We start from the raw sequence: 72,089 nt of genomic DNA on the forward strand, positions 1-72,089 counted from the left end.
CTTTAGTCATTAAATGTTTTCATTACCAAAATGTTTTTTTTTATCATTCTTTGCCACAAAGTAAAAAAGTATGCTTTTAGAAGCATAATTTTTGAAAGATCTGTTCAGTCTGTCATGTGGTTCATAATAAAATAATGGGACTGTGTATGGACAACGAGAAACTGCTATTTTAGTCTATTTCTAGAGCAACTGTAGTAACCATCAGTGAGGAAACTGGTCTAATTATAGATCATGTGAAAAAACAAAAACAAAAACAAAAGCCTCCAATGGGCTATCAGTATTCCATGACTGCAAAAAGGAAGGAAATAGTTCTCTCTAGATTCTGTACTCTCCTCAGGACATATCTGGAATGACTTTTTGTTCTGGGTATCACATTGTAAGAAACAGTGAATGATATGTTCCAAAGATAAGCACCTAGAAAACAATCCTTATAAAGAATAATTGCATAAAAAAGCATTTTATTGCTTAGAAAAATAAAAGCCAGTGAAGTAAATACCAAAAAACTTTTCCAGTGACAGAAGAATTGGGTTTAGGATATCTAACTAGGAACTAGTGAGCAAATTATTTTGGAATAACTACATGACAAAGAATAATCGCGCATAATGGACTACTCTGACGCTGGGTTTTAGAATTTAGGTGACGTGCCAAATTTGAAAAGGGATGAATACAAGTCCTCAGCAGTCACTGGTTCCTCACAGTTCTGAAGTTTCACTGGGCAAATGTTGCCAGATCCCCCGGCTGCAGGTCCTATGTATTCCTTCATTAGGTCAGGTCTGCTCTCTGAAAGAGTTCCCCAAGGCGGTTTGCTCCTCAGTTCTGCTAATATTTGTCTCTGCTAGTCTCAGTTCAGCTTCCTCCTTCTAATGGGTTTGAATGGTTTATGATGGCCTGGTTAGAATGTCAGGGCTTAGCTTCCAATCAACTCCCATCCTGTCTGTCAGGCTTGTTTACACGGCAATGGCCATGCCTTCTGAGGCATGGATTACACATTAAGGTACTGTCACTTCCACTGCTCTCTGTGGGCTAAAGCCAGTGACAAGGTCAGCCCAGATTCAGACAAAGTGACACTGTAAACCACATAATAACAGGGCCGAGTGGAGAATTGGTGTAATTTATATAATCTATATGCAACAAGAAGTATAATAAAAGTATTATAACTAAGAGAAACATACTTTGTTTACCATAAATATAAACAATTATTCTGGGCTCTAATGTTCAAATGTTAGCTTCAGTATTTTTTATTAACTTAGATACAAGTAAGTTAAAAAAAAATTTAATCTCTTAATATTGGCGTTTCTTATGTGAAGCTTTGTTTTCAGAAATTTGTGGTTTCCAGGGACATAAACTTTAATAAAAGGGAAAAAAAGATTTTAGAGATATGTAATAAAGGGGACTGAAAGAAGATTTTCATGGAAAAATATATTACTGGTAATGATTTGGACAAAATCTATGATATATTTAATGTGGGTAAAACTTATAAGACTTTCTCTCTTTGATCCATTTAAAATCCAATTTAAAGATAAATCTTAAATACTTAAAAGGAAAATCAGTTGTACCAGGCAGTAAATTGTAAATGTCAAATTAGTTGTACATAACATGAATTCTGTAAAAATTCAAAGGAGAGTGATTTAACTAGTCTGTCTGAGTGATCAAGAGACTTCTCTTGTCTGATGAACAGCATAAGCTAAGGCTCAGAGAATAATGCACACGTCATGGTTAGAAGCCTCTGAGAAATGTATTGCAATGTGGGGAAACTACAGAGAAGCCATGAAGATTAACTGAAATTGAGATTAATCACAATTGAGAGACTTAAATAAAAGAACTGTTAGGCATTTAAATTATTAAACCCTGAAACACTAAAAAAATATATCCAGGGTAGTTAAGTAATTTTAAAACAGTTATATTTTAAGAACACAAGGTGGGGCTAATTTTGTATTTATTTAAAAAATTTTTAATGTTTATTTATTTTTGACGGAGAGAGAGACAGAGCATGAGCGGGGGAGGGGCAGAAAGAGAGGAAGACACAGAATCCAAAGCAGGCTCCAGGCTCTGAGCTGTCAGCACAGAGCCCGATGCAGGGCTTGAACTCACAGACCGCGAGATCATGACCTCAGCTGAAGTCTGATGCTCAAGGGACTGAACTACCCAGGTGCCCTGACTAATTTTGTATTTAAATTAGAAACTGATGAGACTGAGAGATCCACTGGAAACTGTTGCCATAAATTTTATAGACATTGGTGTTGAATGTTGGGATTACAGTTTTGATGATGAAATAGAGGAATTTATAATAGGACTTTCATTAAAAGGGAAGCAAAAAGTAAATACCAGTAAGTGCTCTATCATCAGTGCAGTTGCGTCTGTTTCTCTAAGTTGTCTGATGGGAATATACCTGCTGAGAATGCAGGACAAGGGAGGTGCAGGCCTGACCTAACGAGGTTGGAGACACAAAGAGGAAGGCTCTAGCCTAGTTGCCCTCACAGAGAGCTGGAAACTGCCATTTTTTTTTTTCCAATTTGAAACCATACATTATCTTAGGAAAACCACAAATAATTAGAGCCACTTTCCCTGATACATCTGTTGGTCAGCTGAAGAGCAAATTGCTTCTCTTGACACCTTCCTGCCAAAAGTTCACCCAGACTCCCTTTTCCACAGACTCAATTTTGCCTTTATAAATGTTACACTTGCCTGTGTTTACAAACTATGTGATTGATGTCTTCAGTATGTGAGAATATTCAGCTGTGTTCTAACATCTCTGAGTTACTCTTTGACACTGCTGACAAAAATATGGCCAATGTTGGCTTCCACAAGCGATACTACCCAGTATTGCTATGATTTCCAAATCCCAGTGAATTTTTTTATACCAATGTAATTCACAGTTTCATATAGAAATCAAGATTCTGAGTAGCCGGGTCATGGAAAAAGGTTTTCAAAACAAATTTCACTACATAAGGACAGGTACCAATCATAATCAAAGTATTGTTAAAATTTATCCCCAGTAATAAATATCCCAGGATAGCAAAATATTTACCTATCAATAATATTTTTCTCACATTATTGTTACTCAAGCTATATATAACAACATATTAAACTGTTATAACACCTGCATTTTCTTCTTGTTTGTTGTAACTAGAACAATAAAATACTGATTTTGAGGATGTTTATTTAAATGCTTAATAATTTCATAACATAATTATTTGGTCATAATTTTATTAAGGATTTAGAGAAAGTAAGGGAATATTCTAGTGCTGTGGACACAGAGATGACAAAGCTCCCGCTGTCAGTTTCCCACATTCCTGGTGGTAAAGCCTGTACCAGAAGGCTGCTGGGACTTACCAGAGTGGAAATTAGGAGGGGGGCGCTGACTGTGCGTAGAGAAGTGAAGAGAAGTTTCCCAGGAAAGGAGACTTTTGAGGTGAGTATTAAAGAATAAGTAACTTCTGGAGGCACATGGGTGGCTCTGTCAGTTAAGTGTGGGATTCTTTTTTATTTTTTAAATGTTTATTTATTTTTGAGAGAGAGAGAGAGAGAAAGAGAGAGAGTGCCAGTGTGTGGGGGGGAGGGGGGGCAGAGAGAGAGAGGGAAACACAGAATCCGAAGCAGGCTCCAGCCTCTGAGCTGTCAGCGCAGACCTGGAGGGCTCTAACACATGAACCGAATAGTGAGATCATGACCTGAGCTGAAGCTGGACGCTTAACCGACTGAGCCACCCAGGTGCTTCTAAGTGTGGGACTCTTGATTTTGGCACAGGTTGTGATCTCACAGTTCGTAGGATCAAGCCCTGTGTCAGACTCTTAGCTGACAGCGTGGAGCCTGCTTGGGATTCTCTCTCTCTCTCCCTCTCTTTCTCTCCTCTCCTCATGCAAGTGATCGCACAGTCGTGCCTCTCTTTTGTGCTCTTTCTCTCTCTTACTCTCTCTCAAAATAAGTAAATAAACATTAAAGAAGAAAGAATAAGTAATTTCTCTACACAACAATAGGGAAATAATTCTTGATGGAGGGGCTATTGTACTAAACATTCTTTACATCAACATTTTTCTTAGGGATAACAAATGTGTGCACTCCATATAAGCAATGAGAATGGACCTGGTTTCCATTACTATAGCTATTCTGTATTATCTAAAATATTTAGCCAAATCTGGTATTTGGAATTTACTGAATGGACTGGTAGGAGAATATGTGCTTTGGGAGAGGGAACATAGGTCTTAGGTATATGTAAGGAGAAAAAGGAAACAACAGATCAGTATGCTAAGTTTATAGAAACAAATAGGATGCAAATGTTTTCCAGATTAAGCCCTCAGAACATATTCTCTTAATGGCCTATAAGAGAACATAGAAAGTTTCTTGTATGACTTAATGTATATTTTTTTGGCTTAAAATAAATACAGATAAATTGAGTTTAAATGAATTGATTGGTCAATTGCAAAATATTCATTTATAATCATATCTCTTTTTATTTTGACTCTTCTAATATAAAATGCCATGCATTTGAAAGCTTCTATGGAATTCCTTTTTTTCTTTTTGGAAATTTAGAAAATGTACAAAAGAGTCTAAGCGCACATGTTAAACCCCCACACCAGTCTCTATTTTTAATTTTAAATGTAGGAATTCCTGACTCAACAAATGGCAGCTATGAGGAATATCTACTATGAACCTAAAAGTAATTGGAAATAAGCAATTTAAAAGTTTAAATTTATTTTTTAGAAAATTTATAAAAATGCTTTACTTTATAAAATTAAGCCATGGACTTTATTATTTAATTTTTCTGTGTGATTTAAAAAATAAATTTGACTGAATGATTCCTGACTAAACAAACTTATTTGACAAAATGTTATATATTGCTGTCAGATTTTAGAAAGAATACATATTTAATTGGTGGAGTTTTCTAGATTAAAATATATTCAATCTCTAAATACTAAGAGATCTGCTAAGTGCTACAAACATAATATGCTACCTCTAACTTTCTGATATTTAAGAAGAAAATTAAACACAGAAAAGTTAAGTAGTATTTTACTCTTTTATAAAATTTACCAAGATTTCCCTATTTCCTTTACCTATTTTATTTTTCTTCCCCTATTGTTTTTGTATAATAATACCATATTAAGATCATTACTTTACAACTAAGATAAATTAAAATCAGCTTAGAAAGCTCCATAGCAAATTTTTATTTTATAGAAAACTCTTTATTTCCCAATTTTATTATTCTCAATCTAACAACAAAATTCTAGTTCTTATTTTGTAAATTTGCACTGATAATTATAAACACCTCAACTATCCAATGTAATACATGCCAAAGTAATAGGTATAATCAAATTGTGTCACATAAATAAAACGTATTTTGTATATCATTGCCCTACTAGTAATATTCCTTTTTATTTTTAGTGGTCCTTCTAAGATGAAAATGTTGCCTAATTATACCCTAATGTTTCTTCACCTTAATATTTCCATTTTATTAAGGCATGGCTAAAATGACAGGGGAGTCATTGTAGATGGCATTAGTTTTTATATCACTAAAATTCAATTAATAAGAGAACACCTGTGTTTTAGGATGCATCCTTAATTTTATTTCTTTAGCTTATTTTAAATATATAATCACTTATTTGGGGAAAATAAATGTTTACAGTTTGAATCTAGCATTTCTTTCCCTTTTGATATATTTTCTTAATTTGCAGAGATTAGAGTGGGGTGATGGTCATGTGGAGTTTTTAGATTAATTAGAATAGTTAATTAAAAAAACAATTGTACTTCAGAGCATCTGGGTGACTCAGTTGGTTGAGCATCCAACTTCAACTCAAGTCATGATTTCCCGGTTCCTGAGTTCAAGCCCCACGTCAAGCTCTGTACTGACAGCTCAGAGACTGGAGCCGGCTTCTGATTCTGTGTCTCCCTCTCTCTCTGCCCCTCTCCCACTCGTACACACTTTCTGTCTCTCTCTCTCTCAAAAATAAATAAACATTAAAAAAAAAAACAACACAATTTACTTCAACATCAAAACAAAGATTGTGAAATCATATAGTTACATGAATTTTAAGATTTGTTTTCATTGGTGAATTATTTGGTGCCTGTTACATGCCAGGAACTGTTGTTTGAATCTAGTAAAAAAAAAAAATAATAATCATATTACCCAATTGCTAATTTTACTTTTGTAGTCACAATTATGGGAAGGGTAAGCATATTTTGTAAAATATAGCTCTCATAAATTTGGAAACATTTGTGGGTTGTCTATTATGGGCCAGGCAATGTAAAAGTGCTGGGGTGTCCTAAAAGGTGAATTCACCAGAGTTTATTAACTCTGAGAAACTTACTGAATTATAAAATCTTGATGATTTTTTTCCCGTGGGCATTTTTCTATACAGTGAAAGTTTCTGGTTCATTTTTTTTACAACAGATTTGTTATCACTTTTGGAGTAAGTTTGGAGAATTTGTGTATGTGTCCATTCTTTAAAATAATGGCATGTTAAATTTATGAAAACTCATGAACTGTAGAATAAAACACTGGACTCACTAGAATATAAATCTATAATTAGCTACAAGGTAAGCAAAAAGTAAAGATATACTACTTTTGTGGCTCTGGAAAAAATTCCTTCCTTAAAGCTAAAATAAAAATACATTCAAATACAAAAGGCCAGGTTCATGAAATGCCTCAGGTCAAATACAAAGGTATTGCACTGAAGATCCATACATAGGAAAGACAGTGATCAAAACAGAACAGTGAAAATCATGAAGAAGCTTGATGTACTGAGACAAGTTTCAATCCTTAACTTTTATTTTTCACTTATTTGTTTTGATGCCAGTAAGATATTATATGGCAATATTTTGTCCAGGAGAACTCTAATCTTGAAACATTTTATTTTTAAGAGAATAAAAGGAACAAAACCAGCTATCAAAATCATGTATTGTTCTTTCAGAGAAAATATCCAGTAAGGCATTAATAACACAGTCCTAATCTTTAAAAACAAATTTTAATGTCTATTTATTTTTGGAAGGAGAGAGGGAGCACAGTGCATGCCAGCAGGGGAGGGGCAGAGAGAGACAGGGAGACCCAGAATCCCAAGCAGGCTCCAGGCACTGAGCTGTCAGCACAGAACCTGATGCAGGGCTTGAACTCCCAAGCTGTGAGAGCATGACCTGAGCTGAAGTCAGATGCTTAACTAAGTGAGCCCCCCAGATGCCCCCCCTTGGTTACTCTTTATCCACCCACACCCCTGTCAGTCTGCTGTCACTCTGTAGCTTCACAATGATGATACTTAGTAATTATCTAATTTTGTCTGGTCATTAAAACTGGTCTCCAAGGCCCATCTATATTTGGTTTTTAGATTCATAATGTTTTTTTTCTATTTCAGCTCCCATTGACAACTTTGTCTTTTTGAGTTTCTATTTTGTTTTTGGAAATTGTAAATTTCCTTATCTTATTTTAAAGCTGAAGCCACACACACACACACACACACACACACACACAGATAGATATAGATATAAATACAAATATAGATATATATACAGAGATACAAAGTCAGATAAGAAGAGACAGAGAGGTGTGTGCGTCTGTGTGTGTGTTCACGCACACGCGCAGGGATCTTTTCATACTGATTTTATTTATCATGGAGAAAAGCTTTTTAAAACTGAAATTGGATAAAAATGAACTCATATTTTATAGAGGAACTGGACTGATTTCTAAAGATTCCTTTACTTAGCCAAATATAATTTTGGTTCTATGTAAGCATTAAAAAATTATGTAAAATTAGAGAATAGTTTAGGAATATTTGAAGAGTCTTTTTTGTAACCCAATTTGCAGTAGTTGCAGAAGATGTTAAGAATTGTGGATATGTTGGCTATCTTCATGGATTGAAAAAAAATATATTGTTTAAATGCTCATACTACCCAAAGAAATTTACAGATTCAATACATCCCCATCAAAATCCTAATGGCATTTTTTTCATAAGTAGGAAAAAAAATGTCCTAATAACAATAGGAATGGGAATAATAATAATAGGAAAAAATCCATATAGAATTTCAAGGGACTGCAAATAGCCAAAAGAATCTTGAAACAGAAGAATAAATTTGGAGGCTTCACACTTCCTGATTTCCATACATATTATAAAAAATTATAATACATACATATAGTACTAGAATAAAGACAGACACATAGACCAGTGGAACAGAATAGAGAACCTAGAAATAAATTCTTGCATATACAGTCAAGTGGTCTTTGACAAAGATGCCAAGACAAAACAAAGGGGAAGGGACAGTCTCCTCAACAAATGATGCTGGGATAGCCATGAAAAATTATGCAATTGGATACTTACATTATACCATGCACAAAAATTAACTTAAAATAGATTATAAAACTAAACATAAGATCTAAAACTATAATAATCCTAGAAGAAAACATAGGGCGGAGGCTTCATGACTTTGGATTGGGCAATGATTTCTTGTATATATCAAAACATAGGCAGGAAAAGCAAAAAGAGACAAATCAGACAGGAAACTCAAAATCCTCTGTGCATAAAAACAAACAGGCAATCAAGCGAAAAGTCACCTTATAGAATGGGAGAAAATATTTGCAAACCATGTTCTGGTTAGGAATTAATACCTGGAATATATAAATAACTCCTACAACTAAACAACAAGAAAAAGTAATCCAATTAAAAAATAGGCAAGACTTGAATATATTTCTCCAAAGCAGACATACAAATGGCCAACAAGCATATGTAAAGATGTTCAATAGCAGTAATCTTTAGAGGAGTACAAATAAAAACCACAATGTGTTATCATCTCACAACCATTATAAAGCCACCATTAAAACAAAACAAAACAAAACAAAACAAAAAAAGAAAACAGCCAACCAACCAAATAAGAAAACAAACAAAACCCCAGAAAATAGCAGGTATTGGTGAGGATGTGGAGAAATTGGAACACTTGTGTACTTCAGGTGGGAATATAACATGGTGCATCTGCCAAGGAAAATAATAATATGGAGGTTCCTCAAAAATTAAAAATAGAATTGCTCTATGATCTATCAATCCTACTGCTGTGTATATATCAGAAGTAATTGAAAACAGTACCTTGAACAGATATTTTCACATTCATGCTCATTGCGACTTTACTCACAATAGCCAAAAGGTAGAAGTAACCCGATGGTCCGTGGAAGAATGAATAAAGAAAATGTTTTATGTACATACAATGGAATATGACACATCCTTATGAAAAAGGAAAGCCTGTCACATGTTACAATATGGATGAAACTTAAGAACGTTTCATTAAATGAAATAAGCCATTATTAAAAAGAAAGATATTGTAGGGTTCCAGTATATCAATGAAACTCATAGAAGTAGAGAGTCGAATCGTGGCTGCCAGAGCTGAGCTGGGGGGAGGAGGAGAAATGAGGAATTGTTCAATAGATATTGAGTTTCAGTTTTGCAAGATGAAACTTTCTAGAGACCTGTTGCATAACAATATGAATAGAGTTAGCACTAACTACTAAATTGTACATTTAAAAATAGTTAAGAAGCAATTTTTTAAATTAAAAAATTAAAAATAAATTGGTAAATAACTCTAGGGCTTTATCAGCCCTCTAATACAAACAAAGTGAAGAAGAAGAAGAAGAGGAGGAGGAGAAGGGAGGGGAAAGGGAAGAAAAGGGGAAGGGAAAGAGGAAGGGCAAGGGGAAGGAGAAAGAGAAGAAGAAGAAGAAGAAGAAGAAGAAGAAGAAGAAGAAGAAGAAGAAGAAGAAATAATAATTCTGGATACGTAGACAATACATTAATTATGTAATTTAAACTAAATTATTTGTAATGTTCTAAAGAAAGCAGATAAGAGCACACATTGAAACAATGTGAACAGGTTCATCTGAAAATCTTACATTTCTTGTATCAGTACCTGATACCTCACTAGTAGAAGCAGAAACCACTTACTCTGCAGCCAGCCCATGAACTCAGCGTCTGATGTAATGTTTTATATTAAACATGGCTATCCACTGCTGCATCCAGCCTTCCTCCCGCAATGTGTATCAACATTACTACCCCAAGCCAGCTCTTTGGAGCTGTGCTCATCTGACATGTCTCTAAGTCATAGCACTTTGCTGCACAACTAAGCTTATCATTTATGCACAGTGAAGAATGTACCGGGCAGCCTGCCTAACATATGCCGTGTTATTGCCTTTTTAAAAAACATGTAACACAGAAACATCGCACATCCTTTTCTTTATAAATATCACTCATAATATTTTATTTATCTCTTCTCTCCCAACATTGTAATACTTACCTGCTGTGATAACAGGAGCCTCTGATTATGATTATGATTATGATTATGATTGATTATGATTATGCCAACCTATGATAACAGGCTGTGGGAGCACTAACATACTGGTTAGAATTTGAATCCTATAAAAATTTGGAACAGAATGGGCTCAAGAAGGCATTTCACCTGTCAGAATCTTCAGGCTCAGAGTCTGAACCTACGAACAGGACTGCTGTCACCCTCGGAATGAACAGACATCTGGAATGTGCATTTCTTATATTTTGATGAGAATATTCTTATATTCTAGTAGCAAACTGTCCTGCTAATAAGCGATGCACACCATTTATGTGAGAAACTGCTTAAGTTTCTCTAATTGCTAGTGCTTAGGCACTTTTTAAGGATTTTTATATTGGATGTATTTATTTCAGAAACATTTTAAAAGTGGAAGACTTTATTATTAATGACACATAAAAGGTAATCCTGTAGCATATCATTTAGGACATCTCAAATATCATTTTGATAAGCAGTATAAATAGCAACATTGTCTCTATCAAAGATATCTAATTTGGGCATATATTTATGTTGCTACTGAGAATTATAAAGGCCAGATTTCCATAATTTTATTGTCACTGAGAAATTATTTTATATTTGCTTGGGTTCCTTTCATATCCCAGAACACAGAACACTTTTTCCCCATAGCTCTCTATATTGCCTGCTTCAAGCTAGATTGAACATTCCAGAACGTATGAATCCTGGGAATAAGGACAACGGACATCACACTCTTAAATAAGTCTCAAGGGAGATATTTTAAACAATGTTGGTTTCCAAAGTTAAGGGCACCTAATTTGTGGGGCTCTGTGAGAAATCAAAACATGGGGCCACTTCTCCAAAATGCAGGGGAAAAGATGCCATTAAAGGTACTAACACAAAGAGGCTTTTCCATATTTTCAGCACTTTCTGACTTCTTATGGTATTTTTATGTGCTATTTAATGTCAATCTGAGTAAAAAAAATATACTTTAGCTTTCTCTTTAACATAGGGGTAAGCAACAGAAGAGGCAGCTTTGTGTCTGCTCTGACAGTGACCCCCCCCCCCTTTTCTCCCAGGATTCTCTTTACCAACAGAGTGGAGGAAGGAGAGAAGATGGCAGTGTAGGAGGACGCTGGGCTCACTGCGTCCTGCTGATCACTTAGATTCCACCTACACCTGCCTAAATAACCCGGAAAACCACCAGAAGACTAACAGAACGGAGTCTCTGGAGCCAAGCACAGACGAGAGGACCAGGGAAGAGGGTAGGAAGGGCGGAGAGGCGGTGTGCGCTCCACGGACTGGCGGGAGGGAGCTGGGGCGGAGGGGCGACCCGCCGGCCAAGCAGAGCCCCCGAGTCTGGCTTGCAAAAGTGGAGGGGCCAGACGGAGTGTGTTCTGAAAGCAAGCAGGACTTAACATCCGGAAGGTTATAAGTTAACAGCTCTTCTCAAAGAACGGGAGGGCTGGAGGACAACGGAGGGAGAGTTGTTGAGCCCCGGACGACAGAGCTCAGATTGGTGGGGAACAAAGACGCTGGCCAGCGCCATCTCTCTCACCCATCCCCCAGCCAAATTCCCAAAGGGAACCAGTTCCTGCCAGGGAACTTGCGCACAAACACCCAACACTGTACTTCTGCGGATTCAGCCCTCCAGCGGGTCTGACCCCCTCCTGGTGCTGCAGGGCCCCTCCCAAAGTGGATCTCCAAGGAAAAGCGAGCTGAGCCTGCCCCTCCCGCCCCTGTACACCATGCCAAACCACCCCAGCTAATATGCCAGATCCCCAGCACCACAAGCCTGGCAGTGTGCAAGTAGCCCAGACGGGCCATGCCACCCCACAGTGAATCCTGCCCCTAGGAGGGGGAAGAGAAGGCACACACCAGTCTGACTGTGGCCCCAGCGGTGGGCTGGGGGCAGACATCAGGTCTGACTGAAGCCCCACCCACTGACTCAAGTTACTCAAGACAGCACAGGGGAAGTGCCCTGCAGTTCTGCACCACTCCAGAGAATATCCAAAATGATGAAACGGAAGAATTCCCCTCAGAAGAATCTCCAGAAAATAACAACAGTTAACAAACTGATCAAAAAGGATTTAAACAATATAACAGAAAGTGAATTTAGAACAATAGTCATAAAATTAGTCACTGGGCTTGAAAGCAGTATAGAGGACAGCAGAGAATCTCTTGCTACAGAGATCAAGGGACTAAGAAACAGTCAGGAGGAGCTAAAAAATGCTATAACCGAGATGCAAAATAAAATGAAAATGACCACGGCTCAGATTGAAGAGGCAGAGGAGAGAATAGGTGAATTAGAAGATAAAATTATGGAAAAAGAGGAAGCTGAGAAAAAGAGAGATAAAAAAAATCCAGGAGTATGAGGGGAAAATTAGAGAACTAAGTGACGCACTAAAGAGAAATAATCTATGCATAATTGGTATTCCAGAGGAGGAAGAGAGAGGGAAAGGTGCTGAAGGGGTACTTGAAGAAATCATAGCTGAGAACTTCCCTGATCTGGGGAAGGAAAAAGGCATTGAAATCCAAGTGGCACAGAGAACTCCCTTCAGACGTAACTTGAATCGATCTTCTGCACGACATATCATAGTCAAACTGGCAAAATAGAAGGATAAAGAGAATATTCTGAAAGCAGCTAGGGATAAATGTGCCATAACACATAAAGGGAGACCTATAAGACTCTGACCGATCTTTCTACTGAAACTTGGCAGGCCATAAAGGAATGGCAGGAAATCTTCAATGTAATGAACAGAAAAATACGCAGCCGGGAAGCCTTTATCCAGCAAATCTGTCATTCAGAATAGAAGGAGAGATAAAGGTCTTCCCACACAAACAAAAACTGAAGGAATTCGTCACCACTAAAGCAGCCCTACAAGAGATCCTAAGGGGGATCCTTTGAGACAAAGTACCAGAGACATCGCTACAAGCATGAAACCTACAGACATCACAATGACTCTAAACCCATATCTTTCTATAATAACACTGAATGTAAATGGACTAAATGTGCCAACCAAAAGACATAGGGTATCAGAATGGAAAAAAAAAAAAAACAAGACCCATCTATTTGCTGTCTACAAGAGACTCATTTTAGACTTGAGGACACCTTCATATTGAAAGTGAGGGGATGGAGAACTATTTATCATGCTACTGGATGTCAAAAGGAAGCTGGAGTAGCCATACTTATATCAGACAAACTAGACTTTAAATTAAAGGCTGTAACAAGAAATGAAGAAGGGCATTATAAAATCATTACAGGGTCTATCCATCAAGAAGAGCTAACAGTTATAAATGTCTATGCACCGAATACAGGAGCCCCCAAATATATAAAACAATTACTCATAAACATAAGCAACCTTATTGATAAGAATGTGGTAATTGCAGGGGACTTTAATACCCCACTTACAGAATTGGATAGATCATCTAAACACACGATCAATAAAGAAACAAGGGCCCTGAATGGTACATTGGATCAGATGGACTTGACAGATATATTTAGAACTCTGCATCCCAAAGCAACAGAATATACTTTCTTCTTGAGTGCACATGGAACATTCTCCAAGATAGATCACATACTGGGTCACAAAACAGCCCTTCATAAGTGTACAAGAATTGAGATTATACCATGCACACTTTCAGAACACAATGCTATGAAGCTTGAAATCAACCACAGGAAAAAGTGGAAAACCTCCAAAAGTGTGGAGGTTAAGGAACACCCTAGTAAAGAATGAATGGGTCAACCAGGCAATTAGAGAAGAAATTAAAAAACATATGGAAACAAACGAAAATGAAAATACAACAATCCAACACTTTGGGATGCAGCGAAGGCAGTCCTGAGTGGAAAATACATTGCAATCCAGGCCTATCTCAAGAAACAAGAAAAATCCCAAATACAAAATCTAACAGCACACCTAAAGGAAATAGAAGCACAACAGCAAAGACAGCCTAAACCCAACAGAAGAAGAGAAATAATAAAGATCAGAGCAGAAATAAACAATATACAATCTAAAAAAACTGGGTCAACGAAACCAAGAGTTGGTTTTTTGAAAAAATTAACAAAATTGATAAACCTCTACCCAGGCTTCTCAAAAAGAAAAGGGAGATGACCCAAATACATAAAATCATGAATGAAAATGGAATTATTGCAACCAATCCCTCAGAGATACAAGCAATTATCAGGGAATACTATGAAAACTTATATGCCAACAAACTGGACAACCTGGAAGAAATGGACAAATTCCTAAACACCCACACACTTCCAAAACTCAATCAGGAGGAAATAGAAAGCTTACACAGACACATAACCAGAGAAGAAATTGAATCAGTTATCAAAAATCTCCCAACAAATAAAAGCCCAGGACCAGATGGCTTCCCAGGGGAGTTCTACCAGACGTTTAAAGCAGAGATAATACCTATCCTTCTCAAGCCATTCCAAGAAATAGAAAGGGAAGGAAAACTTCCAGACTCATTCTATGAAGCCAGTATTACTTTGATTCCCAAACTAGACAGAGACTCAGTAAAAAAAGAGAACTACAGGCCAATATCCCTGATGAATATGGATGCAAAAACTCTCAATAAGATACTAGCAAATCGAATTCAACAGCATATAAAAAGAATTATTCACCATGATCAAGTGGGATTCATTCCTGGGATGCAAGGCTGGTTTAACATTCGCAAATCAATCAACGTGATATATCACATTAATAAAAGAAAAGATAACCATATGATCCTGTCAATCGATGCAGAAAAGGCATTTGACAAAATTCAGCAACGTTTCTGAATACAAACCCTCGAGAAAGTCGGGATAGAAGGAACATACTGAAACATCATAAAAGCCATTTATGAAAAGCCCACAACTAACATCATCCTCAATGGGGAAAAAGAGAGCTTTCTCCATGAGATCAGGAACACGACAGGGATGTCCACTCTCACCGCTGTTGTTTAACATAGTGTTGGAAGTTCTAGCATCAGCAATCAGACAACAAAAGGAAATCAAAAGCATCAAAATTGGCAAAGATGAAGTTAAGCTTTTACTTTTTGCAGATGACATGATACTATACATGGAAAATCCGATAGACTCCACCAAAAGTCTGCTACAACTGATACATGAATTCAGCAAAGTTGCAGGATATACAATCAATGTACAGAAATCAGTTGCATTCTTATACACTAATAATGAAGCAACAGAAAGACAAATCAAGAAACTGATCCCATTCACGATTGCACCAAGAAGCATAAAATACCTAGGAACAAACCTAACCAAAGATATAAAAGATCTGTATGCTGAAAACTATAGAAAGCTTATGAAGGAAATTGAAGAAGATATAAAGAAATGGAAAGACATTCCCTTCTCATCGATTGGAAGAACAAATATTGTCAAAATGTCAATACTACCCAAAGCTATCTACACATTCAATGCAATCCCAATCAAAATTGCACCAGCATTCTTCTCGAAACTAGAATAAGCAATCCTAAAATTCATATGGAACCACAAAAGGCCCCGAATAGCCAAAGGAATTTTGAAGAAGAAGACCAAAGCAGGAGGCATCACAATCCCAGACTTTAGCCTCTACTACAAAGCTGTCATTACGAAGACAGCATGGTATTGGCACAAAAACAGACACATAGACCAATGGAATAGAATAGAAACCCCAGAACTAGACCCACAAACGTATGGCCAACTAATCTTTGACAAAGCAGGAAAGAACATCCAATGGAAAAAAGACAGTCTCTTTAACAAATGGTGCTGGGAGAACTGGACAGCAACATGCAGAAGGTTGAAACTAGACCACTTTCTCACACCATTCAAAAAATAAACTCAAAATGGATAAAGGACCTGAATGTGAGACACAAAACCATCAAAACCCTAGAGCAGAAAGCAGGAAAAGACCTCTCTGACCTCAGTGGTAGCAATTTCTTACTCGACACATCCCCAAAGGCAAGGGAATTAAAAGCAAAATGAACTATTGGGACATCAACAAGATAAAAAGCTTCTGCACAGCAAAGGAAGAAACCAACAAAACTAAAAGGCAACCAATGGAATGGGAAAAGATATTTGCAAATGACATATTGGACAAAGAGCTAGTATCCAACATCTCTAAAGAGCTCACCAAACTCCACACCCGAAAAACAAATAACCCAGTGAATAAATGGGCAGAAAACATGCATAGACACTTCTCTAAGGAAGACATCCAGATGGCCAACAGGCACATGAAAAGATGTTATGAAATAGTGTGAGTCGCTCCTCATCAGGGAAATGCAAATCAAAACCACACTCAGATACCACCTCACGCCAGTCAGAGTGGCCAAAATGAACAAATCAGGAGACTATAGATGCTGGAGAGGATGTGGAGAAATGGGAACCCTCTTGCACTGTTGGTGGGAATGCAAATTGGTGCAGCCACTCTGGAAAACAGTGTGGAGGTTCCTCAGAAAATTAAAAATAGGTCTACTCTATGACCCAGCAATAGCACTGCTAGGAATTTATCCAAGGGATACAGGAGTACTGATGCATAGGGGCACTTGTACCCCAATGTTCATAGCAGCACTCTCAACAATAGCCAAATTATGGAAAGAGCCTAAATGTCCATCAACTGATGAATGGATAAAGAAATTGTGATTTATATACACAATGGAGTACTACGTGGCAATGAGAAAGAATGAAATATGGCCCTTTGTAGCAACATGGATGGAACTAGAGAGTGTTATGCTAAGTGAAATAAGCCATACAGAGAAAGACAGATACCATATGGTTTCACTCTTATGTGGATCCTGAGAAACTTAACAGAAACCCATGGGGGAGGGTACGAAAAAAAAAAGAGGTTAGAGTGGAAGAGAACCAAAGCATTAAGAGACTCTTGAAAACTGAGAACAAACTGAGGGTTGATGGGGGGTGGAAGGGAGGGGTGATGGGTATTGAGGAAAGCACCTTTTGGGATGAGCACTGGGTGTTGTATGGAAACCAATTTGACAATAAATTTCATGTATTGAAAAAAAAAGAATATATACGTTAAGTTATTAACATGAACTTTGCCACTCATTATCATCTTGCACACTGACAGTTCTAAATGCAATACAACAGCTTTAACTCACATACAGAATCACCAAGATCACACAATCTGTATTCCATAACTTGTGTATGCATATGTATTCCATTCTTACCAGAACAGGGAAACAATACACAAACCAACTGAAATGTTTTTGTTTTAGTTCTTTATACACACACAGTCAACCAACACCTTCTCCTTTTGCCTTACGCTGTATAAGAACTGAAAGGAGTTAAGGATTTCACTCCACTTCCCTTTCCTTCTGTGTCATCATTTAAGTGGTTGATTCAAACAGCCAAGGGTTGTTCCTTGGTTGCCACAGCGTTCCTTAGTTGTCCGTCTTTCATAGAACACCATTGCCTTTATGCATTCAAAGCAAAACCTGTTTCAGGTGAAAAGCTTGGCCTCCCAGTGCTGCTGGTGCCCACACTTAATCACAGAGCTCATGTGCTTACCCTGTATTTGAACTGAGTCTTGCTGGACTCCTTTCCTATGGATTACCAGCTCACCAAATCCTATGCTCATGTGGTCTCCTGAGCACATACACAAATGAACGTATCTCCTCTACTCACATATTTGTTCTACTCTCTTAATAAGTTTATAAAACATAAATTCTGAGATAAAAGGTTTAATAATTTTAAGAGAGTGACAGCGGAGTTTTAAATGAGGCCTGGGGCCCTCCTCAGTGCAGGACCCTCCACACTTGCGTGTCTACTGGTCACCTGCCTGTGAATTCAACTCGGAATGTTCTAGTAATCCAAAAGGATTCAGGAGTAATTTTATTTTGAAATTGATGCAGCCTATAATTTGGACAATAAAAATTATTGGGAATCATTGTTAACAGCTCATTGTTATATAAATCAGGGGAACCTGAGCAGAAAACTAACAAGTAGTTATGAAATAGTGTGAGTTCTGGCCCTGGCCCTGAGCCTGGTAAGCAGTAGGCTCTCATAATGATGTATTTTAGAATTGTACTATTTAATTGAATCAAGTATCTTATCATGGCTCATTTTCATTCCTTACTATTTTTAAATTGTTGCATGTTTAAAAAATAACTCCTGCAGCCCTGTATCCCAGGTACAAATCTCACTTTGTTTGGTGAATAATTTTTTTAATGTATTGTTGGAGCAGTTGGCTAATATTAGTTGATATTGATATTAGTTGGCTAATATCTTGTTGAGGATTTTTGCATCCATGTTCATCAGGGAAATTGGTCTATAGTTCTTCTTTTTAGTGGGGTCTCTGTCTGTTTTTGGAATCATGGTAATGCTGGCTTCATAGAAAGAGTTTGGAAGTTTTCATTCCATTTCTATTTTTTGGAACAGATTCAAGAGAATAAGTGTTAACTCTTCCTTAAATGTTTGGTAGAATTCCCCTGGAAACCTGTCTGGCCCTGGACTCTGTTTTTCAGCAGATTTTTGATTACTAATTTTATTTCCTTACTGGTTATGGGTCTGTTCAAATTTTCTATTTCTTCCTGTTTCAGTTTCGGTAGTCTACATGTTTCTAGGAATTTGTCCATTTCTTCCAGATTGCCCATTTTATTGGCATATAATTGTTCATAATATTCTCTTATTATTGTTTTTATTTCTGCTCTGTTGGTTGTGATCTCTCCTCCTTCATTCTTGATTTTATTTATTTGGGCCCTTTCCTTTTTCTTTTTGATCAAACTGGCTAGTGGTTTATCACCTTTGTTAATTCTTTCAAAGAACCAGCTTCTGGTTTCATTGATCTGTTCTACGTTTTTTTTGTTTTGTTTTGTTTTTTTTTGTTTTTTTTTTTTTTTGGTTTCAATAGCATTACTTTCTGCTCTAATCTTTATTATTTCCTGTCTTCTGCTGGTTTTGGGCTTCATTTGCTGTTCTTTTTCCAGCTCCTTAAGGTGTAAGTTTAGGCTGTGTATTCGAGATCTTTCTTTCTTCCTTCTTCAGAAAGGCCTGGATTACTATACTTTCCTCTTATGACTGCCTTTGCTGCGTCCCAGAGGTTTTGGGTTGTGGTGTTATCATTTTCATTGACCTTCATATACTTTTTAATTTCCTCTTTATCTGCTTGGTTAGTCCATTCATTCTTTAGCAGGATGTTCTTCAGTCTCCAAGTATTTGTTACCTTTCCAAATTTTTTCTGGTGGCTGATTTTGACGTTCATAGCCTTGTGGTCTGAAAATATGCACGGTATGATCTCGATCTTTTTGTACTTACTCAGGGCTGATTTGTGCCCCAGTATATTGTCTATTCTGGAGAACATTCCATGTTCACTGGAGAAGAATGTATATTCTGCTGCTTTAGGATGAAATATTCTGAATATATCTGTTAAGTCCATCTGGCCCAGTGTGTCATTCAAAGCAATTGTTTCCTTGTTGATTTTTTGATTAGATGATCTGTCCATTGCTGTGAGTGGGCTGTTGAAGTCTCCTACTATTATGGTATTACTATTGATGAGTTTCTTTATGTTTGTGATTAACTGATTTGTATATTAGGGTGTTCCCACATCTGGCGTATAAATGTTTATAATTGTTAGGTCTTGTTGGTATATAGACCCTTGATTATGATATAATGCCCTTCTGCATCTCTTGATACAGTCTTTATTTTAAAGTCTAGATTGTCTGATATAAGTATGGCTATTCCGGCTTTCTTTTGTTGACCATTATCATGACAGATGGCTCTCCATCCCCTTATTTTCAATCTGAAAGTGTCTTTAGGTCTAAAGTGGGTCTCTTGTAAACAGCATATAGATGGATCTTGTTTTCTTATCCATTCTGTTACCCTATGTCTTTTGATCAAAGCATTGAGTCTATTGACGTTTAGACTGAATACTGAAAGATATGACTTTATTGCCATTATGATGCTTGTAGAGTTGGAGTTTCTGGTGGTGTTCTCTGGTCCTTTCTAATCTTTGTTGCTTTTGATATATATATATATATATATATATATATATATATATATATATATGTTTTTTTTTTCATCTTTTCTCCCCTCAGAGAGTCCCCCTTCAAATTTCTTGCAGGGCTGGTTTAGTGGTCACAAACTCCTTTAATTATTGTTTGTCTGGGAAACTTTTTATCTCTCCTTCTATTTTGAAGACAGCCTTGCTGGATAAAGAATTCTTGGCTGCATATTTTTCTCTTTCAGTACATTGGATATATCCCACCACTCCTTTCTGGCCTGCCAAGTTTCTGTGGATAGGTCTGCTGAAAACCTTATCTGTCTTCCATTGTAGGTTAGGGATTTTTTTTCCCCTTGCTACTTTCATGATTCTCTCCTTGCCTGAGTATTTTGTGAATTTGACTATAGTATGCCTTGTTGATGGTCGGTTTTTGTTGAATCTAATGGGGGTCCTCTGTGCTTCCTGGATTTTGATGTCTGTGCCTTTCCCCAGGTTAAGAAAGTTTTTCACTATGGTTTGCTCACATAACCCTTCTACCCTTATTTCTCTCTCTTCCTCTTCTGGGACCCCTATGATTCTGATGTTGTTCCTTTTTAATTAGTCACTGATGTCTCTAATTCTTTAATCCTGCTCTTTGGCCTTCATGTCCCTCTTTTTTTCTGCTTCATTATTCTCTGTAATTTTGTCTTCTATATTGCTGCTTCTCTGTTCTGCCTCATCCATCCTTGCTGCCACTGAATCCTTTGGTGATTGCAGCTCAGTTATAGCATTTTTAATTTCATTCTGGCTATTTTTTCTTCTTTATCTCTGCAGAAAAGAATTCGAATCTATTTTCGATTCCAGCTAGTATTCTTATGATCATGATTCTAAATTCTGGTTCAGACATCTTGCTTTTATCTGTGTTGGTTAAATCCCTGACTGTCATTTCTTCGTGCTCTTTCTTTTGGGGTGAATTCATTCATTTTGTCATTTTGAAGGGAGAAAAGGAATTAATGAGGTAGAAAAATTGAAATTAAAAAGAATTAATATAAAAAATATTAAAATTAAAAATTAACAACACGTCCACACAAAAAAAATTGAATACATTATGCTAGATCCTAAGTGTGTTTTGGTCCGAGTGTTGAAACTGGTTTGAAAAATGAGAGAAAAAAAGGGGGGGGAGTAAAAGAAGGAAATTGTTTGAGTCTGAAAAAATGAATACACTGAAGTAGACTAAAATGAGATGATGGGGTAAAATAGAATTTGAAAAAATATACACAAAAGTAAAGAATATAGTATAAAAAATTAAAGAAAAATATTTTTAATAAAAATTAAAAATAAATATGATTTTTTTCTTTTTCTGTATTTAAGAAAAAAGAAAAGAAAAAAGATTAAAACAAGGAAATCTTTTGAAAATCTGAAAAAGTGAATATACTGTAGTAGACTAAAATAAAATGATGGAAGTAAAATAGAATTTGAAAAAAATTTACACAAAAGTAAAAAATATAGGAATAAAAATTAAAAAATTATTTTTAATAAAAACTGAAAATAAAAACAAATTTTTTCTCTTTCTGTATTCAAGAAAAAGAAAAGAATTTTAAAAGAAAAAAAGAAAAAAGAAATTGAAGAGATGGACCTGCTAACAGATTGAAGTAGGACTGAAATTGCTTCGTTTTCCCCTAGAAGTCAGTCTATGTAGCTCTTTATAGTCCATAAACTAAGCCAGCGGTGAGACTTGTATTCTTGAAGAGGTAAGTTGGCTCAGTTGGGCGGGGCTCAGTGTAAAAGCTCCGCTCTCCACTAGATGGTGCTGCTAGCCTACTGTTGTGGATTGTTGGCCTGCTCCTAGGTGCACATGTGCATGTGCAGGGGCACTGAAAATGGCGCCACCCAGATACCCAGTCTGTTCTCCTGGATCAGCAGTCGCGCACTGGTCCTCTGTCTTCAGCTCTTGTCCACTCCTTGCTTTTTCACACTCCATGACCAGGCCCCAGGCAGTACCTCTCTCCAGAGTTTTGTCTCAGATGTGGCTGTTTTCCCTGGCCCCTTACTTCTGAAGGACTGTGGCTTTGACCAGTTCTGCCCCTCTGTGGGAGGGTCTTACCAAGCAATGGCCAAATGAGCAATGGCCGAATGTGGGCTGCAGCCAGGAACGCCTGCTGGACCCTGCTGCTGCTGGTGCCCCAAGACTGCAGCCAGGTGCCAGCCCACGCCAGAAAAAGTTCGTGAGACAGTGTAGCAGCAGCATTTCAAGGATTATGGAAAATCACAACACACATCTGGTACCAGGCTTCACCCTTAATGACCTTGCCCCACAACCAGGGAATGTGGCCGCCTTCTGGGGTCTGCTGGGACCAGGTGGCTTCAACAGTCTCTACCAAATGTCCTCCCAGCAGTGGAACTGCTTTTCCCTGTGTGGCCTGAGAACCTCTCAGACCCCACTCTGTTCCTGGGGATTCGCTTTTCCCACCAGAGCACCACCAGGTATCAAGCTACGGAATTGCAGACTCTGCACTCCCCTTATTTACAGTGTTAATGGAATTTAAACCCTCTCTTTTCTCCTTTCTCCCTTTTTAGTTTAGTTCCTGTGGCTGTTTCCAATTTTCCACTTTCTCTCCAGCTGCTTTTAGGGAGGGGTACTTTTCCTGTATTCTATCCCCCTCCCTAGTCTGTGTCCTCTCTCCACCCCCAATAGGGGTTCCCTACCTTTCATGGCTTCTCACTCCCCAAATTCACCTCTGAGAGCCACGTACCTGCTGAATCTGTGGTGCAGGTTGTGCAGATTATTGTATTAATCCTCCAATCAGTTTTCTAGGTGTGTAGGATGGTTTAGTGTTGGTCTGGCTGTATTTCATGGATGTGAGACACACAGAAAACTTCCATGCTGTTCTGCCATCTTGGGTCTTCCTTCCTGAGGTAATTATTTTTGATGCTGTTATGTCACTACACGTATTTATTTCTTTTTCTCAATCTTGGGGAATTACATTTTGCTTTTTATTTTATTTTTGTGCATTTAAATCATTCATAAATTTTCAATCCAAACCTTTAAGATATATTTTAAAAGTCAATGTATGTGTAGAGAGAAATTTTCATTCCTGTTCCTAGCTGAAAAGTATGTTAAGTGGTTATAACATAGCTTCTCCAAAAAGTCCTCCCTTTTCATTTTCCTGAAAGATAAAGCACTATCTACAATAATGTTCTCTATCCTATAACATTTGAGGAAGGACTCAGTGGGGAAAACTTACGCAGCTCATATAAAGCAAGTCTAATTTTGTTGTTAGTGCTAGTGACCATATTGCAGTCTGAATTGTCAACTAAATATTTATAACAGAGTTATGAAAATGTATTCTCAATTTGAAAAAAAGATATCACTTTATCATTTTGTCATTATTCTTTCTGTTGCTTAAGGCCCATTATTACATCTAAAGTATTCTCGGGGTGCCTGGGTGGCGCAGTCGGTTAAGCGTCCGGCCTCAGCCAGGTCACGATCTCGCGGTCCGGGAGTTCGAGCCCCGCGTCAGGCTCTGGGCTGATGGCTCAGAGCCTGGAGCCTGTTTCCGATTCTGTGTCTCCCTCTCTCTCTGCCCCTCCCCCGTTCATGCTCTGTCTCTCTCTGTCCCAAAAATAAATAAAAACGTTGAAAAAAAAATTTAAAGTATTCTCTGTAATTATTAGTTATTGTTAACATGATGGGTTTCATTCTGGATAGCACTTTTGTTGTTTTCTTTAGGAAGGGTAAAAGTGTAGAGCATGTTACCCCAAAAGATGCCACTTTTATATATTGAATATTATGAATTAAAGGCACTTGAGAAACAACAGATGAAAGAGCGACATTCTGACCTTTTTTTTCTCTTCTTTTTTTAATTCCTGAAAACAGGAAATAAAATTCCCACATGAAAGTTACCCTCCTATACCAGAAGAAAGGAAGGGAGACACATTTTTTTTTCTTTTTAATCTTTACTCATTTTTCAGACAGAGAGAGAGAGAGAGAGAGAGAGAGAGAGACAGAGTGTGAGCAGGTGAGGGGCAGAGAGGGAGAGACAGAGACAGAGAATCTGAAGCAGGTCCAGGCTCCAGGCTCTGAGTTAGCACAGAGCCCGATGCAGCACTCAAACCCAGGAACCATCCGATCATAACCTGAGTCAAAGTTGGATGCTTAACTGACTGAGCCACCCAGGCACCCAGAAGGGAGACATTCTACCTGGAGATGGAGAGTCAAGGCTGAGAGGAACCCAAGGAACATGCCAAACTAATCATCATCTTCTTAATTACTTATCTTCCATTAACTTCCCTAATCCAAATCCCTTTGCTGTCATTCTTTCACAATTACTACTCTTTGTCCAACTTAGTATGTAAGTGATCACCTCTAACTGCTTCTTTGGGGGTCTTCATTTTTCTTGTGAGTGCTCTCACTTATTGTGAAAAATTTACTAAAAGTTGTATGCTTTTCTTCTATTGAACTGTTTTATATCAGTCCCTGCAGAAGAAACTGAGATGGTAGAGGAGAAATTATACCTTGTCTATGAAAGTAGTTATTAAAGCAACTTTACTCTTTTCCCACACCGAAGTTTCTGTACTATCAACTTTTTCCATTTTTTTTTTTTTTTTGCTTGATTCACCTTGATGGACCTCCAATTTGTGGCTATTAGAAAATTTAGACCCGTTTTAAACAGGAAAGCCCGTATATCCATCTGTTGTCATTATTTCACAGGATTTTTTTTTTTCTATGTTGGCTAAACCATTACTCTCATTGTTCAACAGAATAACCAAACCTATTTCAAAGCCTACACATAGAGACGCCTGGGTGGTTCACTAGGTTATATGTTTGTGTCTTGATTTTGGCCCAGGGTGTGATCTCACATGAGTTTGAGCCCCATATCGGGCATTGCACTGACAGTGTGGAGCCTGCTTGGGATTCTCTCTCTCCCTGTCTTTCTGCCCCTCCCCTACTCACTCTCTCCCTGTCTCTCTCAAAAAATAAATGAATAAACAAACAAAACCTACACATGTTTCAAAGTGCAAATATGGAAATGGGCTATGGGTGCTAGCTTATATTGAATGAAAGTATTCTATTCAGTCTAATCATTTTCTGATAATATTGAGATAAATAAATTTGTAGCACAGATAAAGCTAAGGATCTATCACAGATTTCATGCACTTGGAAACAAAGAATATAGTATTATACATACAGTGTATCCAGCTTTTCACAGTTCATAGCATCCTAACAAAAAGACATTCCCTCTCAATTTATTTTGTAAAAGACTTCTACCTTCCTTTTGCTCTATCACCTGTAGGAAAAGTGTTCACATCACCTTGTTTTAAAGTATACAAATTCAAATACGTAAATTTGTGTTTTTTTAGCTGAGAATTTCAGTCCTGTGAACAATAAGCTGAGCATGAGTATTTCATTTTCATTATGTTGGTAGACCGCAAGTCTGGAAATGATATTAAAAACAAAACTTCTTTCCATAAGCACACATTATGCAGATAATTACTTAATAAGATTTTTAAGTGTCCTTCTCTACTAAGGCCTGTGCTAGCATTCCAAATCATACAGAACAGCTCCCCTCACAACTTTCCCTCTCCTGCAATTTCTTCCACTTCAGACCTATCTTAGAAATCTTTGGGATTGAGTTGCATGGAAAAGGAAAAAATCAAGGGCAACTGTAGTTTGAGGGATGACTTTTATCTGACACCTACAGTACAATAATGTGCACAGCAGAATATCACAGTGAAAGGGAACCTCAAGTGCTCACTATTTTCAAATTTACTTCCCTCTCTCTAAATTCCTGTATTTCTAGAATTCCTACTACAGTGTGTAAATTTGTCTTCCAAGTAACATTTTGGATGCTATATAAGGAAACTGACAAGTATCCAGTACCTTCCATCACACAAGATCATAATGATTATTTTAACTAATACAGAATTCTTATACATTGCTAAGCAATTCCCATACTTTAACTTGCTTAATTTTCACAACCAATCTTTTAAGGCATGCAAATTTATTAACACCATTTTACAAATAGGAACAATGCCAGTAATTGGTAGAGCTGAAATTTACACTGACACCGTCAAGCTCCAGAGTCTGTGTTCTCATTCAGTCCACTCTATTGCCTCTTGGGTTCAGTTATTGACTCTTACTAAATTATGCAATATTGCATGAGCCATGATACCCACTAAAGATCACTGTGTTATAGAGAATAGAAAACATGGATTAGAAGAATAAAATCAGTATTGAGATTTGAGCCTGGAATGACTTTGTTCATTTGAATTGTTCATTTTTGAATGCTATCTTTAAAAGACTCAAATTGATGTACAATGTACATAAAGAAAAGTTCACAATGAAAAGTATACATCTCAATGCATGTTCAAAAAAGGAACACATTTGTTTAAGCAACACCCAGATCAAGAAACAGAACATTATTAGCATGCCCAAAGCCGGCCTTGTGCTCCTTTCCAGTCACTAATCCCCTTTATTTTCTGATGCCCAGTAGCACAAACTAGTTTTTCCTGTTTTTGTTTATATAAAAAGAATCCTACAGTGTGTATTCTTATGTGTTCTAGCTTCTTTTTTTTTAACTTATTTTTTCCCCTCCCCTCTGGCAACTCCCAGTTTCTCCTCTGCATTAATGAGTCTGTTTCTGTTTTGTTTGTTCATTTGTTTTGTTTTCAAAATTCCACATTTAAGTAAAATCATATGGTATTTTTCTGTCTGACTTATTTTATTTAGAGTGATATCTTCTATATCCACCCAGTTTGTCAAAAATGGCAAGAGTTTAGTCTTTTCTATGACCAAGTACTACTATTGCATTATGTATACATACCACACCTTTATCCATTCATCTAATGATGTACACTTATGTTGCTTTCATATCTTGGCTATTGTAAACAACGCTGCAATGAACATGAGTGCATAACTCTTTTGGAACAATGTTTTCATGTTCTTTGAATAAATACCAACACCTGGAATTGCTGGATCAGATGGTATTTCTGTTTTCAGTTTTTTGAGGAAACCCCATCCTGTTTTCCATAGTGGTTGCACCGATTTACATTCTTACCAAAGGTGCACATTTCTCCACATCATCACCAACACTTGTTATTTCTTGTTCTTTGGTAATAGCCATTCTAACAAATGTGAGGTGATATCTCATTGTAGTTTTGATTTGCATTTTTTTAAATAATTATTGACATTGAGCATCTTTTCATGTGTTTGTTGGTCAACTGTGTATCTTCCTTAGAGAGATGTCAATTAGGTCCTCTGCCCATTTTTAAGTAGATTGCTGGTTTGATATTGAGTTGGTATGAGTTCTTTATATATTTTAGATATTAGTCCTTCAGCAAATATACCATTTGCAAGTCTGCAATGGCTTCTGTGAACTTTCTTGTCCCCAGTTTTCTCATCTGTGAAATAGAAAAAAAAAAAACAACTGCTCCAATAAAGTTTTAAGAGTGCAATGAAATGGTTAATGTGAAAAGACACTGAAACTGTAAAGAATTACTATGTAAGGCACATTTTTTCCTACAATATAGCTCATTTAAATATTAGAGTATTTAATTATTAGAGTATTCTTCTGAATACTGACATCTACCCACCTAATATGTGCCCACTAAAGTTTTTCCTTTTTGGTCTTTTTTTTTTAATTTTTTTTAACGTTTATTTATTTTTGAGACAGAGAGAGACAGAGCATGAACGGGGGAGGGTCAGAGAGAGGAAGACACAGAATCTGAAACAGGCTCCAGGCTCTGAGCTGTCAGCATAGAGCCCGACACGGGGCTCGAACTCACGAACCGCGAGATCATGACCTGAGCCGAAGTCAGCTGCTTAACCGACTGAGCCACCCAGGTGCCTTTCCTTTTTGGTCTTAAGGGTTCAGGTTTTTCAATACACTTTCTAAATCTTTCGTCTTCGTCTTGATAAATTCAGATTTGAATACTGCTCCAGATTATTTAACATTGTTTTCAAATTTTACATAATCCTCTGGATAACTCCAGTTTGAAAGCAGTGCTATGTTAAAAATATACCAAGAAAAAAACCTGGTGTAACCAGTGCATATATATTCCTAGCTTTTCTGAAGACCTGTTTTCTCAGTTATTCTAGGTATGTACATATGTCTACACTAAAGACTTTTTTTTTCTTTCATTTTTTTCTTTTTACTTTTTTATTGGCCTCCACACATCATTAATGCTAGATTTGAATGTATTCAAAGATCTTTATATCTTTGCTATAAATCTAGAAAAGTGTTTGACCACACATATAGGCAGATTTAAAAAGAAGTCTCACACCAGTCAAATGATTAAACTGTGGATTTGGAAACAAAAACAAAGAGAAAGTCAGTGTGTGTGTGTGTGTGTGTGTGTGTGTGTGTGCCTATATTATAATCTTAAATTTGTACTCACTAATATAACTTGTAGAAATATGAATAGCTGAAATGTTCTTTGCATCAACCACTGAGATCATTGCTTCTAATCCAGCCCCTTCCATACACTTATAAAAGTAATAATGTTCAAGAGTTTTCTACTGCCTTACAGACCATTTTTAAGAACATGGACAGTAGTAAAATCTCAGAAATGGTCATTTGAAAATATGGGTAGCAGTGAACGAATTAAGAAGAGAATGCAAAGAAAAAAATTATCCTATGAAAACTAACTCTATATGTATTTATTGTAAGCTAATTGGAAGATGCCACTTTAGTTGATATTAAAAGTTCAAGCTAATCTAATTAGGTACTTCTGCAAATATACATGTTTCTTCTGAAAATGAACAGTTGAGGGGAGGATGTTTATGACCATTGGAATAAACAAAGCTCACCCTGGGTACCTGATTGTAGATTGCTCTAAATTACAAAATGACAAAATCCTAATAGAAATTCTCTTTAAAGAGATAGTTATAGAGCAAGTTCAAAGAACCGAGATGTATTTAATCTATTTTTTTTTTCTTTTGGACAGAGTTTCCTGAGTCTGAGACTTGGTCACTTATAGTATCTCCTTCAGTAATACCAGCCTGACATATTCAGAAACCTGTTAAATTTTATCTCTTATAATATGAATTATGCTCTTTTTAAATTGAAGTATAGTTACCACACCATGTTACATTAGTTTCAAGTGTACAGCATCCGTTATAAGATGAAGTAATTGCACTCTTTAAGGAGTAACTGTATGCGTGTGTATGTGTGTGTGTGTGTGTGTGTGTTTGTACACAAAATTGTGGTAAATTCTCTCTTTGACTCAAGGTGAGACATGGCTTTTTGACTAAGAAAAACTTCTTAATGCTAACATGATATAATTTTATTTTATCTTTTTTAGTACTGTCCATCAAACATAATCATTGGAGGCAATCTTAGATCCTACAGAATTATTTTATTTCTTTCTTCTTTCTATTTTCTTTCTTTTTTTTTAAATTTTTTTTTAACGTTTATTTATTTTTGAGACAGAGAGAGACAGAGCATGAACGGGGGAGGGTCAGAGAGAGGGAGACGCAGAATCGGAAACAGGCTCCAGGCTCTGAGCCATCAGCCCAGAGCCCGACGCGGGGCTCGAACTCACGGACCACAAGATCGTGACCTGGCTGAAGTCGGACGCTCAACCGACTGCGCCACCCAGGCGCCCCTCTATTTTCTTTCTTATGCAGGAAAACGGCACAACTTTCTTCACATCCCCTGTAAGTGTCATAGCAGTATCATTGGCAGCTGCTTAGTCATTTAGTTAATGGAGCAGAAAGATGGTACAACAAGCCTGTAGTGTGGTAAGACCAGGAATATGATGAGAGTACCTTAGAAAACACACTTATTTTAAGTCAAGATTCTAGACTGAAGTTCAACAATTTCAGACACTTTTGACAATCAAAGAGAATCTTGACGTTTTCTTCTTGGACATATAAGTGCTCTCTGTCATCACAGAAAACAGCTATTGCAAAGCAGATCTGTCTGTGGAAAACATCTCAGTGAGAAAAGTAAAGATCAAGTAGGTTCAATTTAAAATGATATTCACATAAAATATTTAAAAAGATGAATGGATATACATTAAATAGAAGTACTATATGAATATGAACCTAACAGAAATAAAAAAAATTAAAAGGTAAAGCAATTATTGAGGGCATTCCAACATCTGAGGAGAGTAAAGTATATGCTTTATAAAATCTTTTTCGGTCTCAGATATTAATGATTTGATTCATTAATTCACATTAATATGAATATTTTTGAGATGGAATTTTTAATCCCAGGGGATGTTTTTCATGAGTATTTTACTCACTTTTCAGATTGGATTTCAATTCCACAATTTATTGGTTATGTGGATGTGGACTTGACAGATTATAAAACCCTAGTACTTCCATTTCATTCTATGTAAATTGAGAATAAGGGTACTATCCTCAAATTGTTTGATATCATTTTTTTATTTTTTTAAGTTTATTTATTTATTTATTTTTCAAAGTTTATTTATTTTTGGGACAGAGAGAGACAGAGCATGAACGGGGGAGGGGCAGAGAGAGAGGGAGACACAGAATCGGAAACAGGCTCCAGGCTCTGAGCCATCAGCCCAGAGCCTGACGCGGGGCTCGAACTCACGGACCGCGAGATCGTGACCTGGCTGAAGTCGGACGCTTAACCGACTGCGCCACCCAGGCGCCCCAAGTTTATTTATTTTTGACAGAGACAGAGTGCGAGCATGAGCTGCGGAGGTGCAGAGAGAGAGAGGGAGACACAGAATCCGAAGTAGGCTCCAGGCTCCAAGCTGTCAGCACAGAGCTTGAGGTGGGGCTCGAACTCATGAACTGTGAGATCATGACCTGGGCTGAAGTCAGATGCTTACCTGACTGAGCCACCCAGGCACCCCAATTGTTTTGATATTATTAAAGAGATAATCCATATAAGGAGTTCAGAAAATACTTTCCTCATGAGTGTTCAATAAGTAAGTTATTATTAAGGTAAATGTATTATCCATATTTATGACCATAAATATGGTGGCAACAGTTTGTATAAATTTATGATGTGCAATTTGTGACTTTCAGAAGCCCAAATGGTGTGACTCTTGGCTTTGTTTTTTTTTTTTTTTTTTTTTTAATTTTTTTTTAACGTTGATTTATTTTTGAGACAGACAGAGACAGAGCATGAACGGGGGAGGGTCAGAGAGAGGGAGACACAGAATCTGAAACAGGCTCCAGGCTCTGAGCTGTCAGCACAGAGCCCGACGCGGGGCTCGAACTCACGGACCGCGAGATCGTGACCTGAGCCGAAGTCGGCCGCTCAACCGACTGAGCCACCCAGGCGCCCCTTGGCTTTGTTTTTGAGCAGCGTTTGTGATATGAGACTTTTGGGTTTAAGCTTCTAAATTATACAAGCTTTAGATGATCGTTTACATGAGGTTAAGTGTAAGTGGGTTAAAAATCATGTGAGATATATATCATGGCTTTGCGAAGTAGAAAAAGGAAACAGAAAGTTTCCCAGTGCTATCAATTCCCACCCTTGCAATAATCCAGTTAGGTGGCAAAGAGAGAGGAAGAGAAAGGCAACAGGCGCTCTCTATTATCAACTTCATCGTATCAAAACAAGCAAGCACAACACGAAATGAAAGTCCTTTCTTAGAGCAAACGTTTTCCCGTGTGTTTACTATAAAGAAATATGTTATTATCACCCAATAAATAATAAAAACTAAAACTTAACAAATGGATGAGGTTATAGGCTAAAATACCATTAATAGAACGTCTCTGTTGAAAGGAAGAAAAAGTAACTTCATGCCAACAGATACTGATCTGAATAAAAGATTCACTGAAGCAGAGATAGGGCAAGAGATAGAGAGTTCGCAGATCCCGTTGGGCGTCACTGGAGGGAACATTTGGGCCAAATGCCAGTTCTCTTTGAAGATTTCCTTTCAGGCAAGTAACAGATGGATTGTGTATTAGAAAAGACTTTGTCTGGAGCATTTCCAGATGTCATTATACAGATATTGTCTTGTGAGTCTTTACTGCAGCAATCTAGGTTGACTCCTTTATGAAACCTAAGCAAGAATGTATTATTTCTTAGTGAAATAGAATATAATGTGAATATATTGTTGCTGGCAGGCCAGGAGGTTTTGTTGTTGTTGGTGGTGGTGGCGTTTGTTTGTTTGTTTGTTTGTTTTGGTTCTTTCAAACAGATATTTTGTAAGTTGTAAATAAGTATTTAATAGTTCAGTATCCACTTCTAACTGAAAGAATAAATATCCTTGATAAAACATCACTTGCAATAGAAATCTATATTTATTGCCTGGAAAGTGACAGAGCCAAATGGCATTGATTCTGGCATAATGTATGATAGCCCTTATCCATCTGTTAGAGACTTGATGCAGCGTTCAATTTGTTCTTTGCCTGGAGTAGTACAAGGCATTCCCTCACTTTAGACATAGAGTCTTTATATTGTTGATGTGATTAAACAACAATCAAGGTCTATTTTAGAAGCTTTATTTCCAACATAGTATACAAAGAAAGCTTTTACCTCAATTTTTTTTTCTGATCAAAATTTTGTCTTCATATTTTTTTGTTTCAGTTCTTGCAAATCTATCACAAGACAGTTTTATAAATTATATCTTTTGAGACTCCTAACTGAGTTTAAGTAAAGGACATATGTATAATAATCTAAAACCTAGCACTAAGTACAATGTAACTCTTTTTTTTTAATTACCAATAAATATTTATGATAGAATATTACAATGCAGCTTGAACACTGTTTTAAGATCTCTGCCTTGCAAACCAGGCAGTATTATATGCTTTATATAATTGACACAATTTTGTAGGTTTGAGGATTGTTTCAAATGCGTCTAAATTTGTTGATAGATTTTTTTTCAAGACTAAAAATAAAAACTATTAAACCTGTAGTGTAATGCCAGGACAATGTTAAACAATTAAAATTTTTATACTGCTTTAGGGGCACCTGGGTAGCTCAGTCAGTTAAGTGTGCGACTTTGGCTCAAGTCATGATCTCACAGTTATCTCACAGTTCATGGTTTGAGCCCCGCATCAGGCTCTGTGCTGAAAGCTCAGAGCCTGGACCCTGCTTCAGCTTCTGTGTCTTCCTCACTCTCTGCCCCTCCCCTACTCATGCTCTGTCTCTTTCTGTCTCTCAAGCATAATAAATAAACTTTAGAAAATTTAAATTTATACTGCTTTAATAATTTTATGGCCATTAGTATAATACACTAGACATCTGAAGCGTAGATTGTTCTTCAGTTTAAATAGATTCACATAAAGCAGAAAGAATTTTGTTCTTCTGAGTCAAAAAAAATTAAGAGCTTTCCATTAAAAGGATTATAATATAAAAATGCCTGCGATGTATGCTTTACTTCTGGATGAGGGGAAGGGTCTTTGAGATAAATAAGTGATTGAATACATTCTTATAGGTCCCTCTTTCTTTCCATACAATGTTAGGTCTTACTTAAAGGACATTTAAAAAATACATTTGTACCTAAAAAAGTAATTTGGCATAAAAATAAAAAGCAAAGATAAACATTCTCACACTATGTTGAATACTCAATGATTCCAACTGATTATATCTGAGGCAAACCAACTGTGAAGCAGTGACTTTTACTTAACAGATATCTATACAAGTATGTCACAGTTTTAGAAAATGTGGGAGAGGTTTTAATTTTGTATTAGTGGGTAGCCTATTGACATCAATAAAATGCTTTGCAGAAAACGAAAACAGAACCATGGTTACCATCAACGACAAATAATGGAATATAGCTATTGTTTCCCAGGTACCACACTACCCATATCTGCAAGCTTGATAGTGACTAGCTTGTGCTATCCTTTGAAGCATTATTTAATAACTGATCAGAAATCTTTGGTATCAGTTTTGTTCCTGTTGATATGTGGTGTAAGGGGTTAAAGGACAGTTTGTGGAAAACACCTGAAGGAAATTTAAGACAGAAGATGAAGACAATTGACCTACTAAGCCTTAAATTGAATGGAAACAGAAGCCGTGTTAATAATTATCAAGAAATTATAAACCCACTTACGGATGGGAATTTGAATTATTTCGTATTTTGTTACATATGTAGAGACCTTTAACCAAAATAGTTGGTTATTCACTGGAATCTAATATTTTCTATATGGCATAATGATAGAAAACACTATCTTCTGGATTAAGGATTGGGTTTATGACATTGATAACACTGATTGCCAAAAAGCCCAAGATTATTGATAGAGCAGTTATCAACTTGTGATATGGTTAGAAAAGTAGAATTATATGTTTAACTAAAATAAAGACAATAATTTAGCCTCCAGACCTTACATGGATGACTTCATTTCAAAAATTTGAACACTAGGGCACCTGGGTGGCTCCATTAGACAAACATCCAACTCTTGATTTCTGATCAGGTCATGATCTTGAGGTTCATGAGTTTGAGTCCTACATTAGGCTCTGTGCTGACAGTGCAGATCCTGCTTGAGATTCCCTTTCTCTCTCTCTCTCTCTCTCTCTCTCTCTCTGCCCCACCCCCAATCTTGCTTTCTCAAAATAAATAAACTTTAAACAATTTTGAACACCATAAATTATGTAATAAATTTTTAATACATAAGTTAACTAAAACATAGGACAAAATATATCCAGAAATTACTTTGGGCTATTTTATGACCTTTCAAGTTGCAAAAAAAAAAAAAAAAAAAAAGATTACCATGGGTATATGTCAGTATTTTTAAGTAGTTTCTGATGTTCAGAAATTCATAGGAATTTGAACTTTCCAGAGAAAGTCACTCTTTAAATGTAATTTTGATTTGAAACATATATAGTGCATATGAAGAAAATAACATTTTTAAACTGGATGAATTCATATGTTTAGATTAATATTGAGAAAAGATACTCCAATTTTTAAGTGCTTGGAGATAAAACTAAAGCAGAATACCATGTTTTATATAACAACAGACTATACAATCTTGGACACAAACTTTAGTGAGGAAAAAGGGGTGATTAGGTAAGACAATTTGGGGGACCCTGGGGGGCTCAGTCGGTTAAGTTTCTGACTTCCTCTCAGGTCATCTCAAGTCATGACCTTAGGGCTCCTAAGATCGAGCCCCATATCAGGCTCTATGCCAACAGCTCAGCGCCTGGAGTCTGCTTCAGATTCTGCGTCTCCCTCTCTCTTTGCCCTTCCCCTGCTCATGCTCTGTCTGTCTCTCTCTCAAAAATAAACATTAAAAAAAATTTTTTTAAAGACTTATTTTTTTTTTCTTTTTGGAAGAGATGGGTTTGGCAACAATGACTACTGCTGCTGAGCTTCAACTTCACTCATCTGAGTGATTTAGTTCGAGAAGTATTTGTCTTAGGCTCTTCTCTGTCACCTGGAATCAGAGCAACTGTACTGTTCGGGGAAATGCAACCTAAAAACACAATAGTTATTTTGAAACCTCTCAGGATGCTGGGAGCATGGGTAACACAGGCATCACCTGTTCAAATTTATGATGATCTCACTAAGATCTTGTACTTTGCAAAACCAAACATGAATAGGATTAGTACCCTTATAAGAGAGATCCCAGTTAGCTCCCACAACTGCAGTCAAGTGAGGACAGCCAAAACAGAACCATCTGTGAACTAGGAAGTGAGTCTTCACCAGACACCGAGTCTGTTGGTTCCTTGATCTGGACTTCTAGCCCCCAGAACTACGAGAAATCAATTTCTGTTGTTTGTAAGACACCCAGGGTATAGTATTCTGTCAAGCAACTCAAAAGGACCGACATATTATTTATGTTAATCATAACCTACCTGAAATATTAAGTTTTGGCTTTTTTGTTGTTGTTGTTATGTAGTTTCATGTGAAAAAAAAAAAACAAGCTCCTTTATCTTCAAGAGTCCATATTTGAATTCTTTCACTTAAAGGCAATTCTTTAAAAATGAAAAAAAAATTGACCTTCAGAATTGAGCATATATTCTCAAGAAGGCATATACATATTAAATGATAATTTTGTGTCCATTATTCCTAAGCATATTTTGTACATCAGCTTTTTTGAGTAATTATCTAGGTTATTTTTCCAAATAAGTGGTGACTACTTAGTAGGTTTTATATTTTCTTCAACATGCCTTCATTGCTTGAATTTTTTTTTTTGCAATTCCACTCATAATCTATCTACAACCCATTCTCTGAATATCTTCATTGGTGCCCACAATTCTCTGGTGCTATATTTAAGTGGGGTGTGTGTGTGTGTGTGTGTGTGTGTGTGTGTGTATTTAGTAGCCAAAATCATTTGGAAATCATGCTAGAGGATTAGGCAGTTGATCATGACTAACCACCATGACTAACTAAGGCATAATTTAATGAGATTGTTTGTCTTACTTGGTATAGAAACTATTTTTCACAGTCTAAAAGTATCACAATTACATAACCATTGGATAAAGTGTGCAGGCCTGAAATTTGACTACCAGAAACTGTACAATAAGTAGTAGCTGTGTAACTTCAGATACGTCTGTCTAATTGCCATTCTTATGACTGACTACACTTCACATGCAGTTGTGTTTCCAGTGATTTATATGATTAGTTTTAAGGGAAATAAATAATGTAACCTTATTTGCATATATAAAATTTATATATTCTTGTTTTGATTTTACTTTTATTATACTGTTTTGATAATTTACAAGATAAAGAGCCCATTTCTAGACCAGGATTCCCATGAGTAAAGGAAATAGAATGTAGAATGGACTAGTTTTTAGTTCCAAACGTGGAATTAACATTTTCTCTCACCATTTAACCCACACCTAGCTCAAGCCCTCTTGTTTCTATGAAGTCAGAAAAAATGTAGTTGTAAGCCAAATGTTCACTTAGTTCAAAATTTTCCCAATTTTCAGGTGATTTGTGAAAAAAAAAGTCATAATTACTTTGAACATAATTGCATCTGTATTAAAAAAAAAAAAAACGCACTTTTGAACATTTTGTCCAGGCTTTGTCTCTAGTTTGTTAACTACATTTGTTAAGTTGCTGAAAAGTTTTATATCTCTTACAAACACACCCCTCACTAAAAGAAATATTCTCTTTTAGTGGTATTTGCTTAGTTGTCTATAAAGTCACCAAGTTTCAGTGGTCAGAGAAACTATAGGGATGATTTCATCCAACCTTTCACTACATCATTTCATGATGAGTAAATGGAAACCCAGAACCAAGAGGTGACTTATATGTATCCAAAATTCTTAGCCTACCAGTAGGCTAAGTTATGATATATGATAAGTTATAATATGCAATATATAATTAATATATAATTATCGTAATTGAATATGTCAAACTAAGTTTTAGAGTCTGAATTCTATATATGGAAAAAAATATATATATATATATATAATTTTTTTTTTGGCACAAAATACAGGACTTCTTGTTATCTCCTCACTGACTCCTCTCAACACCGATAAAGAAAAAAAAACTGTTCTGGCACTTGTTAAAGACATAAAGAAGGCTTTACTTAAGACAATTATAGTCAAGGTCATAACTATTGCAATGGGGGAAAGAAATTGTGCTCAACTCTAAATACAGCACAGATAGCTGGAGATTTCTATTTAATAAACAGAGTATAGTAGTCAGTGGATAGAAAATTAGTAAGGGGAAAATTTGAGGGTAGGTAATTCTTGCTAAATTGGTCTGACAGGATTCTTGGTAAAGGCAGACCAAGGATTTATCATTAAAGGTGGGAGATGAGAAACTTGATGAGGTATCACAGGTGATCAGATATCAAGGGTGGGGGGTGACCCGCTGGGATTCTTTTCTAAGCTGGGGATGGGCAGCCCAAAGACAGGACAGGAAGCCAAAGTTGAAGCCTAGTCAGAAAGAGTGTTCTAAGGGTGCATGGGTGGCCCAGTCAGTTAAGCATCTGACTCTTGGATTTTGGATCAGGTCATGATCTCACTGTTCTTGGTTGGGATGGAGCCCCGTTTCTGGCTCTGCACTGTCAGGGCTTGGGATTCTCTCTCTTCCACTCTCTCTCTTTCTCTCAAAATAAATAAATAATCATTAAAAAATAGTGTTCTGAGGAACATCATTAAAATTTAATAACAGAGTCTGTCACCACTCCATGACCTATGTTTAAGAGTTAGTATACTTTTCATTATATTTAGGTAATATCAGAAAAATGAAACCATATACCTGTGGGAAATCTCGTATATATTCTTTTATTCAATGTCTTTATTTTATAGACTTACATATGCTGATAACCAAATGAACAACTTACAAATTGAATCCAGGGTAGAATCAAGTTCCTCTGACACTAAACTCACATTTTAGTTTCCTTTATTTCTTTCTCCTCTCATAGATATTATCTTTTTTTTTCAAATACGATAATTTTTCCTTTCTAAACAGAGAGTAAACCTTAATAGGGTTTATTCTACCAGGCGAAAATGAAACAATATCTTCTTTAACTTCAAAATGATATTAAGAAACTGTTAACTCACTGTGAAGTCTTTCTAAAGTTCATATTAAACGATTCCTTGGGAACTCTTAGAAATTATGATCCAAATCTTATAACTAAAGTTTTATTTTTGGCTATGTAGATAGGCTCTAGGACACATTGTGTATTTAAATGCAAGTTCAAAAAGAAAAGAAAGATGAAGAAGAAAGAGAAGGAAAAGTAGGAGGAAAAAGAGAAAGGAAAATAAAGAGAATATGCAATAGAGGGGAAACTTTGATTTAGCTGGATTATCTAAGTGCCAAGCTTCATTAACTTTAAACTCTTCATGTCAAAGTAATATGTTAGCAAGAAAATTAAATAAAATATTCTTTCGGAATCTGTCCATTTTAGTTAACTATCCAATATAACACTTTAAAAGTGTCACAATATATTATGCTTTACATGATGTAATATACACATAATTACCAGCAAGTTCATACATATCTTTTGGGATTGACTAAACAATTCAATATTAAAGATCAAAGGATAAAATGTTTTTAAATAAAAGAATATTTCAGTAAATATTTGTTGAATTATTCCCCTTACTGGTACAGGGGACTGAACACTTGGGTCTTTCTATTTTGTTCAACCCAAAGAAAATTAAACTTTTGTTCATGATAAAATGTGTATTTAAAGCATTTATTAAATACACTATATTCATGTAAAACGTTCCTTCCAACATTCTTTTTTGTAGATTTACCCTGTTGAATTATTTTTACTCACTTATTAAAACCACAAAGGATCATTTGCAGAAGTAATACATTGCTGTTGTTACTATTGTTGGCAATGGGAATGAAAATTACAGGGTTAAATTTCATTAATTAGCAATAATTATTTATTTCAAAATTGTTACAGCTGAAGCAAGGATCTCCAGTTCTTTATTATTTAGAAGATGCCTTCCCAATGCTGTTATTCACCATTTGGGAAATATATATATATATATATATAGAGAGAGAGAGAGAGAGAGAGAGAGAGGTATAATAATATTTAATGGAGATTATATATTTATATGTGTGTGTATATATATATACATATATATATAATTTTGATAATCTTTATAACAGTCACAAAATGGTTATCTTTAATTACAAAGATAATCCAATTACTAGCATGTTATTGAAAAAAATAGCCTTGTAGTGTCTTAAACTCTAGTAAAATCTTTGATACTAAAGGTAACATAAGTCCTTTATCTGAAATAACATTGAACTCAAAAGGAACCACTTGTATGGACAGAATCTATCGTGTATTTAATCTAAAATGCTTTCTGGCTGGGACACCTAGGTGGCTCAGTCAGTTAAGCGTCAGACTTCAGCTCAGGTCCTAATCTTGCAAATTAAGAATTCAAGCTCCACGTCAGTCTCTGTGCTGACAGCTCAGAGCCCGGAGCCTGCTTCAGATTCTCTGTCTGCCTCTCTCTCTGGCCCTCCCCTGCTCATGCTCCGTCTCTGTCTCAAAAATAAATAAAAACATTTACAATAATAATTAAGAAAATAAAAATAAGTTAAAATGCTTTCTGACTAGAAAGAAAGAACAAATAACAAACCTTAAACTTAATATAGAAATAACACAAAATCTAACAGTACTGTGATATTAAAATCTGGTTGGGTTTTTTTTGTTGTTGTCGTTCTTTATTTGTTTTGGTTGTTTTTTGTTCTGCTTTTTTTTTTGTTTTGTTTTTGTTTTTTTTTTTCTCTCATTGGGCCTCTCACTGGGCCAACTAAGGCTTTGTGCCTATTTTATTTCTAAGGGAAAAATTACTGCAATTACAGTAGCTTAAATACCTTAATTAAAATATTTTAATTCTGGGGCACCTGGGTGGCTCAGTCGGGTAGGCTGCTGACTTGATTTTGGCTCAGGTAGTGAGATCCAGTCCCATGTTGAGAGTGTGGAGCCTGCTGAAGGTTGTGTTGAGTGAGTCCACATGACTACTCTCAGGTTTGATCATTCAGTAGAAGGATTCATAGAACTCAGAAGCTATCGTAATACAGAAGTAATGCAATGTATTGCAGTTAAAGGACACAAATTCAAAATCAGCAAAGAGAAAGGGTTCAGGGAGGCACAGTCCAGGAAAAGCAGTCTCAAGCTTCCAGCTATCCCTTCCCATTGGAATCCTTGGAGGATGCACTTAATTCTCCCAGCAACACTGTGTAAGAACACATGCAAAGTGTTGCCAACCTGGGAGGGTACTGAGGTGGGTCAGTTGGTTGAGTGCCTTCAGCTCAGGTCATGATCTCATGGATGATGAGTTCAAGCCCCACATTGGGCTGTGCTGACAGTACAGCTTCAGACACTCTGTCCCCCTCTCTCTCTGCCCTCCTCTGCTTATGCACGTGCTCTCTCTCTCTCTCAAAAATAAATAAACATTAAAAAACAATGTCGCCAACCTGGGGAGCTCAACCAAGCTTTTGTGTCACAGGGGCAGTGAGTGCCCAGGTGACTGACCTCAGCTACTCAGAATGCATCCACCACTCTCCATGACAGGCTATCATGATCTATCACATTGTAGGGTATACTTATATCTTCATACAGCATAGCTACTTATCAGGCAGAGTATTCCAAGGCCTCAGAAGTTATTTCCTAGGAACTGACTGAAGGCCCTTCTTTGAAATATGAAGGTATAAGCAACCAGTCCTGCTGAGTTAACACTTTTCTGACCAGTGAGCCAAACACTGACAAGGGAGATGGGTGTCATAGCTAGGCTAAACTAATCAGGGCCCGCTCCTTGACTTGAGGTATTTTCTTAAAATTGTATTTGTTGAACCAAGGGCAGAGGGGTGGAATGGGTATTAGGTCCCAGTTACAACAGGGAAATTTCCCCACTTGTTGGCACTGTATAGCCAAACATAAAAGTGAAAGGAGTAAAGAAACTGATTAGGAAAAAAATGTCAGTGAATAAATATGCCAATGAATGGAAATAATGTTTTCTTTTTTTTTTTTGATTTTTTTTAACATTTATTTATTTATTTATTTATTTTTTTTTTAAATTTTTTTTTTCAACGTTTATTTATTTTTGGGACAGAGAGAGACAGAGCATGAACAGGGGAGGGGCAGAGAGGGAGGGAGACACAGAATCTGAAGCAGGCTCCAGGCTCTGAGCGGTCAGCACAGAGCCTGACGCGGGGCTTGAACTCATGGACCGTGAGATCACGACCTGAGTCAAAGTCGGTCACTTAACCGACTGAGCCACCCAGGCGCCCCTGGAAATAATATTTTCAAGTGTCTTAAATACAAATTAGCTACTTCCCTATTTGGAGAAGCTAAATGACTATTCATTAGAATATTATTTGCTCTTTTTCAAGATCGTGAAAATAGTAAATACATTATATGTAATTTTTTAAATATAGAATTACAGTATCAAAGAAAATCTAACTTTGAGTATATCAATAAATCATTAACTTACAATGTAGTCAATTAATGACTTTTTATGAATTACAAATGTTATACTAGCTGCTTTAAGAGCAAAGTTTATATAAGCATGCCTTGGAGATACTGTGGATGTGGCTCCAGGTAACCTCAATTAAGTAAATACCACAATATAAACATTAGGTTTACACTATACTGTACAAAAGTGTATAATACCATTATGTCTAAAAAACAATGTACATACCTCAATTAAAACAAATTTAATGCTGGGGCACCTGGATGGCACAGTCAGTTATGCTTCTGACTCATGATTTTGGCTCAGGTAGTGAGATCTAACCAGCTTAAGACCATCTCTTTCCATCTCCTTTTGCCCCTCTCTCGCATCTGCACTCTTTTTTCTCTCTCTCAAAAAAACAAAAACAAAAACAAAAGACACCTTTAATGTTAAAAAATGCTAAACCTCATCTGAGCTTTTAGTGAGTTCCAATCTTTTTGCTGATAGAGGATCTTGCCTGCATGTTGATGGTTTCTGACTAATCAGAGTGGTGGTTGCTTAAGGTTGAAATGACTGGCAATTTCTTATAAGATAGCAATGACCAATTGACTTTTCCTTTCATGAATGATTTCTCTGTAGCATGTGATGCTGTTTAAACAGCATTTTGCCTACAGTCAAACTTCTTTCAAAATCGGTCAGTCTTAAATCTTGTCACTGCTCTATCAACTGAATTTATGTAATGGTCCAAATTCTTTGTCATTTCAACAGTCCTCACAGCATCTTCACCAGGATGCTCAAGAATCCACTTTTTTTTTTTTTTTTTTTTGCTCATCCATAAGAAGCAACTTCTTATTCGTTAATATTTTATCAGAGATTGCTACAACTCAGTCACAACCTCAGGCTCTAATTCTGATTCTCTTGCCATTTCCACCACATCTGCAGTGACCTCCCCACTGCAGTCAAACTTTAAACTGTAAAAAAAACCCCAGTATCTACAAAGTGCAATAAACAAAGTAAAATACAATTTAACACAAGGTATGCCTGTATCCCAAAGCACCCTGAGGTTTAGGAAAATCACAGTTATTGAATCTCTTTTCCATTAAATAATAGATGCAGGACCTTAGGTAGCTTACTTAATCTCTCCAGTTCTCAAATTTATCATCTCTAAAATGAGATGATGAATCATGCCCCTCCCCTGCTCATGTTCTGTCTCTCTCTGTCTCTCAAAAATGCATAAACATTAAAACATTTTAAAATCAGATGACGTTTCATACACTGCCAAATTTGTATAAGCAATAAACAAAGAAATAAATAAATAGGGATTTGCCAAATAATGTAGTACTTTTTCAAAATTGTGTTTAGAATGACTGCAATCGGTCTTAAGACATAACTATTACAGGCCAAATGCTTAATGTCAAGTGTAGGTAAGGCTCAGAGGCCTCAGCCATTAAACTTTTAGGGGCTGCTATCCACCTACTTTTGTTTTCTTGGGGAAATATATATTTCTTTCTTTATTTGATTATACGAAATGTATGAATTATTAATTATGGCACAAGAAAGCCTTAGATTTGAGCTAAAATCCAAAATATCAAATCATTTTTATTTTTTAAAAGTTTTTTAATGTTTATTTATTTTTGAGAGAGAGAGAGCAAGCAGGGCAGGGACAGAGAAAGAGAGGGACAAATTCCAAAGCAGGCTCTACCTGCTGAGAGCAGAGACCCTGATGCGGGGCTCAAACTCACTAACGGCGATATCATGACCTGCGCTGAAGTCAGGTGCTTAACCTACTGAGCCACCCAGGCGCCCCTCAGATCATTTTTAATATTGTCTCTAGGTGTTTTCTAACTGTAAGTCAGGCACATAAATGCCCAGCATGCTACTTAATAGCATTTAGATGTATTTCCTCCCTCAGGTTAGAGAAAGATTGTGGGCATTTTCTCCTCCAGACCTTTCCTCTTACCTGGGATTTGAGATCCATGTGCTTCCATCTCTTCCTTAATAATGTTTTTTTTTCCTTCCAATTTTGCCCCTTCTTACATGATTCTTCAATTATTTGCACACTACTACCTGCCTTCTTAAGCAAGCAAACATTCTTAAGACTCTATGTTAAAAAATCAGATGCCCTTCTCCAAGCTTTATCTTTGTCTAACAATACTAAACATCTATACTTCTCAATTCATAGAGACCTCAGGAAAAATATCCTGAAAGGATCAATCAGAAATAGAAAAACTTAAAAAGTAACAGAGAAAATAAAGGAAAGAGAGAGAGAGAGAGAGAGAGAGAGAGATAAAGGGAGAGAGAGAGAAACCAAGAAAAAGACTCAACTCTAGAGAACAAACTGGTGGTTATAAGAGAGGAGGTGGGGGGGGGGGGGAATGGGTGAAATAGGTGATGGGGATTTAGGAGGCACTTGTCCTGATGAGCACCAGGTGAAGTGTGGAATTGATGAATCACTATATTGTACACTTGAAATTAATAGAATACCATAGGTTACTATATTATAATTAAAATAATATTAGAGAAGTAACAGAGAAAGAATAACATGAGGAATCTCTCCCTCCCCCACCTCCTGCAAAACACACAAAGACTGCACAGAATGGTCAGCAATATTAAAGACCAAAGAAGGAACAAAACTACAAAAATGTCCAATAAATTTGACGAAGGAGGTTTTCTCTGATTTTAAATTATTTTTCAAATTTCACTGAAAAGCCAATTTTTCTTTTCATTCAATATATAATATTTAGCTTTCTTGGGGCGCCTGGGTGGCGCAGTCGGTTAAGCGTCCAACTTCAGCCAGGTCACCATCTCGCGGTCTGTGAGTTCGAGCCCCGCGTCGGGCTCTGGGCTGATGGCTCAGAGCCTGGAGCCTGTTTCCGATTCTGTGTCTCCCTCTCTCTCTGCCCCTCCCCCGTTCATGCTCTGTCTCTCTCTGTCCCCAAAATAAATAAACGTTGAAAAAAATTAAAAAAAAATATTTAGCTTTCTTTCTTGTTACATATTTCTCATTTTAAAGTGATGGCAAGGGGCCCCTGGGTGGCTCAGTGAGTTGAGCATCAGACTCTTGATTTCGGCTCAGCTCATGATCTCACAGCTTGTGGGTTTGAGCCCTGCGTTAGGTTCCGTGCTGACAGTGTGGATCCTGCTTGGGATTCTCTCTCTCTCCCTCCTTTCCCTGTCTCTTCCCTTCTCACACTCACTCTCTACCACTAAATAAATAAATAAATAAAACATAAAACGAATGTCAAAGTAATGGCAAAATATAACATACTATTCATATCAGAAAATAGAAAATGGCAATTGAGTATTTTATGTAGTTAAGTTTTAGGTGTTTAGTAAGATTAGAACTAAATAATCATTTATTGGACATATATAGATGTCTTTATATCTCTCTGATGCCTAGCAGCTTTTGTTCACATTTTCTTTTTTTTCTTTTTTTTTAAACGTTTATTTATTTTTGAGACAGAGAGAGACAGAGCATGAACAAGGGAGGGTCAGAGAGAGAGAGGGAGACACAGAATGGGAAACAGGCTCCAGGCTCTGAGCTGTCAGCACAGAGCCCGATGCGGGGCTCGGACTCACAAACTGTGAGATCATGACCTGTGCCGAAGTCGGACACTCAACCGACTGAGCCACCCAGGCGCCCCTGTTCACATTTTCCATACAAAGTGAAACCTGAAATAAAAGCAGTAACGATTCAGTGGTAGGTTTTAACGACATTAATATTTACACAGTAGAACCTGTATATGTAAAATATCTCTAAGGGAATTTATTTTATCTATAATACATATGTTGCTCACAAATTTTCAAATTCACTGAAAATATGTCACCATTTCCCCCTATTTTTTTTCAGTCTAAATGAGTTATTCTTTTGAGTTTCTTTATTCAGTCAATTTCAGTGTTCTAACTCTCTATGCAATTTGTCCCCTGGGTTCTTCCACATCCTCCTCATTTCCTGATGTGTAAGGACAGAGAAATACAACTACTTCCTCTTCAAGGAGAGGACCTAGCCTCTCTCTACAAGATGCCACTGGCCACCAGTTGTATTGGGTCTCGTTAAACTGGTGTGTCGGTGGGGCACCTGGATGGCTCAATCAGTTAAGCATCTGACTTCGGGTCAGGTCTTGATCTCTCAGTTTGTGAGTTTGAGCCTCGAATTGGTCTCTGTGCTGACAGCTCAGAGCCTAGACCCTGTTTTGGATTCTGTGTCTCCCCCTCTCTCTGCCCCTCCCATGCTCATGCTCTGTCTCTCTCTGTCTCTCAATAATAAACATTAAAAAAATTAAAAAAAATTAAAGTTGGTGTGTGGGTCACTGAAACACAGCTGGAGTGTTTGCAGTAAAAGAAGCTTTCAATCTATTTTCAGCGCTGGGTGATTGCTCCCAGGAACTAAGATCCACGTCCTTCCTGCCTTGGCACGACTAGTTTCTCACTGGCCTGCAGAGCCCCTCATGTCTGGCTGCAGTTACAGAGACCGGTGACTTCAAGATCCTTCCTGAGGGACTAGATTCAAAAATATTTTAGCTCTTAATGATGGGCCTTCCCTGGTATGTCAACAGTCAAGTCAGCTATCTTTTATGAGCTCCCTCACAGCACATGGCACCTATTTGTAGTCTTTTGGCCACTAATGAGTAAGAGAAACAAAGGAGAACCGTTCTGAGCTGAGCAGACACTTCCCTCTGCTCTTTCTGCTCTCCTCTCCTTGCACCACATTGTAGTCAGCAGGGAAATAGGAAAATCGTGCATGTATTTCTGTAGTCATTTGCTATCTCCCTATCTCAATACCTAAACCATTCCTAGGTAGGGTGCACTAGGTCCCTCTAGGGTCACTTTCCTCTAGGTCAATTCCCTTTACACTGCAGTCTCCAGCCCTGCCATCTGGGAGCATTCCCCTCTTCCTTCCTAGACAAGAAGGCAGTGTTAGCATACACCAAGATCTTTCTACTTGGTGTATCTATACTCAGACACCAAAATATTGGTGCTGGTAAGTAAAAAAAAAAAAATTCTCATTCAATAAAAGCAGATCTTCAATCTTCCTGCCACAAAATTATTTCAGGATTTGTTATACTTAATTATTTCAATCACTGCAAATCTATATTCTATGTAAGGTTTGAGATTAGGTTGACTTTTAAGTGATTACATATGGATTGTCAGTTTTTCCAGCAACATATATTAACTGACCCCTTCTTTGCTTTCTGATTAAACTAACAGCTGTACTGAATATTATCTTTTCATGCATACTAAAATCTCTTTCTGGATGCCTTATTCTACTTCACCCATTTATATTTTTCCTAAATCAAGACCATATTGATTACATTACAAATTCTTCATCACTTATTGTGAAATTTGGTAAGTCAAGCCTGGCTCAGTGGTCTTTCATTAATAATGTTCTTGGATATGCTGATATATTTATTACTCCTATTAACTTCCAGATCACTTTATACAATTCCCCCCCCCAAAAAAAAAAACAAATTATTTAAAGTCTAAAGGAAATATGTGAAAAAAATTAGTTAAAGTAATTTTATTTTCTATGACTATAAATTTTATCTAAGAATATCATATACCATTCCACTTGCTTATTTGCTATTTTGAGACTTTTTAACTATTATACTACATTGTTCTTAAAGCTCAATCATTAAGCAGATCATTTTTCCTCAAAACTGCATCTAGTAGCCTGCCTTGTAGTGCTATTGATGGATACTTGCATGTGTCAAGTGGCTGGGCTTAAGGATGCCCAGAAAGCTGATAAAACACATCCACCACTCCTACTTACTATTGTGAATAATGAGGATCAGCTGCACAGATGTGTTGCTACTGTTGTGGCAGTGGTTTTCTCTTACAAACCACAATTTTCTGGAAAAGTGCTATTTGTAGGGCACCTGGGTGGCTCAGTTGGTTAAGCGTTGGACTTCTGCTCAGGTCAGGATCTCAGGATTAATGGGCTCGAACCCCACATCAGGCTCTGTGCTGACAGTTCAGGGCCTGGAGCCTGCTTCAGATTCTGTGTCTCCCTCTGTGTCTCTTTCTCTCTTTCAAAAATAAATTTTAAAAAGTGCTATTTTTACTCAAAAATATATGATAGACATCTTTCATCTGTAAAGAAGGTTAAATTAAGAATTCTGAGGTAATCCCAAACTATACTTCAATGAGTAAAGGGAAAAAAGGTAATTCCCTTGGGAGAATATTTTTTTGAGCAGTTGCCTCAAACAGAATTTTCTCTCCAAGAGGCTTTGAAATTCAAGAGCTGACACTGGCAAACAGACCTATTTTACTCAACTCAAGGCAAAAAGAACTGGTTGATTCAAAATTTGATCATACTGACTCATTGACCAAAAAGACGCATGATCCACAGTGATTATTTCTAGTCATTTATTTTTAATAATTTGCAATCTTGTGCACATGGGGGTGTTTTGTCATTTTATTGCAACTTGAAGCATTTTTATTCTTTTTTCTAAATCTTGGAGAAATTTTTGCAATTTCTGAGATGGTTTTGAAAACTTACATATGATTCTTAGCATCTTAGTTCAATTTTCTATGTCTAAACATGTCACTGAATGGGACTGAGATTGCACATGATTTCTTCTAAACCTTTAGTCTTAAAGGAGAAATTGTTTTACATCATAGCAATATAACTACATTGAGTGGTAGAAAATATATGTAAAATGCCACTGGAAATCCTGCTTTTATAGAATTAAAAATGCAAATAAAATGTGAAAACAATTAAAGAGGCAATACAGCCACTACTGATCGAATGCAACATATCTTTATAGTAAAAATACTTGACAAAATGTAAAAATTCTTTCAAATTGATTTTAAATTTTTTAATCATCTATTTTCATGAAAACAAATACATTTGGACAATTTCGAAGCAATCATTGGTGGCTTTCTGCTTTTAGACAATTCACTAAGAGGCAGAACAAAAATTTAAATGTATGAAAACAGGTAAAACAAAAATAATTGACTAAAAATTAAAATAGGAAAGTATCTGAAAAAGAGACCAAAAAACAAAACAAAACCTTGAAATGTTATAAACTCATCCCTAAGATGCAGACACTCACACATATGCAAACAATTAACAACTTAAAATACATTTGTAATTTCAACCAAATTATTTTTGACCCTCCAGTGACTGCACAAAAATATTTTAACTGACTTTGTTATTTTCTGGCAGTAATCAGGTCTTCACCATATCCATACAAATGACTCAGTTCAAATGCTCATAGGATAAGTTTTCCATCTTTTCATATGTGACTGTAAGACAAAAATGAAAAATATCTTTATTAATGGCATCTGACTTATACTTTTAATGACATCTTACTCATCAGTAGATTAAATTTAAGTCTTTGAAAATTTACCATGCCTAAAAATCCCAATAAGCAGGCTTATTGTACAAGCATTCTTTATTTCTATGGTCTGAGATCATGCTGCTATAGAAACTCCCATTATCTATTTGTGCCTTTTATTCTTTCTGGCTTCTGATTGCTGTCAATACATTATAGAACATAGACAAGACAAACAACGGAACTATGACCAGAATTGTCATTAAGAGACACTACAATTCCCAGAACGTTCCCTTGAGAAAGTTATAAAGTGTTGAATTTTAGGGAAAATGAAATGTTTCCTTAAAATATTAGAGAGCTTTAAGAAATATAGTCTACATTAAGTATTAATATTATTTTGAAATCTTTCTAATTAAATGGAATGTAAGTACTCAGAGTTCATCAGTAATAAATAATAATGATAAAAAAGTAATAGGCAATAAATATCATCTCTTCAAAAATATATTATTTTGAATAACTCAAGTATAAAAAATAAACTTCACCTATTCTTTTGACAAAATCACCCAACTCATTCAAATTTTTTCACTCAAGGTAGAAAATATATAGAAAGGCAAACCTCCCCCGTAACGACCCCTTTATTCAGCAAGGTGACTGATGTTTTGAAATAATCTACAGCCTGGAGACTATGGAAAGCTTAAGGGAAATTGGATGGACTAGGGCCAGTGAATCTTAGACTAGTGTTCCCATGGTAGTGATAAAGTATGTATGTTTCCCTCCTAAATTCCAGGGTGTTTCCCTATCCATCTATTACCATACTCAACTCTCAGGTGTTTACAAATCTTCAATCTATTGGGAAAAGAAATATCTTTTAAAAGGCACTATAGCACTGTGACTTTCTTCTGGTGTCAAAGAGGAGATTTCAACAGAGAAAAGTCTCTTTTATGAAATGAAAACTGAAATTATGAAAGTTGTAAAATATGACAGTATCACAGGGTAAATCTAAAGTTCCGTGTTGAAAATGTTTTCCTGAGAGATTTACACTGTAGACTTCTACTGCTGTCAAAAATAGTTCTCGCAACAAAAAAGGAAGAAATCATTTTAGATTTAGTTTAATTTTTTTTTCTTTGTGATCCAGAGCCCCACTGATGGTGAAATATTTTTACTTAAAGAAAACAACATGTGAATATTTGTGTAAAATTTTTCCAGAGCTTAAGTTAGCCTTTTCATTTATCATGTATCAAGACCATTGGACAGCTTTCAGAAACTCCGTAATTCTGAACTAGTTCTACATACAAACTCTAATCTACTTCTGGTTAGGATGGAACTTTCCCATTAATGTGTTAATTATATGAAGAGAGACACTAATCTTATAATGGTTTCAGAGAGTTAATGTGCTTGGGAAAATAAATAATTTACTCACGTTTCATTAAGATGCATAAGTATTGGCAAAAGTCAAGCCATATGTACTTTCTAGTCCAGAGTTTCTCAACCTTGTCAGTATTGACATTTTACACCATGTAATTCTTTGCTGTGAGAGGGTATTCTATGCATTATAGAATAATGTATAGTATACTTAGCCTGCATCCATTAGGCAATCATCAATAGGCCTACCTCTTCCAGTCCTAACAATTAAAAATGTCTATAGACATTGCCAAATGTCTCCTAGGGCATGGGAACAAAAATAATCCCTGGTTAAGAATCAATCTTTTAGGTTCATCTAAACTTGTAATACAATCTGAGATGAAATTAGAATAACAATTTAAGGACAAATAATGTTTGAAGATAAACATGAAAATGTATCGCCTGTAAAAAATATGCTTCTAAAATATATATTGTAAAATTTTAGTTTTGTTTTATTTAAGAAACATGCACTAACAGCAATGACAGCTCTACCAAACTTTTTCATTATTAGAAATGTCACCAGACAACTCAGTAGAGCTACAAGAAAATTATCCAGGCATTATTAAACATGAGCCTTTATTGTAAATACTGAGCAATTTCAAAATTTGCATTACCTTAGGGAAAGGAAGTTAGGGTTCTTAGAGAGTTTTATCATGAGGATGTATTAGCTATTTCAGGAATAGTCTTGATTGGTTCTCAGAAGGAGAAAGTGCTCTTCCAGTTTAGCAGCCACTGATAGGCAATTTGGTTTTATCAAAAAGGGTAGGGAAAACAACTAGGGGAAGTCAAGTTATTTATGTCCATAATGAGCATTTTCATCCTTCAAGGTCTTTTCCAAAATCATCTTTGAAGTCTGGCAGTGGTTGTTTTTGAACAGAAGGATTTGGGACTTTTGCTCTTCACTTGTAAGATTTATATAGGTCTTCCTATGTTGCTGTCAAAGCAAAATTATGACAGATAAAGTTAAACAAGCAAGGAAGACTTTATTGAAACTACTGCAATAGAGAAGAGAGACTAAATTCAACAATGCTAAAACAAAAGATAAGTGAGTTTTTAAACCCGGGGTGAGCTAATATACAGTACTTGAGAAACATTAAAGGGGAGGTTGACCAATGAAATGTGAACATATTGGGTTATTTCTGAGTTGGCAAATGTTTTTCTCTGTGATTAAGCCATAGGCTCCTATCCTGTGACAGAAACTGGAAGATAGGACTGCTATGACCTTTGACGTTTACATTTAAAAGAGATGATTTTTCAGGTCCTTGAGAAATTCAATCCTGGGTTATAAAACTGGGGAAAGGATTTATATCTATTTAAAAGGGACAGAGAAATAATTAACAATTACAAGTTTTCTCGAAGTAAAAGCTCTAAGAAAAAGGAAGTCAATGACCTATAGTCAGGAACAAATCCATCTTTGGTTAAGCTGATGGAATTATTAAGGCTGCTTGGCCAATGCTCTAAAAGTGTAATGGATTCACACTTCCAAATGAAGTTCAGTATTTTTACTTCCTTACAGGCCAAAGCCAGAAGCATTAAATTCTTTGTAGGGATGGTAGAACCCAGGAAAGGAAACCAAAACTGTGTTTATATTTGTGTTTCACAGTAGAGCCTTATAAAAAGACTTTAGGCACAATAGCATGGTATTGCTCCACTGCAAAAACTTGAGAGGGGAAAGTTTATTTTCTAAACTTCAAGTTTTTCCTAAATGCCATAAAAGGATAAATTATCAAAATGCCACGAGAGCATTTCATCGCATATTAGGATTTAAAAGTCCTTCCTTTCTGAGGGAGTGGAATTTCAGGCAGCAATTTAATTGGGATAAAGCTGGAAAGAAGATCCTTCCCTTTGAATGAGTTCTCCATGACCATCCCCTGCTTTTTTCTGCAAAAATTGGGAAAGTATGATTGCCTTCAGGAGAATTCCAATGAGAAAAAAACTTTCTTCCCATTAAGAACTCTGGAAGAAGAGAAACTTGAAAAATACTCATTGCCAACATACAGTGATTGCTAACGATGTAAAATGGCTTGAATGGATGGAGAGAAGGCCCAGGATAATGCTTTCTGGTTCTCATAACCTGGTTATGGTCTGCATAAAATTAAAGTGTTTTTTATGCCTCACTGGGAAAAAAAAGGCTTAGGAAAACTGCATAGTGTACATAAAATCCTTGAGTTTTGACATGAAGGCCCAAAACATGGAGATCTCAAAACCAGGGGCATTTGAGGTAGTTACATACAGCAGGAATGGAGATCTACACACACCCAAAGGCTGGGTTGGATTCATTACATTCCTGATGGATATCAACAAGGATTTGTAGAAGAGTATAGGGCTACAGGAAACTTCCAATGACAATTTTTAAGCTTCTCCTAAAGCTAGGAAACATCTAGGAAGTAGGAAAACACATATGAATAGAAAAAAATACGTAAATTGGTATTTTTTAAATTGTAACATAGAAAATGAGGATCCAATATGACAGAACAGCATGGAAGTTTTTTGTATGTCTCACATCCATGAAATACAGCCAGACCAACACTAAACCATCCTACACAACTAGAAAACTGACTGGAGGATTAACGCAACAATCTGCACAACCTGAACCACAGAATTCAGCAGGTACGTGGCGCGGAGAGGTGAACTTGGGGAGCGAGAAGGTGCAGGAAGGGAGGTGCTTTTGTTAGCAGAGAGAGGACGGAGACTGGGGGGGGGGCGCAGGGAGAATAAAGGAAAAGCACCCCTCCCCAAAAGCAGCTGGAGAGAAAGTGGAAAATTGGAAACAGCCACAGGGACTAAACTAAAAAGGGAGAAAGGAGAGGGTTTAAATTCCATTAACACTGTAAACAAGAGCAGAGCAGTCTGCAACTCCGCAGCTTGATACCTGGCTGTGCTCTAGTGGTAAGGGCGAATCCCCAGGAACAGAGTGGGGTCTGAGAGGTTCTCGGGCCACACGGGGAAAAGCAGTTCCACTGCTGGGAGGACATTTGGTAGAGACTGTTGAAGCCACCTGGTTCCAGCAGACCCCAGAAGGCGGCCACATTCGCTGGTGCTGGGGCAAGGTCATAAAGGCTGAAGCTTAGTGCCAGATGTGTGTTGTAATTTTCCACAATCCCTGAAACGCTGCTGCTACACTATCTTGCGAACCTTTTCTGGGGCGTTCTAGCACCTGGACACAGTCTCAGGGAACCAGCAGCAGCAGGGTCCAGCAAGTGTTCCTGGGTGCAAGCAATATTCAGCCATTGCTCATTTGGCCATTTCTCAGTGAGACCCTCCCACAGAGGAGCAGAGCAGAGCAGGTCAAAGCCACAGTCCTTCAGAAGTAAGGGACCAGGAAAAACAGCTGCACCTAGGACAAACTCAGGAGAGAGATACTGTCTGGGGCCTGGTCACGGAATGTGAAAAAGTGGGGAGTGGATGAGAGCTGAAGACAGAGGACAGGTGCATGATTGCTGATCCAAGAGAAGACTGGGGAGCCGGGTGGCGCCATTTTCACTGCTTCCACGCATGTGCATACCCACCCACTAGCACTGCAACGATTCACCCCAGTAGGCTAGCAGCGCCATCTAGTGGAGAACGGAGCCTTTACACTGAGCCCTGCCCAACTGGGCCAACTTCTCTTTCAAGAACTCAAGTTTCACTGCCGGCTTAGTTTATGGATATAAAGTGCTACATAGACTGACTTCTAGGGGAAAACAAAGTAATTTCAGTCCTACTTCAATCTGTTAGCAGGTCCATCTATTCAATTTTCTTTCTTCTTTTTTTCTTTTTTCTCTTTTGCACTTCCTTTCTTTTTCTTCAATACAGAAAGACAAAAAACTCATTTTTAGTAAAAATGATTTTCTTTAATTTTTATTACTGTATTTTTTACTTTTATGTAAATTTTTTCAAATTCTATTTACTTCCATATTTTATTTAAGTCTACTACAGTGTATTCACTTTTTCAAATTTACAATTTCCTTTTTTACTTTATTTTTTAAATATTTTTTCTCTTTTTCATTTCTTTCCTTTTTCTGTATTTCTGTATTTCTTGAATACAGAAAAAGAAAAGATTAATATTTATTTTTTATTTTATTAATTTTCTTTTATTTTTTCTACTTTATTAGTTACTTTTGTGTATATATTTTGCAAATTCTATTTTACTCACATCATCTCCTTTTAGTCTATTTCAGTGTATTCATTTTTCAAATTCTTAAGCGATTTCCTTTCTCACCCCCTTTTTTTTCTCCAACCTGTCAAACCACTTTCAACACCCAGACCAAAACTTAGAATCTAGCATCATTTATTCGATTTGTGTCTGGGTGTGTGTTTCATTTTTTAATTTTAATATATTTTGATTTTAATTTTTTTAATTTTAATTTTTTTTCAACATTTATTTATTTTTGGGACAGAGAGAGACAGAGCATGAACGGGGGAGGGGCAGAGAGAGAGGGAGACACAGAATCGGAAACAGGCTCCAGGCTCTGAGCCATCAGCCCAGAGCCTGATGCGGGGCTCGAACTCCCGGACCGCGAGATCGTGACCTGGCTGAAGTCGGACGCTTAACCGACTGTGCCACCCAGGCGCCCAATTTTAATTTTTCTACCTCATCAATTCCTTTTCTCCCCCCAAAATGACAAAATGAAGGAATTGACCCCAAAAGAAAGAGCACGAAAAATGACAGCCAGGGATTTAACCAAAACAGATACAAGCAAGATGTTTGAACCAAAATTTAGAAACATGATAATAAGAATACTAGCTGGAGTTGAAAATAGATTAGAATCCCTTTTGGAGAGACAAAAGAAGTAAAAAATAGCCAGAATAAAATTAAAAATGCTATAACTGAGCTGCAATCACAGATGGAAGCAATGGTGGTAAGGATGGATGAGGCAGAACACAGAATCAGCAATATAGAGGACAAACTTACAGAGAATAATGAGGCAGAAAAAAAGAGGGAAGGCAAATGAGCAGGATTAAAGAATTAGACAAATCAGTGAAGCATTGAAAAGGGACAAGATCAGAATCATAGGGGTCCCAGAAGAGGAAGAGAGAGAAATAGGGGTAGAAGGGTTATGTGAGCAAATCATAGCAGAAAACTTTCCTAGCCTGGGGAAAGACAGACATCAAAATCCAGGAAGCACAGAGGACCCCCATTAGATTCAACAAAAACTGACCATCAACAAGGCATATCATAGTCAAATTCAGAAAATACTCAGACAAGGAGAAAATCATGAAAGGAGCAAGGGAAAAAAATCCCTAACCTACAAGGGAAGACAGATCAGGTTTGCAGCAGACCTATCCAGAAACTCGGCAGGCCAGAAAGGAGTTGGTGGGATATATTCAGTGTACTGAATCAGAAAAAAAATATGCAGCCAAGAATTCTTTATCCAGCAAGGCTGTCTTCAAAATAGAAGGAGAGATAAAAAGTTTCCCAGACAAACAATAATTAAAGGAGTTTGTGACCACTAAACCAGCCCTGCAAGAAATTTGAAGGGGGACTCTCTGAGGGGAGAAAATATGAAATATATATATATATATATATATATATATATATATATAGAGAGAGAGAGAGAGAGAGAGAAATACCAAAAGCAACAAAGATTAGAAAGGATGAGAGAACACCACCAGAAACTCCAACTCTACAAGCATCAAATAAAGTCATATCTTTCAATACTCAGTCTAAATGTCAATGGACTCAATGCTTCGATCAAAAGACATAGGGTAACAGAATGGATAAGAAAACAAGATCCATCTATATGCTGTTTACAAGAGACCCACTTTAGACCCAAAGACACCTTCAGATTGAAAATAAGGGGATGGAGAACTATCTATCATGCTAATGGTCAACAAAAGAAAGCCGGAGTAGCCATACTTATATCAGACAATCTAGACTTTAAAATAAAGACTGTATCAAGAGATGCAGAAGGGCATTATGTCATAATCAAGGGGTCTATCCACCAACAAGACTTAAAAATTGTAAACATTTATGTGCCAAATGTGGCAACACCCAAATATATAAATCAATTAATCAAAAACATAAAGAAACTCATCGATAGTAATATCATAATAGTAGAAGACTTCAATATCCACTCAGAGCAATGGACAGATCATCTAATCAAAAAATCAACAAGAAAACGATGGCTATGAATGACACACTGGGCCAGATGGACTTAACAGATATATTCAGAATATTTCATCCTAAAGCAGCAGAATAGACATTCTTCTCCACTGAACATGGAATGTTCTCCAGAATAGACCATATACTGGGGCACAAATCACCCCTAAGTAAGTACAAAAAGATCGAGATCATACCATGCATATTTTCAGACCACAACACTATGAATGTTGAAATCAGCCACCAGAAAAAGTTTGGAAAGGTACCAAATACCTGGAGACTGAAGAACATCCTACTAAAGAATGAATGGACTAACCAAGCAGATAAAGAGGAAATTAAAAAGTATATGAAGGTCAATAAAAATGATAACACCACAACCCAAAACCTCTGGGATGCAGCAAAGGCAGTCATAAAAGGAAAGTATAGCAAACCAGGCTTTCCTAAAGAAGGAAGAAAGATCTCAGATACACAGCCTAACCTTACACCTTAAGGAGCTGGAAAAAGAACAGCAAATAAAGCCCAAAACCAACATAAGACAGGAAATAATAAAGATTAGAGAAGAAATTAATGGTATTTAAACCAAAAAAAAAAAACAAAAACAAAAACAAAAAACAGTAGAACAGATCAGTGAAACCAGAAACTGGTTCTTTGAAAGAATTAACAAAGGTGATAAACCACTAGCCAGTTTGATCAAAAAGAAAAAGGAAAGGGCCCAAATAAATAAAATCAAGAATGAAGGAGGAGAGGTCACAACCAACACAGCAGAAATAAAAACAATAATAAGAGAATATTATGAGCAATTATATGCCAATAAAATGGGCAATCTGGAAGAAATGGACAAATTCCTAGAAACATATAGACTACCGAAACTGAAACAGGAAGAAATAGAAAATTTGAACAGACCCATAACCAGTAAGGAAATAAAATTAGTAATCAAAAATCTGCTGAAAAACAGGAGTCCAGGGCCAGATAGGTTTCCAGGGGAATTCTACCAAACATTTAAGGAAGAGTTAACACCTATTCTCTTAAAACTGTTCCAAAAAGTGGAAATGGAAGGAAACTTCCAAACTCTTTCTTGAACCCAGCATTACCTGGATTCCAAAACCTGACAGAGACTCCATTAAAAAGGAGAACTATAGACCAATTTCCCTGATGAAAATGGATGCAAAAATCCTCAACAAGATATTAGCCAACTGCTCCAACAATACATTAAAAAAATTATTCACCACAACCAAGTGGGATTTATACCTGGGATGCAGGGCTGGTTCAATATCTGCAAAACAATTAATGTGATTCATCACATCAGTAAAAGAAAGGACAAGAACCACATGATCCTCTCAGTAGATGCAGATAAAGCATTTGACAAAATACAGCATCCTTTCTTGATAAAAACCCTCAAGAAGGTAGGGATAGAAGGAGTATACCTTGAGATCATAAAAGCCATATATGGATGACTCAATGCTAATAACATCCTCAATGGGAAAAAACTGAGAGCTTTCCCCCTAAAGTCAGGAACAAGACAGGGATGTCCACTCTCACCACTGTTATTCAACATAGTATTGGAAGTCTTAGCCTCTTCAATCAGACAACACAAAGAAATAAAAGGCATCCAAATTGGCCAGGAGGAGGTCAAACTTTCATTCTTTGCAGATGACATGATACTCTATATAGAAAACCCAAGATCCCACCAAAAAACTGCTAGAGCTGATTCATGAATTCAGCAAAGTTGCAGGATATAAAATCAATGCACAGTAATCGGTTGCATTCCTATACACCAACAATGAAGTGACAGAAAGAGAAATTAAGGAATCGATCCCATTTACAGTTGCACAAAAAGCCACAAAATACCTAGGAATAAATCTAACCAAAGAGGTTTTATACACTTTCTATACACTGAAAACTACAGAAAGCTTATGAAAGAAATTGAAGAAGACACAAAAAAATGGAAAAATATTACATGCTCCTGGATAGGAAGAACAAATATTGTTAAAACCCAAAGCAATCAACATATTCAATGCAATCTCTATCAAAGTAAACACCAGCATTCTTCACAGAGCTAGAACAAATAATCCTAAAATTTTTATGTAACCACAAAAGACCCCGAATAGCCAAAGCAATCTTGAAAAAGAAAACCAAAGCAGGAGGCATCAAAATCCAAGACTTCAAGCTATACTACAAAGCTGTAATAACCAAGACAGTATGGTACTGGCACAAGAACAGACACTCAGATCAATGGAACAGAATAGAGAACACAGAAATGGACCCAAAAACATGTGGCCAACTAATCTTTGACAAAGCAGGAAAGATTATCCAGTGGAATAAAGACAGTCTCTTCAGCAAGTGGTGCTGGGAAAAGTGGACAGCGACATGCAGAAGAATGAACCTGGACCACTTTCTTACACCATACACAAAAATAAACTCAAAATGGATGAAAGACCTCAATGTAAGACAGGAAGCCATCAAAATCCTTGAGGAGAAAGCAGGCAAAAACCTCTTTGATCTTGGCCGCAGCAACTTCTTACTCAACACATCTCTGGAGGCAAGGGAAACAAAAGCAAAAATGAACTACTGGGACCTCATCAAAATCAAATCTTCGGCATAGTGAAGGAAACAATCAGCAAAACTGAACGGCAATAGACAGAATGGGGGAAGATATTTGCAAATGACATATCAGATAAAGGGTTAGTATCCAAAATCTATAAAGAACTTATCAAACTCAACACCCAAAAAACAAATAATCCAGTGAAGAAATGGGGAAAAGATATGAATAGACACTTCTCCAAAAAAGACTTCCAGATGGCCAACTGACACATGAAAAAATGCTCAACATCACTCATCATCAGGGAAATACAAATCAAACCACAATGAGATAAAATCTTACACCTGTCAGAATGGCTAACATTAACAACTCAGGCAACAACAGATGTTAGTGAGGATGCAAAGAAAGAGGATCTCTTTTGCACTGTTGGTGGGAATGTAAGCTGCTGCAGCCACTCTGGAAAACAGCATGGAGGTTCCTCAAAAAATTAAAACTAAAACTACCCTACAACCCAGCAATTGCACTACTAGGCATTTATCCACGGGCTACAGGTGTGCTGTTTCGAAGGGACACATGCACCCCCATGTTTATAGCAGCACTATCAACAATAGCCAAAGTACAGAAAGAGACCAAATTCCATTGATGGATGAATGGATAAAGAAGATGTGGTATACACACACACACACACACACACACACACACACACACACAATGGGGAATTACTTGGCAATGAAAAAGAATGAAATCTTGCCATTTACAACTACATGGATGGACCTGGAGGGTATTATGCTAAGTGAAATTAGTCAGTCAGAGAAAGACAAAAATCATATGACTTCACTCATATGAGGACTTTAAGAGACAAAACAGATGAACATAGGGAAGGGAAACAAATAATATAAAAACAGGGATGGGGACAAAACAGAAGAGACTCATAAATTGGAAAACAGAGTTACTCGAGGGGTTGTGGGAGGGTGAATGAGCTAAATGGGTAAGGGGCACTAAAGAATCTACTCTTCAAATCATTGTTACAGTATGCTAACTAATTTGGATGTAAATTTAAAAAAATTAAAAAATTAAATTAAAAAACTTAAATTATAAAAAATTCATTATTGATAAAAAAATAATTACCTCAAGTGGTTTAAACACTGACTGCAGTTTGTACATTTTTAGAAGAATGTAGTCTGAGAATAAATAGATCTGCATTAAAGCTTAAAACTGTGTTAAGTAGTTTAATTAGCTAAGTAATACTGGTATCATTTAGAACTATGAATATATTTCAGAGAATAATACAAACAATAAATCTTTAGCAACCAAAGTGTGCAGCGTGACAGAATTGATATAACTGTATAATCAAACATTTATAATTTTTAATATTTAGTATGTTATTGGGAATGCTGCTCCATATCCTTAAAAAAAAAGTACCCACGTTTTTGCTTTGTTAGCTGAGTTTCTCTATATGTAATTCCAATCCCGTGACAGTAGACAACCAGTGTTTGAATTGTGGTATCTAAATTACATTCCAGGTATGGGGGTGCCTGGGTGGCTCAGTCGTTTAAGAGTCCAACTTTGGCTCAGGTCATGATCTCACTGTTCATGGGTTCGAGTCCCGCATCGGGCTCTGTGCTGACAGCTCAGAGCCTGGAGCCTGTTTCAGATTCTGTGTCTCCCTCTCTTTCTGCCCCTCCCCCACTCATGCTCTGTCTCCCTCTGTCTCAAAAATAAAAATAAAACATTAAAAAAATTTAAATTGTATTCCAGGTCTGAAGAAGAAAACTATGCAATAAGACCTTGGGACTCTTCTTTACCAGAATGCAATGACGATATCAGAAACTAATGAACATTAATGGACTTGTGCCAAAGGAAGCAAGAACCTGCACTGAGGTCTCCGGTTCCAAAGGTGAGTCAATTAAATATAAAAAAAACAATTGTGAATGTAATGAAAAAACATACACTGAATACATAAAAATTTGTGAGCTGTCAATAATAGTCGTATATAAGAAGAAGCCACAGCCACAGCTATAGTCCATTTAAGCCTTTTAACTAATGCATGAATATTTTATTCTGAAAATTAGCTATTTAAGTGGAAAAACTAGGCTATGTCTAATTCTATCCTACATTTCCTGTGTAAATTGCATTTTAGCTTTGATGATAAAAAATTCTTCTTCATAGAAGCTTTCCACTGAATAAAGGCAGAAAAAATGATGAAGACAATAAAGAACTAGCCATCGTGCAGGTTTTTTAAATAATTGGCTCTGACAAAGATTACCAGTGGATACAATAATTAGATGGCAGGTTAATGTCGATTCCACAATGACCAGATCAAAGGTCACAAGATGAACCTGTTGATCAAACTAAGTATGGTTATAAAAAGTTAAAACGTTAACTGTCAAATAAAGGTGCTGAATAACCTACTTAATTTGCTTGGCCTTGAATTTTTATTTTTATAACTTAATCATTTAATTCTAATATTTTTGAGCAATTAAACACAAATTATTATCTCTGAATTAATAGATGTCATAGATTCAAAGTTTAAGGTAAGATTAGACACTGAGTCCTTAATTACAGTGAGTTCCAGGAGAATACATAGGGCATTTATTTAATTACTCAGAGGCAGTATATTTGGTCTTCCATACCAGTAATCTTTGGATATGTGACCCCATATTAAATTTTAATTTCTTTTTCTGTCTTAATAATTTTTTGCCACAATTATCAAATGGCATCAGTGTTCCTGGGTGGCTCAGTCAATTAAGTTTCTGACTCCTGATTTCAGCTCAGTCTGGTCATGATCTTGTGGTTCATGGGTTTGAGCCATATTTATTTATATTGAACAATTAAAATAAGACCATCCTTAGATGATAAATGAAACATGGACATTACAATGTAATATTTTCAGAAATTTCTCCCTCCCCCCATTTGCCAAACAGGTGTCACAGAGATTTGAGAATAGGAGAGTCACATGCCAGCACTGTCAACTATTTCCTACATATAGTCTGTAAAGCTAAGTCAAATTTACTCTGACTTTCTGAGACAGCTACAGAAAAGACACTTTCCAAGAAGCATTTTTAGTTTAGGTGAATTCATAAATTTTTCGTTAATGAAAGTTGCCATGTATTTGTATGCAAACAGTATCTTCCTTTGATGTTCATTTTCTGAAGGCAAAAAGGACATGTTTTGCTGTAGGCATTTCATTTTTATATGGAACCAGACAATAATACACCATATTACTCTTCAAGGATCTTTCTAGTTAGAGTAGAATTAAAGTTAACTACCTTACAAGCTTGCTTCCGTTTATGCTTCTGTGGTGTGCAAAAGCATATTAAAAAAAAAATCTTACCAAGAAAGCTAACTTGAAATATGTACAGAGTTTTTGTTTTTATAAGCATAAAAGTTTAAAATTTTGAGAAATATCTATTAATATAGATGATATTTAATGTGGAATATTTATGTTTTATGTTTTTAGATATTTGTGCTAAGTGGTAAAGTTTATTTCACACATTAAAGGAAGGAATACACTTGGAAAAATTTGCATCATGGTATATATATATATATATATATATATATATATATATATATATACCGATGCATATACATTCAATACAGTGTATGGTAGACAAATTAAAATAAATCTAATTGAATTTCCTCATATAGATTTATTTGCATTGCCCACAATGTTATATTTACCTAAATACACACATATTTATGTGTACATATATATTTGTTTACATGGATGCATACATATATACATACATATATGAGGGAAAAACATAATCTAGAGGAGATTAATGAAATTACCATGAAAAAATGTATTCCTGTAGGCAGTGAAGATAATACATTATTTTAATTTAATGTCATCACAACTATTTATAGAGATTTCAAAGAAGAAAATGTATTTCAGGAAAATTGAGCAGAACAAAGACAGAGTGATCTATTTTTAACAGAATGATTTTTCATACATATTATTTAATATTTATACCAATATAGAGGAAAAAGAAATCAAGAGACAAAGTGGTGAAAGAGGCATATGGATATCTATATATCTATATCTATATGACAGCTAGTGGAATTATACAGCATCCATTTCTCTCCCATAACCTGCCTTTCTCATTTGAGTTTTTCCTTAAAAGGCTTTGATATAAGTATCACCTTTATCTACCCAATAATGACATGGATGCACAGCAAAAGCCCATGAATTGGGGGGAAGTGGGAAAACGAGGGAAATCAACAGACACCAGAAATTAGTAACATTATATTCAAAGAAGTAAATAACAGCTGAAGTCAGAAAGAAACTTGCAGTCATCACTCCATTCTAAAGCGGGCAAGATTTGGTATTTATGAGACAATGCGTGTGTTTGTTCATGTTGATGCTAAGAGACAAAAATATCTGTGGTACATGTAAAGCCTGTTTCTATGCAAGTGGGAAGTGAAATTACAAATACTTGAATAAAGCTAGGACCAAAGTAGGTATGCAGTATCAGTGAATAAACAAGAAACAAAGCCAACTAAAAAAACAGAGTGGCCTGATTTCTTGCCTTAATTTTAGTTCTGCCCTAAGCAGGAATAAAAAAAATATATCACTTGAGACTCTCTACCACAATTTTGCCATGAGTTTGGAACAGATTCACATTATCTCAAAACGTGCTAAGCATAAATTTGTATCCTCAGAAATCTAGAAAAAACAAGCTCAAAACAACAGTTTTGTGCTCTAAACCTACACTTCCAGGAATTTCCATAGATACATTTCCAAAGATCATTTGGTCACAACAAAAACACAGGAGAACATAATAGACCATGAGAAAACAACAGCAGTTAAAGAAATCAGACATAAAGTATGGCAATATTAGAATTATAATGTACAGTAATATAATATTTATACTGTATTTGTTAAAAGTTATAAGAATATAAAGTTTATGACTACAGAGCTGGAGGTTACCAAAATTGACCAGGGAGGTAAACAGGTCTTATAAAATTAAATGTACATACATCCATATTAAAAATTGTTAAATGATATTTATAGCAAATTATATTCAGCTAACGAAGGAGCTCAGTAACATAAAGTTAAATTTATGTAAATTATCTAGAACATATCTCAGAGAATCAAGGAAATAAAGATGATGAAAGAATGATTGAGATGTTAAAAATGGGAAAAAAAAAGATCTAACATGCTTTTAATCAGGGTTCCTAAAAGAATAGAATGGAATATATGCAAAAGCATAAAAAGTTTAAAATTATCCACAATACTAAAAGGCACCAATTCATAAATTAAAAATCCTTTATAAATTTTTATCTTAGAATGGTAAACCCAATGAAATTGTATTTCTAAGTATAAATATAACATTTTGGAACAAACATAAACTGGGTTTATCACCTACTTTGCATAGAGTAACTCCACAAAAAACCATTTGAGGAAAATAAAAATTAATATTAGAGATGATTCTTAAAAACTGAGTGAAAATTCATGCTAAGTGAAAAAATACTTACAAAAAATCTTATGCCATAATTTTCTTTTTCATTTCTATAATGTTCTAGAAGAGTTAAAATTAACCTATGATGAAAAGAGTTAACTTTTAGCCTCTGGGAGTTAGGTACAGGGATTGACTGACAGGAGTTTGAAGAGATTTGGGGGATGATGTTCTGTCTCTTCATAGATGTTTGGGTTACACATGTGTATGCACTTATGAAAATACATTGAATGATATAGTTAACTTGTTCATTTCATTGTATATAAATTTAACCTCAACCAAAGTATAAACACATAGTGAAATCTTATTAATGGTGTGTATGCTATGGCATTTAGGGTTGAAATGTAATGATATCGGCAACTTACTTTTGGGGTGTATTAAAATAAGATGCATTGATGGATGCATAAAATAATGAATATATGGCTATTTATGTGTTAAATCAAACATAATGTTTAATATATAGATGTTCACTGTGTATCCTTTGACTTTTTCAACAAATTCTGGGTGGGAAAATCAAATAATTTACTTTAAGAATCAGCATTGTCAATATTGGTAACTTCAGTGAAGAGTTTTTCCCAAATATCAAAAGGGTATGGAATGTTGTAAATATTTACTAAGTTTTAAGGCTGTGCAACATCCATATTCACATAGAAACACACACACACACACACACACACACATTTAGTTTTTCAAATGGAGTAATAAGCTAATTTAAAGATACTAACTTTATGTACATTTTACTTGAGTGAAATTTCTGAAAACTTTTCATACTAGGAATTTAAGCCCAAACTAATAGCCTTCCCAATGATTATCATTTCCTGTATAAAAATATATTGACAACTAGGAAATTAAAGAGAACATTAAAAATATTTTTAAGTAAGATAAAAAAATGAAAAACTTAGTGTGAGTTGCATATATAAAATGACTAGCCAGGGCTAATATTTTTAGCATAATACTGTATACACTTTACCATTCAAATCTAAATAATATTTTGTTTATTGAATAATATTCCTAAGTATCTGTTTTATGCACTATGATTCTATTTTAATACCACTTCCTTAGGAATTATCTTAAATGATAGGAAAGTACAAGAAAATAAAATCAGAAATCTATCATACACAAGTCCACACACACATAAAGTTAGACTTTATTTCTAAAAGAATAAATATAAATGATAAAAGCAAAATATGTAAAGAGCAGTAGTGGCTTTCAGATATTAGAATATTGACTGCCAAATAGGGCTTAAAATTATTTGAAGGATTTCAGTTTCATGTAATCATAACCCATTAAGTCTTCTTTTGCATTTGAGCAATAGGTAAAAATATAGATATTTTTATAAAGTATAAAAAATATAAAGTAGAAAATATATAGTATTTATAAAAAAATAAAGTAAAAAATACATAAAGTATTAAACCTTTGAAGTTGACAACAGCATATCAGAGTATGAAAGGAGAGAAAGTAAGAGTGTTTCTGACTCTGGGTATAGTGCAGGCTCCCTTGTTAAAAAATTGGAAAAAAAGGGGCATCTGTGTGTCTCAGGCAGTTGAGTATCTGACTTTGGCTCAGGTCATGATCTCATGGTTCATGGGTTTGAGCCCCACATCAGGCTCTATGCAGACAGCACGGAGAGTGCTTTGGATCCCCTGTCCCCTCTCTCTCTGTCTCTCCACTACTTGTGTGCTCTCTCTCTTTCTCTCTCAAAAATAAATAAGCATTTTAAAAAATTGGGGAAAAGAACCATCAAAGTTACTAAAATATAAAGATTTTCCTTTAAAAATACTTTAATAACTTGAAATAAGACCAACAGTGATACATGAGTAATAACGTAAACTTAAAAATCTAAAAATATTTAGCTTCATAATTTTACACAACACAATACATGACATAATTAATATATCTTAATTGATTATAAGATCCCATCAGCTCACTTTTCTGCAAATATGTTTATTAGTTGCCAAAATTTTTACTTTGAACAATTTCATTTTCAGTGAATATAACTGAAAGTGACACCATTTGTTCTTGGAAAATGCAAGATTGCAAGTAATTTTTGGTAATTTTTCATTCAGAGTAGGATCTTTCTGCTTAGCAACTCTGACCAGAGTTGTTAAGAGTACTTATAGGCTGTGACAACACTGGGGGTAGATTCTGATACTTTCAAAAATACATATATTTTAATACATGTAGAGTTGATTTTTCTAGTGAGATAATTTCTTCAAAAGGACAGAATTCTTTTTACAAATCTGGTTTCGTGTAAGTGTGAATTTAATTTTAAATATAAATTTATAAAATAGCATTTTTATATTTATTTTGACATTTCTTGTAATTTGCAGAAATCACACAAGAAACCAAAAGTGGTTTTATGATTGGCATTTAATTCAAAATGCATCTTTATGTGTTCTACTGCTGTATCTTAAATTATAAAAAAAATTCTAAAATTTTTTTCACCATTATTTTTTTATTTATTTAAAGCTTCATGTGAGATCAATATTATCTCCTGTTGAAGATGATAATTTTTAATTTCTGAACCTGTGGATATTTCTTTTGCAATATTATAGCCGTTTTTAAAACCAGAAGTTCTAAACTCTTTAAAGAATTCTAATAAATCCATGACGTGCTGCTTTTTTTCTTTTTTTCTGGGGGCGTGTGTGAAAATGTCCATGTGTACATTGGTTATTTTGCAATAATTTACTGACAAAGTTTATTGCAAAATGTAGCAACTGGTATGTCCTATATTGGTGCTTATGTCTAAGTATAAATGTTGCAGATGATTTAGGGATGGGTTCCAGAAAGGGACAAGCAAGCTAGTCTTAGCCACTGTTCCCATACAGAGAGACTCTTCTCTCTGGAGTCCATAACCAGTGCCACTAACACTGTTAACTTCTGCTGCTTCTATGCCCCCATCAGTCTGGGCACAGACCTTGGCCCAGGCCACCTAGTTTGAGCCCCCACAGCATATTAGATCACCCCAGGCATGATTATATAAGCCAGGTGGCCAGGTCAACTGCCAGTGTACCTGACCCCTTCTGTCCACTATGTCTGCTGGCCTGAGTCTGAGTGACATGGTACTAGATGGATTTTCTGTGTTCAATGAATGCTCCTTTGTACCATAAAGTTTACTTACAGAATGATCATTTAAAGATAAAATGAATAGAATTTCAAGGCAGCCACTACAGAGCTTTAAACCAAGCGTGGGTGTCTTTCTGAGAGTGAGCCTTGGTGCATCTGCAGATGGATCTGTGTTTCTATGGCCACAGTCCCTTGTGTGCACCCTCTTACACAGTTCCAGTCCTTCCAGGCTCTGATAACACTTGCTCCTTGTTTAGCTGTCAAAACTTTCTGCTCTTCCAAGTTCCTAGATTTTCATAATCTGCCACTCCCGTAAATAATCGTGTTAATTTGGAATGTGTTCTCTCTACTTTGCTAATGCAAATGCATGTTAATAAAACCCCTTTTTGGTGGGCCACATCAAAGCTAACACTTGTAGCATGTGCTTTGGGAGAATTTGATAGATGTAATGGGTTGTTTGTTGTATAACTTTTCTCCTAGTCTCAGGTTGCTGGAAGATTTAACTCTTGGTTAACCCTCTTTAGAATCTTAATTCACAGCATTGTTCGAGAACAAGAGAGATGAGGGTCTTGGTGAGAACTGCTTTCTGGAGCAAATTGCTATACTGCATTGTTGAGTGTGTTATCAAATAATGGGTAACTGGCATCAAAAAGATGCAGCTGTATCAGAAAATGGAAGCCATTCCTGTATCTCTTAGGAAGCTTTATGAATATCTGTATTACAAATGAGAACAGCTGTTTTAAGTTTCCAGGAAGAAGGGATAAATGTGTTTATTTCAATTTTTCCCACTAAATAAAACCAAATAGACTCATAATAACAGAGAACAAATTTGTGGTTGCCAGAGGGAAGTAGGCTGGAAGGATGGGTGAAATAGAAGAAGGGATTAAGAGGTAGAAATTTCCACTTGTAAAATAAATAAGTCACAGAATGAAGAGTACAACATAGAGAATATAGTTAATAACGTACCTACATTTATTGTGATGAACATTTTGCAATGTATGTAATGATCAAATCACTATATTGTACATCTGAAACTATGTAATATTTATTGTATGATGCTTAAACTTCAATTAAAAAAAAAAACTAAAAGACTTGGATATTCTGTAAAAGGTAAACATAAGGAGGTGTGCCCGCATGGCACAGTTAAACTTCTGAGCCTTGATTTCCTCTCAGATAGTGAGATTGAGCCCCACGTCAATGGGAAGCCTGCTTGGGATTCTCTCTCCCTCTCTCTCTGCTCCTCCTCTGCTCACATGTGTGTATGCTCTCTCCCTCTCTCAAAATAAACTTAAAACAAACAAAAAACATAAGGATATGACTCTGAAAGGTGAAGAGAAGTCAGACAAGCTAGGGTCTTGGGAGCCAATGAACAAAATAATGGTGAGTTCCCAGGGTTTTCTTTTGGCCTCACATAACCCAATCTTGGAAATGAAGATAGCAATGCTGACAGGTCAAGAGATGCAGACAAAAAAAAAAAAAAAGCCCTGAACAAAAACATGGTCTGTCTAGCTGAAGAACCAGAAAAGGGCTCTGGAAAGATATAAAACTTTTATACAATAATTTCTCTAATCTAACCAAACACACACACACACACACGCACTCGGTTGCCTTCACTTCCCTAGACTTCCTCTACATTCTCCTGGCTATAAAGAGGCATCCCAAGTCTCCAGAGGGGAGTGGCATCAGTGAGGCTAGATACGGATTCTCATTCCCATCAGGCAGAGGGAAGTGATCATCTCCTTCACAGTGGAGACTCTATGGGGGAAAAAGAACAAGGCAGTTCTATTTCTCTCATCCAGGGTTGAGAAGAAGCCTAGTTGAGCACCAGAACTTCCTCTTCTGCCTGGTAGTAACAATAAGCCCTTCTCGCCTTTGGATGTTACAAAAGCTAAATGCAAAACCTGTCCCTGGATTCCTAACCCATCTTAAAGTGAAGAGGTAGCACTTTTATTTACCTGCTAGAGCAGTATCAGAAGCCAGTTAAAATAGAAGGTTTGGATATGATACAGAGTCACATAATCTAATAACAAAATGTCCCCAGTTTATAAAAAAATTATACTAAGAACCAGGAAAATCTCAAGTTGAATGAAAAACTGAGATGACAGAGGTATTAAAATTATCTGACAAAAATTTTAAAGCGGCCATCATTAAAATGTATCAAGAGCAATTATAAACATGCTTGAGGCAAATGAAAAAAATTAAAAAATCTCAGAAAAGAAATAAAAAAATATGAAAGAAATAAAATATATAAAAAGAAACCAAATAAAAGTTTGAAAACTAAAAATATACAACTGAAATAGAAAAAGGAAAACAAAAACACTAAATGAGTTCAACAGCAGAGTGGAAGAAACAGAAGAAAGAATCAGAAAACTGGAAAAAAAGAACAATTGCATAAACTGAACAACAGAGAGAAAAACAAGCTGAGGGAGCAGGGATAAACATGGCTTCAGAGACCCTGTGTGCTATTACAAAAGTCTAAAATTCATGTCACCAGAGTACTGGAAGAAGAGGAGTAAATGGATACAAATGAAAACTTACTTGAAGAAATAATTGAAAAATTTCACAAATTTCCAAAAACCCCATAAACCTACAGATTTAACAAACTAAGTGAATCCAAAAGCTTACAAACCCTAAGAAATTTATACCAAGACACATCATGGTTAAACTTCTGAAAAATAAGACGAAGACATTTTTTAATATTTTATTTTTAAGTCTAGATAGTTAACATACAGTGTTATATTCCTTTCAGGTGAACAATATAGTGATTCAACAATTCCATACATCACCTGGTGCTCATCAACAATTGCCCTCCTTAATCCCATCACCTATTTCACCCATCCCACCTCCTATCTGGTAACTATCAGTTTGTTCTCTAGAGTTAAGATCCTGTTTTGGTTTTTCTCTCTCTCTCTCTCTCTCTGTCTCTCTCTGTCTCTCTCTGTCTTTCTCTCTGTCTCTCTTTCTGTCTCTCTGTCTCTCTCTCTCTCACTCTCTCTCTCTCTTTCGGTTACTTTTAAAGTTTTTCTATTTCTGATTGATCTTTTCAGGTTATTTTTCCTGAGGCCTTAGTTGCTATGGCCAACATCAAAGAAATTACTGCCTGTGTTCTCATCTAGAATTTTTATGGTTTCAGGTCTCACATTTAGATTTTAATCCAGTTTGAATTTATTTTTGGGTATGGTATAAGAAAGCGTTCCAGTTCTTTTGCAGGTAGCTGTTCACTATCCTCAACACCATTTGTTAAAGAGATAGTCTTTTTCCCATTGGATATTCTTTCCTACTTTGTCAAAAATTAATTGACCATATAATTGTGAGTTCATTTTTGGGTTTTCTATTCTATTCTAACGATCTAGGTGTCTATTTTTGTGTCAGGACCATACTGTTTTAATGACTACAGCTCTGTATGACTTGAAATCTGGAATTGTGGTGCCATCAGACTTGGTTTTCTTTTTCAAGATTGCTTTGGCCATTCAGAGTCTTTTATGCTTCCACACAAATTTTAGGATTGTTTGTTCTAGCTCTGGGACAAATGTGGTGGTGTTTTGATAGGGGTTGCATTAAATGTGTAGATAGTTTTGGGTAGTGTAGATATTTTAACAATATTTGTTCTGCCAATCCATGAGCATGGAATGTTTTCCATTTCTTTGTGTCATCTTCTATTTCTTTCATCCATGTTTTGTAGTTTTCAGAGTAAAGGTCTTTTACCACCTTGGTTAGGTTTATTCCTAGGTATCTTATTATTTTTGGTGCAATTGTAATTGTTTTTTTTTCTTAATTTCTCTGACAAAGAAAAAAAAATCTTAAGAACAGTGAGTGAGAAAAGATACTGTACCCATAGAGGAAAAATAATTCAAATGACGGTAGATTCTCATCAAAACCTTTGGAGACCAGCAGGAAATAGCACATTGGTCAAGTGTTGCAAGAAAAGAACTGTAGGCCTATATTTCCAAATTAAGTGAAAATATTCTTTAGAAATGAAAGGGAAATCAAGAGATTTTTCAGATACAAGAAGATTTAGAGAATTTATCGTTAGTAGACCTACCCTGAGTAAATGGCTAAGATATCTCTCCAAGCAGAAAAGAATGATAACAGAAATAATCTTGAAATATCTGGAGGGAAAAATATAAATAAATAAATTAAATAATTTATGTGGGAAAACATGGATAAATTCCATAAGCCTCCTTCCCTGCTTCCTAATTATGTTTGAGAAATGCAGCAAAATATTGTATCACTATGTGATATGGTTGTGCATTTATATAGAGGAAATGTTTAAGACAATTTTAAATGAGGAGAGTAAAGAGACATACAGGGAGATAAAGTTTCTATACCTCACTCATATGGG

Source organism: Felis catus, chromosome B1, assembly GCF_018350175.1.
Source record: "Felis catus isolate Fca126 chromosome B1, F.catus_Fca126_mat1.0, whole genome shotgun sequence".
Lineage (NCBI taxonomy): Eukaryota > Metazoa > Chordata > Mammalia > Carnivora > Felidae > Felis > Felis catus.